Raw genomic sequence first — 72,089 nt, 5'->3', positions numbered from 1 at the left:
GTAGAGACATGGTAACCCAGAAGAATTTCCCAGGGTATACTGTATAACCCGAGTCCGATGAAGTTAGATTTATTTTGAAATATAATGCTATTAATATAGCACCAATTCACTACAAACGCTATCTCAAGGCACTTTACACTTGGAGCAGGTCCAAAACCACTTTCCTCACACATTAAAGAAAAATTACGGAACCACACGAGCAAGCATTCTGGTGACAGAGGCAAGGAAAAACTCTTAACAGGAAAAATCTTTGAACAGAACCAAGACTCAGTAAATGGCACCTCGTCCCACAGTTGTGCTCACCAACTGCTTGTCCTCCTAGTCTTATCCAAAGCGTATTTTTAATTTATTTGGCATAGATTAATATTAAGAACTTGATTTATGGGACTACTGTGTACCTGCTGGTTGCACCAAATGTATACTTTGCTGGAGAAGCATGATCCAAATAATTATCTTGAGAGGCATGCAAGCAACATCATCTCTAATTTCTGCCATTTATAAATGAATGCGACCAAATAGCATACCCGTGTCCTCCATTTTAGACTTTCTTTTTGAAGAAAGTACATTGATGTGATTCTTCTGCTCGATTTTTGATCAGATTTTGTTTTTCTTTCTGTTTTGCATGATGCAGCAGTTATAATAGCTGTGGCGACAATACATTTGTGTTACATGCCATCTTGAGTTGACACTGCAATGAAATGACAACACAAAGAAGACACGTATCGCATTTCTCCAACCCGTCGAGTGATTTCCTCGTTTGCTCATACTCGATGGACTCTGTGATGGGAGGACCAAACGTGAACAGTGGATGATGCAAATCAAAAACTGAGACATAACAAAGATGTAGACTGCCATTGTAGAGTCTACTAGTTACTGTAGTACAGCGGATATGTCCAGATTATAGCTACAATTGTGCATTTGTGATACAAGCACCAAATTTGGGAAAATTGAGCACCGCATCAACCCCCGCCTCTGATGCATCGACCTCAACTATGAACTGCCTCTGTGGATCCAGATGAACGAGGCTAGGAGCTGAGGAAAAAAGTTATTTAGCTCACAGAAGGCCATGTCGGTCTTTTCAGACCATTGGAAGGACGTTAGGGTTGATGTGAGCGCAGTGAGGGGTACTGCCACCCGACTGTAGTTCCAAATGAACCGCCGGTAGAAGTTAGCGAAGTCAAGGAATCACTGCAGGTCCTTTCTTGTGGATGGCGTCGGCCACTCAGTGACTGCAGCTACCTTGGCTGGGTCCATTTGAAGCTGCCCCGCAGCAATGATGTAACCCAAAAAGGTGGTCTTTGGAACATGGAACTGACACTTTTCTGCTTTAACAAAGAGCTTGTTCTCAAGGAGTCTCTGAAGTACCTGTCGAAAATGTCGTTCGTGATCTGCAACGGAACGGGAGAAAACCAGGATGTCATCCAGGTACACAAAAACACATTTTCTGATCATGTCACGCAGGACGTCATTGACTCGTGCCTGGAAGACAGCAGGGGCATTGGTCAGGCCGAAAGGCATTACGAGGTATCACAACCACTGCAATCAAAGTGTGGGACAATTGCTGCAAACCGAGTGACGCGGCCGAACCTGAATGAACATGAATGGCCGATCAGTGTTCCACTGGGTTTGCCACCAATCGAAGTTTGAATCGCACACTGTCACAGCGTCACAGTTTACAGTCCATCAAAATGCATATAAACTACTTATGCTAAAAATACATTTTCGGATTTTAAACGAGAGAGACACCGAACAGCCGCTGCACTCCCCCAAGCCAGATAAATAGAGTATATAAAGCATCAAGTCTTGTGTTTTACAGTAAATATATTCATCATGTATAATGACCCTGTGGATGAAAAAGTGAAGCCAACACCCTCTCTCTCTTTAGCAACCTGCTTCTTCCTTAACAATTAAGGAATTAATTAATTATCTTTTTAGAGTTTAATCAGTGGTGAGCACTGAGGGCCTTCAGAGCAATCGGTACTGGCCTAAACACTATCAAAAGCATTGACCTACAATTACTACTTAATTAAAATTACTAATTAATAAATAATAAAATGTATTATAATACACAATATAAAACATATATAATAATAATAATATACAGTGGAATCTTGGATTACGAACAACCCAGTTTATGAACAATTCTTGTTACAAAATTTCATATTTTCATATTATATTTCAATTTTCATAGAAAACTTACCTCTAGTTACATATTATCCATCCATCCATTATCTGAGCCGCTTCTCCTCCTCATTTTCTGAGCCGCTTCTCCTCATATGTAGTTAGATATTATTTAATTATTATTATAATTTATTTTATCTTGGTATGGACGAACGGAAAGATCTGTTGTGTTTCTACTCGCGCTGCAATGACGGTCATTGTCTCCGTGCACAACGCTTTGTAAACTCAAAACTAGTTGTCTGCTCTGCGGCGTAAAGCGGAAAGCTGTTCTTGGTGGAAGTTCTGCCTCCAAATTCTCGATCATCCAATCAGAAATCTAATAGGGGTTGTGATTGAAAAAAAAAAAACTCAACAGCAGGTTTAAAATGACAGTGAAACAATATGACCTGACAAACATAGGCTAAAATGACCCGACAAACATAGGCTTTCACATATAAGTAGTCTTTGGGCTCTGTTTAGCCTAGTTTTGCTGTATGGCGTTATGGTTGAGTGCAGTGACAAGCCAAAAGAAAAAGAAGAAGACAGTATGCATGTTATTTATTGGCGGCACGGTGATCGACTGGTTAACACATCTGCCTCACAATTCTGAGGACCGGGGTTCAATCCCCGCCTGTGTGTAGTTTGCATGCGTGCCTGCGTGGGTTTTCTCCGGTCAGTCCGGTTTCCTCCCACATCTCAAAAACATGCAGGGTAGGATCATTGACAACTCTAAATTGCCCGTAGGTGTGAATGTGAGTGCGAATGGTTGTTTGTTTGTATGTGCCCTGCGATTGGCTGGCAACCAGTTCAGGGTGTACCCCGCCTCCTGCCCAATGATAGCCGGGATAGGCTCCGGCACACCCGCGAACCTCGTGAGGAGAAGCGCCTCAGATAATGGATGGATGGGTTTGTTGTGCCACAATCAACGAATGAATTAGAAATGAAACAGACAAAAGATAAAAACACCTGAATCAGAATTTCCCCTTTATTATGGAAAAATGCTCTTTTTCAATGAGGAGCTGTAGTCTGTTCTTTCCCTCATTAGTTAAAGTTAATGATCAATACACTGTTATCATGTCTGTTTTGTGGTTTATTTTGTTATAAAACTGTAGTAGTGTTTGCACTTATTTCTATAGTGTACAATATTTATTTTTATCGTGACTCTGACCCAGTTTGCAGAACCGTCACCAACCCCCCCACCAAGCGGCCCTGCTGTGAGATTGCCCCAAGGAGACTCCTCATGGACCCTAAACTAATTAACATCTATCCTCAAAGTCTGAACTCCCAAGCATCAAAGGCCGCCATATGTTGCCACCGGACCACCTGTCTGTGAATAGGAACAATTGCTGGGACAAGGCGACACCCGCTGGCGTCGAGAGGAACTGCAAAGTCGAACCTGGGGGGGGGGGGGATGCCTTGATGTCTATCCATTTTGCATTTGGCTGGCAACCAGTTCAGGGTGTACCCCGCCTCCTGCTGATAGCTGGGATAGGCTCCAGCACTCCTGCGACCCTTATGAGGATTAGCAGCTCAGAAAATGGATGGATGGATGGACAATGACACATTAGATTTGAGTCTTGTATTGGGCAGTAGTCCTACACCCTGTGAAGTAAGGATAGGACATTATAGGACAGGGCTGGACAGGACAAGGACAGGAGGGGAAGCATGCAGGACAGAGGTAGTGACCTCGGCTGTACAACTGAAGTGTGGTGGGAGTGGCTATTCTAAACATCTTTAGAAATAGAGTACAAGTGAGGGGATACCCAGAAAGTTTGCATAGTTATGAGTTATTCATCACAATGAGTGAGTCGCCTCACACCAAGCGACTATGTATCAGAGCTGAGTGTCTGTGTACACATGCAAGTGAATTGACACCATCTTGCATGCACAATAACCTTCAGAAGTGACCTGTAATTGCTGTGCCTGCACCGCTGGGGCTGAAGACCCAACCCCACCCAGCCGAGAGGTGGGGTCGGGCTCAGGAGCCCACCTGAGAGCGGCCCAGTGGACAGGACATTCCCCACACCGAATGATCGAGGGTAGTCCACCGGCTCGACCAAGACACCCCAAAGCCACTGAATATGAAAACACTGAGTATGTGTGTGTGCCCAGATCTGATTAGTTAAAAAATATTTACAGTGATTGCTGTGAGCGTCTAAGTGAGTGATTAAGAGGCATGGCTCCTGCAGGCTGGGCCCTCCCCTCTTCCCACACAGCCAGCTGCAGTGTCACAACAAGAGCAGCCGCCACCCTCCTACGTTCTCGATGACGGCCTCATGGACAGCAAGCATCCCAGAACCAGATATGAGGAGGTTGAAGCCGGACGCTGAACAGTGGAGGGGAGGTGGAGGGTGCAGAAGATGCTTCCGTTGTGGAAATAAGTGACATTGGATAGACATTGGACCAGAGACTGTCCGAAGGAGAAAAAAAAAGGGCTTTTGCACTCATGGTGGCGCTTGATGGTGGGAGACCCAGTTCGTCCAACCTCTGGCTGACTCCCAGCGGCCCCAAAGACAGAGTGGCGCTTAATTTGCGATATACAGACACACATGCATCCAACATTGCTCTTTCTTTTTGTTATTTTTTTTTGCAATGAAGACGCGCTTGGCACTGATAACACTGCCTTGCTTAGGCTAGTTATTTAATTTACAGTTACCACCAGACATCCATATACACTTATGAAGCTAATGTATGCAACTATGAAGTATAATTGATAGATCCCTTTGAATTAGAAAGATCCCCCCTCTCCAAAACTAGTCCAAGTTGACAAAATTAGCACTGTATCTGGATCTCTCAGTGCTATGTTTTTTTGTTGTTGTTTTCATGACAACAAAAGATGAGGGCTAAAGATAAATTGAAAACTGAAGTACCGTAATTTCCTCGATCCAAAGAATTCCATACCGGATGGGTCGTGGCCCGGGTTAACAATGTCCGCCACCGGCGCAGTCAACCTGCAAGGCGCCGTTGGAAATTCAGCTACTGTGGGTCGAAGTCGAAGAGGAGGTGGAAAGCGGGTTCTTTGGCAGAAAGAGAAGAGGAAAGCACAGAGCCAAGAACTGAATGTGGGGACTTTGAATGTTGGGACTATGACAGGAAAATCTCGGGAGTTGGTTGACATGATGCTTTGGAGAAAGGTTGATATATTGTGTGTCCAGGAGACCAGGTGGAAAGGCAGTAAGGCTATAGGTTTCGGGGCAGGGTTTAAATGATTTTACCATGGTGTAGATGGGAAGAGAAATGGAGACAGGGTTATTTTAAAAGAAGAGTTGGCTCAGAATGTCTTGGAGGTGAAAAGAGTATCAGATCGAGTGATGAGGCTGAAATTTGAAATTGAGGGTGTTATGTGTAATGTGATTAGTGGCTATGCCCCACAGGTAGGATGTGACCTAGAGGTGAAAGAGAAATTCTGGAAGGAGCTAGACGAAGTAGTTCTGAGCATCAGCAGGTTAGGGTGATTAAGGATAGAGATGGAAATATGTTGACTGGTGCCAGCAGTGTGCTAGATAGATGGAAAGAATACTTCGAGGAGTTGATGAATGAGGAAAATGAGAGGGAAGGGAGAGTAGAAGAGGCAAGTGTGGTGGACCAGGAAGTGGCAATGATTAGTAAGGGGGAAGTTAGAAAGGCATTAAAGAGGATGAAAAATGGAAAGGCAGTTGGTCCTGATGACATTCCTGTGGAGGTATGGAAGCATCTAGGAGAGGTGGCTATGAAGTTTTTGACCAACTTGTTCAATAGAATTCTAGCACGTGAGAAGATGCCTGAGAAATGGAGAAAAAGTGTGCTGGTGCCCATTTTTAAGAACAAGGGTGATGTGCAGAGCTGTGGGAACTATAGAGGAATTAAGTTGATGAGCCACACAATGAAGTTATGGGAAAGAATAGTGGAGGCTAGACTCCGGAAAGAAGTGAGTATTTGCGAGCAACAGTATGGTTTCATGCCTAGAAAGAGTACCACAGATGCATTATTTTCCTTGAGAATGTTGATGGAAAAGTACAGAGAAGGTCAGAGGGAGCTACATTGTGTCTTTGTAGATCTAGAGAAAGCGTATGACAGAGTACCCAGAGAGGAACTCTGGTACTGCATGCGTAAGTCTGGAGTGGCAGAGAAGTATGTTAGAATAATACAGGACATGTACGAGGGCAGCAGAACAGCGGTGAGATGTGCTGTAGGTGTGACAGACGAATTTAAGGTGGAGGTGGTACTGCATCAGGGATCAGCCCTGAGCTCCTTCCTGTTTGCAGTGGTGATGGATAGGCTGACAGATGAGGTTAGACTGGAATCCCCGTGGACCATGATGTTTGCAGATGACATTGTGATCTGCAGTGAAAGCAGGGAGCAGCTGGAGGAACAATTAGAAAGATGGAGGCATGCACTGGAAAGCAGAGGAATGAAGATTAGCCAAAGTAAAACAGAATATATGTGCATGAATGAGAAGGGTGGTGGGGAAGAGTGAGGCTACAGGGAGAAGAGATAGCAAGGGTGGAGGACTTTAAATACTTGGGGTCAACCGTCCAGAGCAATGGTGAGTGTGGTCAGGAAGTGAAGAAACGGGTCCAAGCAGGTTGGAACGGGTGGAGGAAGGTGTCAGGTGTGTTATGTGACAGACGAGTCTCTGCTAGGATGAAGGGAAAAGGTTAAAAAACAGTGGTGAGGCCAGCCATGATTTACGGATTAGAGACAGTGGCACTGAAGAGACAACAGGAAGCAGAGTTGGAGGTGGCGGAAATGAAGATGTTGAGGTTCGCTCTCGGAGTGACCAGGTTGGATAAAATTAGAAACTGAGCTTATCAGAGGGACAGCCGACGTTTGATGTTTTGGAGACAAAGTTAGAAAGAGCAGACTTCAATGGTTTGGACAAGTCCAGAGGAGAAATAGTGAGTATATTGGTAGAAGGATGATGAGGATGGAGCTGCCAGGCAAGAGAGCTAGAGGAAGACCAAAGAGAAGGTTGATGTATGTCGTGAGGGAAGACATGAGGGCAGTTGGTGTTCGAGAGGAGGATGCAGGAGATAGGCGTACATGGAAAAGGATGACGCGCTGTGGTGACCCCTAAAGGGACAAGCCAAAAGGAAAAGAAGAAGTGCTCAACTTATGGACGAAAATGACTTGGTGTGAGTGACTCTGTGGTCTGCTGATTACTGGTGTGTTGGGGTGTTTATGACTGTGTGTGGTGTTTGAGAGACGAATGCTGGAATATTGGCCAAGTGTTTGATGAAAGAGCGTTTTTTGATTGATTACAGGAAGATGTGTTGTCCGCTCTGGATAGTGTATGTATATGCATGCGTGTTATTACTAATGTAATGTGTTGTGAGCTGTTGCTGCGGGGGAAAATAAGTTGTGGGAAAATGTTTTTTTTTAATTTTTTTTTTAGGATTGGTGATTAACAAGTGTAACCGTGTGATATTGTCGAGCGAGACTTTTGTTTTTTTGAAGTAATGAGAATGAGGCCTCGAGACCTGAAAGGGAGTAGCCTACTGATAACAAGACCGATACAATCGGGGGGGAAAAAAGAGAAAAGGAGGCTGCTCAAAAGCTTAGGATAGTGCAACTCTATGTTCACACAAAATAATAATATTGATTTAATTAAGCTATTAGATTGGAACAATTATCATTGTGCATTCAATAATCATATTACAATTAGTACATATAGTACATTTAGTACATGATATTTAATCCTTAAAAGGGATGTTATATGCTGTAAACGGCATTTCATTACAATATTTTGAGAAGATTTTATGATTTTTCTTTTTTTGTCTGTGTTGTGTTGTCTCTTCTCCGAACAAAACGCTGCACATTTCTCTGGCTGAGCAAACTTCAACGCAATTGGAAGGATGTAAGCCTTTTGTTTATTTGTCGGCGGATGACTAATTTGGGCATCTTTTTTGTTAAAGAACACAGATTTTTCACAACACGCATACATCCTTCTTACGAATTGAACTTCATGTGCAATGTTCTTCGCCGCTTCCTTGACATTTCCCAAGTCCCAAGTCAAATCCCACCGATTTGGGCTCCCAGCAAATATAGGCATGATCATGAACTTGCCAAAAATAATAACAGACCTGTTGTACATACATTCCTGATAATTCCTCTCAATGACTCATATTCCTCAGTCTAGCTTCATTGTAGGACTGAATTAAAAACCCGCTTAATTAAGGATTTTCTTAGACCTAAGATGTGAATTTCTAGATAATTACGAGGTTGTTTTTGTAAATACATTTTATACTGTTATATCATTTTAATTTCTCCATGCTATTTTGGTAATCTTTGTTTACTTCATGATTAGTAATGTTTAGTAATTTTCCTTTTACATGTGATTCATAGTAGAGTGTGTTATTTATCAAAAGGGGGGAGCTGAGTTGGAAAATGTATGTTTCATATATACCACATATTACTTCTATTAGTTTCATACAACCTTCACATGTATTAGTGTTCCATAGCTCTTAGTCAGCACAGTACTTGTGTGTGTCCCGGCCATGTTGTGACTACGAGGTGTTTTTCTCAGTCTCTTCATGTACCCATTCCGATAAAGATAAGTTCGAGTGCACCTGGGCAAAGATAATTGTTTTCTTTCATTTTCTTCTCTGACTCACTTCTATATACTGTAACAAAGGTAACGGCCTTCTGCCAGTTCACTGCGGGGGATGGAGGCTCCCTCTCGTGCCCCGTGGAATTCCGTGCCCTCCCCCCATTTTTGCCTGTTCTCCTTTCCACCTGGCGCAGTTCACTGACTTACCCTGCGGCTTGAATGGCAGCTGGCAACAGTGGCGAGTTCTGCTGGCTGGTGGGAGCCTACATCCAAACATCCATCCACCCATCCATCCATTTTCTTCCGCATATCTGAGGTCAGGTCACGGGGCAGTAGCTTTAGCATGGAAGCCCAGACTTCCTTCTCCCCATCCACTTCATCCAGCTTTTCTGGGGAGGCATTCCGAGGCCAGACATAGTCTCTCCAGCGTGTCCTGGATCGTCCCTGGGGTCTCCTCCCGGTGGGACAAGCCTGGAACACCTCACCAGGGAGGTGTCCATGAGGCATCCTAATCAGATGCCCGAGCCACTTCATCCGGCTCCTCTCAATGTGGAGGAGCAGCGGCACTACTCTGAGCCCCTCTTGGATGACCAAACTTCTTACCCTATTTCTAAGGGAGAGCCCGGACACCCTGCGGAGGAAACTCATTTCGGATCTCTGGAGAGGTCACGCCACCCTTTTTCGACTGGGGACCATGGTTTCAGATTTGGAGGTGCTGATTTTCATCCCCACCGCTTCACACTCGGCTGCAAACACCTTGATGAAACCAACAGAACCAAGTCATCTGCAAAAAGCAGAGATGCAACACTGAGACAACGAAACCAGACCCCGCTACAACTCGGATCCACCTAGAAATTCTGTCCATAAAAGTAAAAAATAAATGAATATATGAATAATAAATTAAAGGCGGCACGGTGGACGACTGGTTAGCACATCTGCCTCACAGTTCTGAGGACCGGGGTTCAAGTTCCGGCCCCGCCTGTGTTGAATTTGCATATTCTCCCCGTGCCTGCGTGGGTTTTCTCTGGGCACTCCGGTTTCCTCCCACATCCCAAAAACATGCTAGGTTGATTGAAGACTCTAAATTGCCTGTAGATGTGAATGGTTGTTTGTTTATACGTACTCTGCGATTGGCTGGCGACCAGTTGAGGATGTACCCCGCCTCCTGCCCGATGATAGCTGGGATAGGCTCCAGCACTCCTAGTGAGGATAAGCGGTACAGAAAATGAATGGATGATTAATAAATTTAAAAAAGAAGAAGAAACGGGTGACAATATGTGTGGATCCATTGAGAGGCTGTTTGCAATGATCAGCATACGCCCCATTCACTGACAGAGACTCACTCCGTGCGTTGGTTTCACCACAAGTACATATGAACATATTAAATTAAGTTATAAATATACAGTGTTTTACAATAACAATAATAAATATATATTTATATATATATATATATATATATATATATATATATATATATATATATATATATATATATATATATATATATAAATGGTTGGACTTTTAATGAAAGTGCAGAAACCATCCCTCACCAGAAATATACACCAGGAAGTGTTGAGTAAAGCTGTATTAAAAATGTACCATGTTGTTCATGTAAGTACAGCAGTTAACTGTCATGGTCTGTGTTTTGGGTTTGGGTTGTGTTTAGTTTTGTTCCATGTTTTTCTGTGTTCCATGTTTGTCGTGTGCTCATTAGGTTGTTGTGTCCACCTGTTCTCGTCTATTTTGTGTCGACCAATCAGCTCTCTCCAGCCACTCGTGTCTTGTCCAGGTGTTCCTCGTTGTCTCGTCAATTTGTTTGTATTTAGTTCCCTGGGTTCTTTCAGTCATTGTCGGTTCATTGTCGTTGTCACATGTCTTGCCATGTCATAGTCGCCAGTTGTTTTTGTCATAGTCGCCTGTTGTTTTATCATTGTGATTAAATATTATTATTTTGAGATTCCCGCACTCCTGCCTTGCCTCCCTGCTTCCCTGCAATTGGGTCCACCATGTTCTTGCCTTGCGTTCCTCGCCGTCGCCCTAACCATGTTCATGACATTAACTTTATCACAAAATTACAGATCGTGTATTGCATCTTTGGAGCAAAATGAGACTGAACATTGTGACGTATGACGTGTGACGAGCATTCAGCCTGGGCAAAGTGCTGCAATATTTCTGACTTCAGAGGACATCCAGGAGTTCTGCGCAGGGAAGGGAAATGAAAACCGCTCAAATTTAAGATCCACATTGGCTTGCAGACCTTTGTTTTGCTGTAGATGCGACTGCTCAATTGAACAAACTCAATCTCAAACTGCAATATTAGGGCCTTTTTATGCATGCCATGTACAGGGGAGTGATGGCTTTCATGAGAAAGGAACTGTTTCTCTCAAGCCAAATAAGGGACAATATTCTCACTCACATGCCAACACTGAAGGAAGCCACACAATCATACGATCACGTCCACAAGTACTCACCCATGTTAGAATCACTGCATGTTGAGTTTTCAAGGCAATTTCAAGACTTAGAAACAGTTGAGAGTTAAATGAACATGATTTCATCTTCCTTCACCTGCAATGTGGATAATGCACCTGGTGATGTTCAGATGTTCTGACACATTCTGGCAGAGCACTTTAAGTCCCACTGTTTGAGTTTTACTCCTCACTAAAAGAACAAACACTTTACGCACATTTCCTCTTTGATCTAAACGCCAAATCATCCATCCATTTTCCATACCGCTTATCACTTGGGTCGCGGGTGTGCTGGAGGCTATCCCAGCTATCTTCAGGTGAGAGGCGGGGTAAAACCTGAAGTGGTAGCCAGCCAATCGCAGGGCACATATAAACAAACAACCATTCACACTCACATTCACACCTACGGGCAATTTAGTCTCTTCAGTGAACCTACCACACGTGTTTTCGGGATGTGGGAGGAAATCGGAGTGCCGGGAGAACACGCAAACTCCACACAGGCGGGGCCGGGATTTTAACCCCGGTCCTCAGAACTGTGAGGCAGATGTGCTAACCAGTCGCCCAACTTGCCTGCCCCAAAAATCCTACATTTAAAAATTTATATTTAGAATTTCAGTTTCATTTTCAGAGAATCTGGAGAAATCTCTGTACGTAAGCAGCAAGGCCGAAAACCAACATTGAATGCCCGTGACCTTCCATTCCCCAGGCATCACTGCATTTAAAACTGGCATCATTGTCTAAAGAATATTGCCACATGGGCTCAGGAACACTTCAGAAAACCATTCACTTAACACGGTTGGTTGCTACATCTACAAATGCAAGTTAAAACTCTACCATGCAAAGCGAAAGCCATATATTAAAGGAGCTACAATGTCTTCATGGTCCATATTTCACCAACGAGTTGTTTTTATGTATTTTTTGCTGATGAAAAGTCATTTCTAATAATAGCAAGAATTTCTGGAGCAATTGATAAATAAATTACTTTTGGAATGCCCCTTTATCACGTGCACAATTTTCAGTCATTATTGTGTGTGTGTGTGTGTGTGTGTGTGTGTATATATATATATATATATATATATATATATATATATATATATATATATATATATATATATATATATATATATATATATATATATATATATATATATATATATATATATATATATATATATATATATATATAGGCGGCACGGTGGACGACTGGTTAGAGCGTCAGCCTCACAGTTCTGAGGACCCGGGTTCAATCCCTGGCCCCGCCTGTGTGGAGTTTGCATGTTCTCCCCGTGCCTGCGTGGGTTTTCTCCGGGCACTCCGGTTTCCTCCCACATCCCAAAAACATGCATTAATTGGAGACTCTAAATTGCCCGTAGGCATGACTGTGAGTGCGAATGGGTGTTTGTTTCTATGTGCCCTGCGATTGGCTGGCAACCAGTTCAGGGTGTACCCCGCCTCCTGCCCGATGACAGCTGGGATAGGCTCCAGCACGCCCGCGACCCTAGTGGCTCAGAAAATGGATGGATGGATGGATATATATATATAAAGCATCCAGACTTTCATTATAGGGAACAATTACACTGCAGAATACATAGAAGTTCAACAAGGAATTGTCCTCACACTCCGTCATCTACGTGTCAGGCTGTGACAGACAGACGTGTCCAAAATGTAGGCAGGCCAAAATCTAGCTGAAAATAAAATATTTATTATTATAATGTCAAAAAATGAGCTCAATTACTACTGATTTCATTTTGAGGGGATTATTTTTTTTCTGCAGACATCATTTTCAATTCCAGAGCTATGGAATAAGTGCCAATGTTCTTACAATTGACCTTGCTCATTAACAACAGCCAGAAACACCGCCGGCTCCTCTGGGACCGAACTCATCTGAGATGGACTGATGCAGAGTGGAAAAGTGTGCTGCGGTCTGATGAGTCCAGATTTCAAATTGTTTTTAGAAATCATGGACGTCATGTTCTGGGGGCCAAAGAGGAATAGGACCATCCAGATTGTCAGTGCAAAGTTCAAAAGCCAGTATCTATGATGGTATGGGGTGTGTTAGCAGCCCCAGCATGGGTAACTTGTACATCTGTCTTTGTAAAGTATTCAGTTGAATATAGGTTGAAAAGGATTTGCAAATTCTTGTGTTCTGTTATTATTTACGTGTCAAACAACGTATTAACTTCATTGGAATTGGGGTTTGTAATTTTACGACTTGTAGGGACGTGTAGGCATAAGAAGGCGTGATATTTGATTGACACCAAAGGTGTGTGTTCAGCGCATTCAACGGACACATAACCTTAGCCCACAGCCTGCGAGGGCTTTAAGAAAGGCCTGATTTTTCATTATTTTGAAGCCTCATTTTATATATTGCAAATTTTGTTAATCATTCAAATTTGGCAGGGTTGTAAACAACACTTCTCTGTGGTGTGTCAAATTTACAAGACATTTCCTTTTATTTTACAGGGATTTTAATGAGCTATCTATTGACAATCATGAGGACGAGACGACTATAAATACTGCACCAATCGACTCGACATTTTTCCATTCTTGACGTGTCACAAGCCTGACTCAGTGTCACTTCTGGTATAAATAAAGTATGTTGGGATTTTTAACACTGACATTCAACAGACTTGAGAGTGAAGAAGAAAAAAAAATCACTCCTCTACATCCATGCAGTCTTTCGATTTGGTTAGTCTGTGGTGTGAAAACACTCTCTATTCTGGGTCTGGAATAGCTACTCACCCAGATCTGTGGAGACTGAATATATTAAATTGTAGTTTGTATTCAGGCATGTTTGAAATGCATATATTTCATAGCCCTGAAATCAAATCATTTCTGTACTTACTGAACCCAAAAGGGATTTTCCCCTTTATTTAAGCAGCACACAGGTCGTTGCCTGCAGCAATGAGGAGCACAAACCTCAATGCAACTTTTACACTTCAGTGAATTGCCAGACTTTTCAAATTTAAGTGTATTTCTTAGACAATTCCTATACCGCCAATGGAAATGGTCTTTCACATACTGTATATTATTCTTACTATTCTACTTACCACGGTACTCAAAGCACATTGAGATTGTCTCTTCATTCATTTACTGATGACATAGCAATAGGACTTACTGCATTCATTACAACCAGTTCAGGGTGTACCCCGCCTCCTGCCTGAAGATAGCTGGGATAGGCTCCAGCACTCTTGCGACCCTCGTGAGGATAAGCGGCTCAGAAAATGGATGGATGTGCATTAATTATCTTGCTCAACCTTCACAATGGTAGACAACCACTCTACCACATGATGCCAGCCACCTGAGAGGTGCCATATAATGGGAAAGATTGCAAAATGTTGGTGTTAATGGGTGTGCATGTGAAATGTCACGTTTTAAAATTTCAATCACCATCAGGGATTTCCTAACTTCTCTTACTAGTCTTTCCGAGTGTGGAACACGCATGAATCCTCAACAGGAACAGCTTTACTCTTGATTAAAAAGGACAGGGGAAAAAGTTGAAAATACAATATATACTCAAATTAAAGGAGTATGGTATTGATTGAGACTTCATTAGTCACATTTGAACCATGTAACAATATTTGTCCCAAAACGATTTTTTTTTCTTTTCTTTTTAATTTAAATGGATTTTAGTGCACGGCCGAATCAAATAATCGACACACGTGAATACTTTTAACATTGGAAAAATGCATTAAATTGTATTGCAATACAAAACAGTACAAAAAGAAAATATTCCCTGGTCAAATTTCAGTAGAACAAAACTTAAAGTGCCGTTTCAGGATACTTTTTTCAAGTAAAGTGTCATTTTAGGACAGAATTTTCAGAACTGTATTGTCTTTAAATGGTAAAACAACAACAACAATTCAACAGAAGTGCACATCTTTCTATTTCTGGTAAAACAACAATAAATTTAAATGTTCATTTGAAAGGCCTTAAAGTCCAAGTATCCTTAGCAAACATTATTTTGTACATAAGGCCATAACATTTTGAACATTATAGTGCAAAAAATAAAAAACCCATTGGCCTCACAATACCTCCATGACTACTTCCTCTCCCTCTCGTTCAGCCAGTTGCTAAGACAAACTAGTCTGTTTACATTACCAGAGTTCAAGACAGCTCTCCTTTTTTGTAACTTTGTGACCTGCAAGTGAGAACAGCCTCACACGGAACAGAAGTGGCAGGGCTAATCAGATGGACAGACAGGACAGAATGGGGACAGACAGAGATGTGAATGAGTCCCTGCTCGACTGGCCCACCACTGGAGTGGGCAGTCTGTTTCGCTGATGATGGATTCCACTCTGTACAAATTCAGGGCCCTGCTACACAGGGCTTCCTCGTCTGAATCAGTCTGAAGAAACTTAAGAGACAAAGAAGCTCTTTTTCTATGCTGGCTCCTGTGTGGTGGTATCCTTAAACTGTTGCTGCAAGTAGGGCCTCAAGGCTGGTCCAAACCTCTGCTCGCTCTCCCCTTGCAAGACATTTTAAATCCTTAAAGCGTGGGTCAAGCACAGTGGCCATCTTGAGCCATTCATGGTTGAGTGTAGCTACACATTTGGATAAATCCTTCGTGACGGCGGTCTTGAATTTCACAGTGTAGGTTGAGTCATCATCAGAGACCTCCATGGTGAGGTACAGGTGGTGGAGAGCAGATAAAACCACTGAACATGAGACATATAGTAGGTTTCACCTCTAAGGAGTTCTGTCACAAATCTGCAGTAGAGAATTCAGGAAAGTAATTGTGAATCTACAAAATAACTGTCAAATATAGAGCTTTTTAAAGAAACAATGAATTCCAACCAATAATAAATAAAATATTTCTCACCATTAATGTAACTTCTGGTGGTGCATGGTTTTGCTGATGGCTTTGTAGTCTGGTTGATACGTGGTGAGGTTAAGCTTCATGCAGGAGTTGAGGCTTCTATCTGTTCAACCTGAACATAGTTTGGTCTTGATTATTTTCAGATGTGCAAATCACTGTCACATGCATACGCAGAGCCAAACATTGTCAATACGGCAATGTTCACATGCTGCGGTGTGTGGTATGTGACAGGAAGCATGTTCCAAGTTTTTACAGTCAGCTGGTCTGCAGGTTGAAGTTTTTTTATTTATGTCCACTTGTGTTTACTAGCCAGCTATGCTTGCTGTAGTGCAAGTTTTTCCAAATCTTCATTCAGTGACTTGAACTTATTTACCCAGACTGACCCGAATGACCTCACGAAGCTGCTCGCCAAACATTTGAGCACAAACTGTCTCCTGATATAGAACGCATTGAAAACTTAGGATGGGTCTACATCATGTGCAGAATTATGGCAAGTAAGTATTTTGACCATATCATCACTTGTAGGCATATTTCCTAGCTCCCAGCTTGATAAGCCTGGATGCTTCATGGATTTGAGTCGATGAGCCACACAATGAAGTTATGGGAATGTGTAGTGGAGGCTAGACTCAGGACAGAAGTGAGTGTTTGTGAGCAACAGTATGGTTTCTTGGTTAGGAAGAGTACCACACATGCTTTATTTGCTTTGAGGGTGTTGATGGAGAAGTACAGAGAAGGTCAGAAGGAGCTACATTGTGTCTTTTCAGAGCTAGAGAAAGCCTATGACAGAGTTACCAGAGAGGAACTGTGGTACTGCATGCGGAAATCTGGTGTGGCAGAGAAGTATGTTAGAATAGTACAGGGCATGTATGAGGGCAGCAGAACAGTGGTGAGGTGCAGTGAAAGCAGGGAGCAGGTGGAGGGACATTTGGAAAGGTGGAGGGATGCATTGGAAAGGAGAGGAATGAAGATTAGCTGAAGTAAAACAGAAGATACGTACATGAATGAGAGGGGTGGAGGGGGAAGAGTGAGGCTACAGGGAGAAAAGATAGCAAGGGTGGAGGACTTTAAATACTTGGAGTCAACAGTCCAGAGCAATGGTGAGTGTGGTCAGGAAGTGAAGAAACGGGTCCAAGCAGTTTGGAACGGGTGGAGGAAGGTGTCAGGTGTGTTGTGACAGACGAGTCTCTGCTAGGATGAAGGGCAAAATTTATAAGACAGTGGTGAGGCCAGCCATGATGTACGGATTAGAGACAGTGGCACTGAAGAGACAACAGGAAGTAGAGCTGGAGGTTGCAGAAAGAAGATGTTGAGGTTAGATAGGATTAGAAATGAGCTCATCAAAGGGACAGCCAAGGTTAGACATTTTGGAGACAAAGTTAGAGAGAGCAGACTTCGATGGTTTGGACACATCCAGAGGAGAGAGAGTGAGTGTATTGGTAGAAGGGTGATGAGGATGGAGCTGCCAGGCAAGCGAGCTAGAGGAAGACTAAAGAGAAGGTTGACAGACAGTAAGGGAAGACATGAGGGCAGTTGGTGTTAGAGAGGAGGATTCAGGAGATAGGCTTACATGGAAAAGGATGATGCGCTGTGGCGACCCCTAACGGGAAAAGCTGAGAGGAAAAGGAGAAGATATAATTAAATACTGCAAACATAATTTAGATTTACAGACATTTAAGGTAGATCTACCCAAAGTCAAATATGTTCTCAAAGAGTCAGACAATGGAATCTTGATGTGTAAAACGGAAACACACAAACAACGTAATCCACCACCAATGATGGTATACCGACAATCCAGAAGCCTGCTATCGAGGTACTGACATCCATTTTCCAGTCACAGATTTGGACTTTTGAGATGGCATTATGGGCATTGTGCTCTTTAAATATTTTGTTGGAGATACCAAATGTGCACATGCAAATTCGAACATTTGATTTGAAGTTAAGAAAGGAGATTCTAAAGGCCTTTTCACACTGCACTTGGTTTACTTAGTGTTCACTGTGGGACAGGGCTCAAGGACGACGGCACTCTGGTGCATGCTTGCCCGTATTTGGAAGTAGTTGCTTAGCGGCCTCAAGCATGAGGGGCTTTTGCACCAACCAGCCCAGGAACTTTGAGTTCCTGGTAGCAAAAGGTTCCTGTAGCACATGTGGTTTGTTTGCACTAATTAGTCAGGGTAGCTTAAACAAATGAGGCTGATGTTGCTGATCCTACTGGATCTAAAAATGCTGGTATTTCAAGCTTTCAAGTGAATGTTATTTTATATCTTAATCTAAATTTCAATTATTTTTGATACCTTTAAAATTTATCCTTTTATCCAGGTGATGCAATTGAGAACTGAAATGCCAAGCTGACTGCAGACAGTCTTTTGTCGTAGAGACGTTTATTATATACAGGTGTATTTCATCCATCCATCAATCCAGACAGAATCCCGTAAACTCACTCCGCGCTTCATTAGTTCCTTTCTGATCACCAAGATCATCAATCCCACATCAGTTGAATTGCAGCTTCCGCAGTCTCTCAAGATCCAGCCGACATTTCATGTATCTCTGCTAAAACTCGTCTCCACCAGCAACCTTAGCCCTCCGGCCATACCCCCTCTTCCCTCCCGTGTCATCGACAATCATCCTGCCTTTACGGTGTGTCGCATCCTGGACATGAGACCCAGGGGCAGGGGGTTCCAATTTCTTGTAGACTCGGAAGGGTATGGGCCAGAGGAGCGCTCCTGGATCTCTCGCAAGCTCATTCTCAATTACTCCTTGATGAGGGACTTTTAAGCTGCACACCCTGAGAAGCCTGGGAGGACATCAGGAGGCGTCCGTTGAAGAGGGTTTCTGTCACCTGTCATCACTGCCTGTATTTAAGCCTGTCAGATCCAATAATTCGGCACCAGAGTATTGACGTACACCCGTGGTACACCAGCCAACTCTCATGAAAATTCTTGTAAATTACTCGACTCCACGTGATTGTGATTACACCATTGTGTTCTTCTCCTCCTCCAGTGCTCCTTCCGTGTCACCTGCCTCGCCGTCTGTCCCAGCCACGGTGCCAAGCTCTTCCTCCTGCCAGAGCCCCCCCGCTTCCTGCATGTTCCCTGCTTTGGTCAACCACCCTCACTCCTCGAACATCCAGCCTCCGAGATATCATTCAATAAACCATTCTCAGTTACTTCCTTCGCTTCCGCCTGCTTTTGGGTCCAATTCAATATCACACAATCACTGATCGTGATTTTTCTTGTCTTCACATTCAGGCGATTACATTTTTCTTCATGCAAGTTCTCCAGCTTCAGAGAACATCCACTCACATGCCTTTTATTGACCTTTTATTCACCATGTGCTCTGATGTAATATAATATTTAACTTGTTACCATATCACATTGTAGAGTTTGTATATGTATTTGCTTCTATTTTGCTTCGTTTTACTCTGCTGTCTGCAGCCAGGTTGGCATTTGCGAATACCTTACCTGGATAGGTTCAATAAATACATAAATAACACATGACTTAATGAAGAGCTCTTAGTAATTTTTTAAAAACAGCAGTGTGAAGCATTTGGTATCCATAAATGTGTTTGCATGAAGAGAAAAAAAAAATAGACTGGCCATTGCAAATATTTATTTGTGAACATACAAACCTAGACAAAAAAGCAGGGCTTCATTTCCTTGTCATGCACTATGGCAAACGTGGCATTTTTCCACAGGCTGGAGGAGTTCCTGCCTGGGAATTATGCCCCCCCTAACACTAACCCCCCCGCGACTCACTGGATTGGACCATCAGAGGGTCCCCGCTGGCCAGCCTCACACCGGTGTTCGTCTCCTCTGGCCCGGCCGAGGAAGACGCACACGCCTGCTTGGGCTCGGACCTCTGCTCCTTAGCAAGACCAAGTCGGCGAGCGGTGGACCTCGCCACTGGGGAGGCAGCGGATCTCGCCGCTGAGCCCGTAGCGACCACAGAGTCTGCCGAGTTTGTCACTGAGCTCGGATTCGGCCCGGCAATGTGAGCTCGCCAAGAATAAAGTTTCTCCAACTTAGCACGGACCTATGAATTCACTCCCTCTCTCCTTTTGGACACGGCGTCTGACGTTACTGCTCCTGAGTTGAACCTGTGTGATATGTGACACCATGATGGCAAACGCCCAATTTGTGTTCTGTCGTCGTGCCCTCGCAGCACATACCCAATGAATGGGTTCGTCGACAGCGCTTTGTGCCCTGCTAAGTGCAATGTGAGAATGTTAGGTGTGTCTGTGGAATCTATTGAAATCTTACAGCAAAATCTTGCAGTGAATATTTTTTTTTTCTTTTTGTGCTGTCAAAGTTTTGTTATGAAACAGTCACACTCTGACAGGCTTTTTGTACCACATGAAGATTTGCTAATATGCAGAGCTGGGTAGGAATACGTTACATTTACTCGAGTAACATTTTGGATAAATTCTACTTGTCAGAGTAGTTTTAGTGAAGCATAATTTTTACTTTTACTCAAGTATTTATGTTAGAGAGAGACACTGTACTTTTACTCCGTTACAATGATCTACATGCTGCTCGGTACTTTCATTTATCAATAACTGTGTGCGCGATCTATTTTTAGACTTTTGTTTTCAAGTTCCGCATCGGGCGCCGTTGCTCCAATCCACAGTGATTATCACAGTGATTACCAAGTCTTCTATTGGGCTTCGCAGGCCAATCAAAGTGAGTCGCGACAGTTGTGCGCGACGTGTTTACATTACAGACTACGAAAAACAACAGCTTTAACATGCAGCGTGGTTCAGTCACTGCCCAAACTTGGACATGTCAGCCCACTTCTAACTTGAGAAAACACCTTGCGGTAAATTGCAGATGTTTTTGCTGTTGTTTTGGCTGTGGATAAGGCAACATTAGCGCCATTTTATGGTCACAAGTAACTGTTAAACATGCATCTTTGGGGGTACATTCCGTTCTCTCTCTCTCTCTCTCTCTCTCTCTCTCTCTCTCTCTCTCTCACACACACACAAACACTCTCACACACACACACACACACACACACAGTTCAGGACACAGCTCCTTCCTTACATCATTTTAGTGGATAAAAGCAAATAATGTTTCTGTAATGCCCGAAGCATTTGTTGTTGTTGTTTTTTTTTCACTTAAAAATTGAAATGGTGGCAGGTGTGTGTGGACTTCCACTGAACATTAGTTTGAATGTGATCTGTTACTTCTGAACACAGCCACATGCCATTTATAAGAGGTAGGGCATCCCTGTGCAACCAGATTTATTTTTAGATATTTTATTTAAACTTTATTTAAACAAGTAAAAGACCAGTTAAAACAGAACATCTGTTTTGCTATGGTGACCTGGCAAAGAAGGCAGCAAGTTAAACATCAAGTCCAAGTCAATCACATTCAAGTTTACATCAGTTCTTTATTTTTAACTCCCCTCTCAAAAAGATACAAAAATAAATGAGTTTACTTGTACAAATTGTAGGTCACATTAATGGTGGAAAAAAAAGTTTTTAAATAATTTATCTTGGTCAAAATTCTTTCACAACTCAAAAACCTGGCATTTGAAAGGGGTGTGTATACTTTTTATTTCCTGTTTTTTGTAATCTGCCTGGTGAGCCTGCAAACAATATAGTATAAGACAATTTCTTGGAGCTGAATTTGCCTTAATTTGTTATTTTACAAATATTTTATTTCATAAAGATCACGGCAGATCGACTTCTGATCGGTTTCATGCTGGAGGGTCACAAATTGTCATTCTTGTCTAAAGTACCTGAAAGTAATACTGTAGAAAAAAGTACAAGTATCTTCGAAAATAATGCTGGTAGAAGTTAGTCACCTTGTAGAATACTACTTGAGTAAAAGTCTGACAAAAATAACTTAAATTTGAATGAATGAATCTAAGTATCAAAAGTCATTTTCTGACACTAAATGTATTTCGGTATTGGCAGTAAAATTATTTTTTAAAAAGTGAGTGGTTACATTTTTTATTATTTTTGTATTTATTTTTATTTCACATAGTTTATATTTTATACTATATTTTACATAATTAAATGGTGTGCAGTAGTTAAAGATCTGCGTGTTGGCTATTGAGTGATGTTAGCCTGGCCACCGTGCAAAGCTGGCATCAGATGACTTCAAGCTGGAAGCAGCAACACTACAGAGTTTATAAAGCCTGTTTTGGCACAGTTCACCCCATTAAGGACCAGGAATGCATTATACATCCTTATTTTCTTGGTTCTGCTTGACCTGTTTTGATATACAACCGGTCTGAATGGAGAGGGAAATACTGAAACATTTACTGTAGTTGACTAAAATTAGAAAACATATGTTCTGACACCGCTGTAGGCTACATAAAAGAAAAACAAACCGCTTTTTACGGCAAATGATTGACAGGTCATATAGTAAGTTACACTTTTGCATGCAATCAAAGACAAAATGCAGTTCCTGAAGTTTCACAGCCATAAATTACCCAGGCCCTGGTGGATTTCAGCAATAGTCTTGAGTGCCTCATTTATATACTTTGTTGTGGAGCAAATCAGACTAAGTGAGGTTATTGAACCACATGGCCTGAGGATTGTTGTGTGATGTGGCTACAGCACAAATTGCAATGGGATTAATCAACGACTGATAATCTACCCTCAGTTTACTCTGATTAGAGTTGCTTCCAAGGTAACATTTGCTCTTGCGCAAGCAAATGTGAAAGGGTAGCACAGCATTAGGCAAACAGAAAGGCTATCTTGAGTTTACCTGCAGGCGTGTACAAACGTACTTGTTGGGGTACGTTTTCACAAGAGAACATACTTGATCGGTATTGCACTTCACCACATTTGTTCTAATCTCTTTTTCTGTACCACTTATCCTCACTAGGGGCGCACGCCTATGCCAGCGATCTTTGGGCGAGAGGCGGGGTACACACTGAACTGGTCGCCAGCCAATTGCAGGGCACATATAAACAAAAAAACTTTCGCACGCACATTCACACATACGGGCAATTTAGAGTCTTCAATTAACCTACCATGCATGTTTTTGGGATGTGGGAGGAAACCAGAAACCAGAAAACCCACGCAGGCACGGGGAGAACATGCAAACGCCACACAGGCAAGGCCGGTTTTGAACCCGGGTCCTCAGAACTGTGAGGCAGATGTGCTAAGCAGTCGTCCACCGTGCTGCTTTTAGATTCTTATTATTATAAACAAAATGCTTGAATAATTAAATAACATGCATTTTATATTTCTTTTTTCTAAACATCCATCCATCCATCCATTTTCTGAGCCGCTTCTCCTCGCTAGGGTCGCGGGCGTGCTGGAGCCTATCCCAGCTGTCATCGGGCAGGAGGCGGGGTACATCCTGAACTGGTTGCCAGCCAATCGCAGGGCACATAGAAACAAACAACCATTCGCACTCACAGTCATGCATACGGGCAATTTAGAGTCTCCAATTAATGCATGTTTTTGGGATGTGGGAGGAAACCGGAGTGCCCGGACAAAACCCACGCAGGCACGGGGATTGAACCCCGCACCTCAGAACTGTGAGGCTGACGCTCTAACCAGTCGGCCACTGTGCCGCCATTTTTCTAAACATATATAGGCCTAATATTAAACCTGAACTGTGTTCAATAAAGTAAATATAACAAGTACATGTGTGTAGAGTTCAAAAGCAAAGTTAATCAACTTTAACCTACTGTAATTTCTCATGTATAATGCACATCGCCCCCCAAAAAAAAAAAATTGTCAAAGGTCAATAGTGCGCATTATACATCGGTATAGAGGAGAATTAAACAAACTTTCCTATTTAATTAATTCATTTATTTATTTTAAATCTGACCTGTCCAGCTGTATAGCCTTGCAGAATGATGGATCTGTATGCCTTTGTGCTGAAATAGTTTTGCTGTGAATTTGAAATACTCCCTCTGCTTAGTTTTAATTGTTTTAATTATTCTGGTGTTTATTGAAATGCAGCCGTTCAGAAAAGGCTTTTAGGGGACAGACAAAGGGACAGAGTGGACAAGGGGATTAGGGATGAAAACCACAGCAGAACAATAGTGAGACAGTCAAGATATTTGAACACAAGGAACATTACAACATCATTTATAGATTGGGGTGGGAGGGGGACATGGTGAGAACATGCAATAACTAACCAAGAGAACCAGATAAGAGAGGACAGAAAAGGGCAGGACAGGACGTGGGAAAATGAGCAAGTGCCACTGTCGAGTGGTGCGGTATGTATGTATATATATATATATATATATATATATATATATATATATATATAAGTTTCAAAAGCAGATGGTACTTTGGAAAGGGGTATGTGATGGACATATTTAGAAAATCGATTGACAACAGTAAGAATGAAAGTGTTACCTTCAGAAGGAGGCAGGCCGGTGATGAAATCTAAAACGATGTGGGACCATTGGTGTGTCGGGGTTGGTAAGGGACGCAGCAGACCAGCTGGAGGCAGATGTGAAGCCTTCCCTCGGCTGAAGACAGAGCAGGCTTGGATGAATTCCCGGGTGTCATTGACCAGGCTGGGCCACCAGAAATGAATTGGATAGTGCGGGTGATGCCAGGATTTCACGTGAACTTGGTGTTATGGGCCCACTGAAGGATGTCGGAGCATGCGTAATCAGGTAGGAAAAGACGGTTCCGAGGTCCGGTCTTGGGGTCAGGGTGTGACTTTTGACCGCGTTTGACTATTTGTTAAATTTTCAAAGAGGGAGCAGCAGGAGGAAGGGAGGATAGTCTCGGGTTCTGCAGGGCTGGTGGGGGGTGAGTGTATGCGGGAGAGGGCATCAGGTTTGCTGTTGCGAGATCCAGGTCGGAAGAAGCCCATGACAGGACTAAACACATAAAATGAGAGAAAGCAAGGGCAATGGATACGACAACAATATTGTACAAACAGTATAAAAAAAATAACTGTAATTAAAATTTGCAATATGGCGGAACAGTGAAGAAAGAACCATGATATAGCGGAGGATGACTCTATCTGTATTCTGTGAGGATAAGTTGCAAGTTGCAGGGACTCTTTGTTCCCGGCTTTATGTACTATATATATATATATTTGGCCCCGCCGGTACCGGTTCTATGTTTCGGTTCCGGGCGGTCCTTGGTTCTGGTTCTTTTGGGGAGCTGGGTCGGGGAATTTGCGTGGTTTAGATGGGGGGTGTCCGGGTTGTGCCCCTGCCCCTCCCCTTGGGACTGATCGTCACCAATCTTCTCCGCGGTAAAGCAGCTAAATGGGCAACCGCTCTTTGGCACAACTCTTCCCCGGTACTCACATCATTTCTTTTGCGACCAAAAGACGAGGGGGCCTCATGTACAAAAGGTGCGTATGCACAAAAACGTGGCATACGTTCTTTTTCACGGCAAAGGTCAGACGTGACCGTGGAAATGTGCGGTGCCTCATGCCAACTGCATGGCTGGCGTACGCACGTTTCTGCAGCTTTTGGTGCTTTGGCGACACCTGAAGGTGATGCTGGGGAAATGTTATAATAAACAAATCTGCACAACAGACACACATTTATAGCAGTGATGAACAATTAACACACCTGCATGCCTGCAGTTACACACGTGGATATAAAAGCATGCGCAAAGTGATGCAGAAAATACCAATAACATCAATGGCTGCTTTAGCTCTATTGGAAGACATTGCAAACAGTGCAATAAAGAGAGAATGTCAGTTCAAAGACAGAGAGGATTTATTATCGAATGATGACAACTGGCTCATCAGCCGGTTCCCGAGGGCAGTCCTCCTAGAAATGTGCGCAGAGTTGCGGCCGGCTTTGGAGTGTGACACCGCAAGAAGCAATGCGCTGCCTGTGCTGACCACGCTGGGGTTCCTAGTGACCGGGGTATTCCAGAGGGAGCTGGCAGAATTCCCTTACAATGTAGTTGAACAGGCCAAGACTAAAGCGCAATTTGCAGCGAAAGCCGTTTTTCCTAATGTAATCGGAGCCATCGACTGCACACACCTTTATATAAAAGCGCCATCACATGATGAATTTGTATATGTCAACAGGAAACAATTTAATCCGATCAATGTACAGATCATATGTGATGAGCAAATGCAAATAACTAACATTGTGGCGAGGTGGCCTGGTTCAACGCACAACTTGTACATTCTGAGTAACATGCATGGTTGGGAACAGACTACATGCTGGCACTGTGCGCGATGGGTGGCTTCTTAGTGAGTACACTTATTTGTGTAATTATCTTAATATTGATCCCTGATGGTGGCACGGTAGCCGACTGGTTAGAGCGTCTGCCTCACAGTTCTGAGGTCTGGGGTTCAATCCCCGGCCCGCCTGTGTGGAGTTTTGCATGTTCTCCCCGTGCCTGCGTGGGTTTTCTCCGGGCACTCCGGTTTCCTCCCACATCCCAAAAACATGCATGGTAGGTTAATTGACAACTTTAAATTGCCCGTAGGTGTGAATGTGAGTGCGAATGGTTGTTTGTTTCTATGTTCCCTGCGATTGGCTGGCAACCAGTTCAGGGTGTACCCCGCCTCCTGCCCGAAGATAGCTGGGATAGTCTCCAGCATGCCCGCAACCCTAGTGAGGAGAAGTGGCTCAGAAAATGGATGGATGGATGGATGATCCCAATTGCGCATTGAGCACGTGCCCCCAGAATTCCATCCCGTATGAACAGCATGATTACTCGTCAGTGGTGGAAGTTAGTCATCTGTTTTTAGCTGGTAAAACTACAGCTTCAGATCTAACAAGCCCCTGATTGTCTCTGTGTGCAAAGAACTCAAGTTAATAACCCCTGTGCGTAAAGTATAAAATGTCAGAATCAGCCACACCTTTACCCTGGTGCACCTCTGGATTGTATGGCAACAATAGTGTCTGATGCATCTAAGTAGTATGCAACATAAATGGAAACTGTAAATGTAGTTAACTCACTTCCTTTAATTGACCCCAGGCGACTGTGGCTACCCACTTAAGAGCTGGCTGATGACCCCTCTCCCCAACCTTCAAACTAAGCAAGGCAAGAGCAGAGGTACAATGACCTCCATTCCCGCACTCGGTCAGTTGTTGAGAGGACAATCGGCATGCTGAAGGGGCGGTGGCGCTGCCTAGACAGGACCGGGGGTATGCTGTACAAGACAAGGTATCCCGACAAGGTGTGCCGCATTATAATGGAGCCTCCACAATATGGCACACCGGCACGCCATACCACTACCAGACCAGCATATCCCCGCACCAGACGAGCCAGAAGATGGACCTTTCATGACAAATCCAACCAGAGAGGCCATTCAGGCCCGGCAGCATTTGATTTCAACAATGTAAAAGAGGCAAGGACTCAGAATGTACTTGTTAACCAGTGTATTTAATGAATGGCTTATGTTAGAGAGGACACCTATTAACTGATCAAGGTGATCACTTATGCCTCCGATTGCCCTCACAATCTCCTCTTGTGACTCGAGCACAGCACGGGTGAGGACACGGCCGGTCGGGCGGGCAGCAGCAGATTCCTGGGACGTAATTGGGCCGCATACGCCAGTGTCCTCTCCTATGTATTAAAATAATAAATTGAGTAATTAAACATGTCACAGTCTTTGATATCCTCTTTGATATGCTGACATGCTTCTATTTAAATTCTAAAGATTTATTACAAACTAAATACCATACATACATACATTTACACATTAACCTTTATCTTATTGGGATGAGTGTAGGTTACTGTATGAAGATATTTGTTGTGAGTTATGAAAATACATGGTATTTACCTTGGGGGTGTCAGAGTCAGCCACATGTGCTCCCACCACCCCTGAGAGAACAGTGTCACCCATGATTGCATCGACTCTCTCCTCGAACGGGATGAGGCCCTCTGCCCCGGTTCCTCCGGCAGTTTTGGCCACACTTTGGCGGTGGGCAGCTGTCCTCTGCTTCACATCCACCTTTATATCAGATCATTTCTTTTTTATTTCAGCGTATATGTGCTGCTCCAACCCCACAGCATTGACAGCCACACACACGCTGTCCCATTCGGTCCTTTTTCTCTTGTTGTTCACGCCAGATGACAGCGCCCCAAACAGGATTATTTTTTTCTGCGCCCTCACTTCATTTAGCAGTGTCTCCACTTCACAGTGAGTAAATTTCCTTTTCCTCCCTGCCATGCTCATTTTCTATTTCCTCCGATCGTGAGGCGATTGGGATCACAGGTGCAGGGTTCATTGAAAGGTGATTTGCATATTTAAATGTGGGCGTGGACAGGGAGGAGTCGGCTACGCCAACATGTGCGCTCAATTCCAAGTTGCTTGGGATGTACGTAGGAAATGTGCTTGGATTCATGAGAATGCACAGTTTCATACATCTGGATATTTTTGTGTGTATGACGTTTTCTGGATTTGAACGTACACCATGTTTCAGTAGGAAATCCACGCAAGTCTTTGTACATGAGGCCCCAGGCTCACCACGACCCGAGAGTGCCGTTCATGGCTTGATACGGTTTCCAACCTCCATTATTTAGGTAACAGGAGCAGGTGGTGGCGGTTCCCGCGGTAAAGGATCAGCTCAAAAGGGTCCAGGCCGTGTGGAAAGACGTCCGGGCGGCCTTATCCCAGTCCACAGAGAAAAACAAACAGCTCGCGGAGCTTCATCGCTCTCCTACGCCCGAGTACAAGGTGGGTCAGTCCGTTTGGCTTTCCTCCCATGAAGCACATTGCATACATGACAATTATGTTTGGTCACTCTGTTTTTATTTTTTTTATTTAAAAGGATCCCATTATCTTTCTTCTGTTGAAAATCTCTACCGCATAAAAAGTTTATTTTTTAATTCATTATAAAGGTTGTTGAAATGCGTGCATGTATGTTAAACTTCTTTTGGCAAAATCGTGGTAGGTTTGCAGTTGTGCCAAGCACTTTCCATTTTCAGTCGATGAATTGAACAGTGATCGGTGAGTAAAGGAAACTGAATACTTGTTCATGCCGCATCTTTCAGATTCATATTCATTTCATTATGTATCAAAAAGCAGTGGCAGAAGGTTGCATAAACACAATGCAATGCTTATGAGAACAATCTCGACTCGTCGAAAATAAATGTTACAGAGTAAGGCATCCATTATCATTGTTGTGCCAATCATTATTTATCTTTGAATGAAAACAATACATAGGAGTGGCCTTAAAAAGTTTTTTTTTGTTGTCCTTCTTAACAAAATCCCACAAAGTCCTTTGTTTCCACTCTGCAGCCTGGAGGTGTGGAGTCTTGCCGTAATACAGATAACAGTATTCGCAGTGCGACAGATTTAGGACTCAACTTCAGAGAAAACATTTTAGTGGCAGTAGCAAATTAGTGGTCCTTTTCCGTCAACATTTTCCCAGCGTGTGCATCTTGAGGAAGGGTGTAGGTTTCCATCATAGTGGCAGTTGTCTTGGCTGGCATTCAGAAGCCTATGGGATCACCCACACCTTGAACAGTCACTTTAGCTGAGTCTCCAAGAGCTGATCAAAGGCATTTGTCTTGGGCCACGCATGATGTTGATTGCCTCCGTGCACTTACTGACACCACTAGGATTGTCTAAATGCACCCCAATTAAAATTGAGAGTACCATGAGATGAAGAGAGCTGCTGTCTGTTTTCTCGTTTTTATTTTTTTCTTTCTTTTATCTCATATCGAGTGACCTTTCATTGACTAGCACACCATTTGCGCTGTACATAGAAGAATTCTTTAAGAAGAATCGTTTTTCACTGCCAGTGACCCCTGTTAACCTGTACACACTGGCAAAGCCATAAGCTCAATGTCAATGATGGCACTTTACATTGTAGGCTTTCTGCTTAATAGAGAAGTTGGTTGACATCACAAAGCAGGGCTAATGGTCTGAGTGAGAGTAAAAGTGCACTGCATCAATACAGTTTCGGTGTTGATGCAGTGCAGTAATACTCACATTCCACAGAGACACAAAGTTGATCAGATTTCTTTTTTTCAAAACCCAACAAGCATTTGTAAAGAGGGAGGGACCGGCAGTCATTGCCCTTGACGAAGCTGTTTCAGGTAGCCAGACTCTTTGCTGGCGACGAAGCAGTAGGAATCAATATCATATCAGGGCCCAATGGAACACCTGACAGTTCAATTTCGCAGCAAGTCTTGAAATCAATACCTTTGGAATAGTTTTGGATGTTCCCAAAGGGTACCCACTATAGCTAATCTATAGTGTCATTAGTATGGGTCACAGCATGCATGGTCATTTACATTGTGAAACAATAAATGTTCATAAGACACAACACGCTTTATTCTCCTCTGCTTGACTGCAGCCTCTAACTGAAGAAAATGCATTCACCAGAAGTCTGTTTGAGTGCTTGTGCATCTCTGTGTAATTCATGTCAAAGAGAATATAGGGGAGCGCTGTCAGGCCTATCTAAAAGATACAGAGCATAGGAAATTGAACAAGGTTTTATCAAGCAGAAAATGCATTAAAGTGTTTAGTTTGGGATAGAGTGCTTAAGGGAAGGATTGTTTATCCCTGAAACATGGTACTTGGATATTTTTTTTCACAGTCCTGCACTGTTAAAAATGTTTTTAGTCTTGTACATTTCTATGATCAAAATATATTTCATGACTCCATTCAGAGTCAAACGAAACAGCAGTTTAAGTGGTGACAAATGGAAGGAACAGAGATTTTTATGTACAGAAGTAAAGAGTAATTTGGATTTTACTGGCTCCTTCAAGTCTATTATACAAGGTAACCAAATACTACCTGTAATTCTGCCTGTGCAGCTCTTTAATGTCACATACTATATTCTGAATGGAAATACAAGGACAATTCGGATTACCAAAATTATTTCTATTTGCCAAAAGACAGTGAGAGAGGATTTGTTTTTAGACAATTTTTCATTATTCCTCTTCATAAGTTCACATACATTTCATTGGTATTTCGTACCATTGCCTTTAAACTGCGGCACGGTGGGCGACTGGTCAGCACATCTGCCTCACAGTTCTGAGGACCCGGGTTCAAATCTGCCCTCACCTGTATGGAGTTTGCATGTTCTCCCGGTGCCTGCGTGGGTTTTCTCTGGGTACTCCCACATCCCAAAAACATGGTAGGTTAATTGAAGACTCTAAATTGCCCTTAGGTGTGAAAGTGAGTGTGAATGGCTGTTTGTTTATATGTGCCCTGCGATTGGCGGCGACCAGTTCTCGATGGACTCCGCCTCTCGCCCAGAGTCAGCTGGGTTAGGCTCTAGCCCGCTCTAAACTGTATGACTTGGGTCAAGCCTTTTGGATAGCCTTCAACAAGCTGCTCACATTTGTTAACATGAATTTGTGACAGAACTGAGAGAACTGGTGTAACTGAACTGACGTTTTTAGGCCGTCTTACTTGTACATCCCTTTTCAGGTTCATTTTTATTAATTACCATCATTTGTTTCAATACAATCTGTATTTTAGTTTTTGAATCTGTATGTGGTGCAGTTATACTTGCCTCTTTTGTTGTTGTTGTTGTTTTTTGGTGTGCATACAAGTTAGAACCATAGAATACAAACACAGTCCCCTGTTTAAAAAAAAAAATGCATCTGTGCCCTGCGACTGACTGACGACCAGTCCAGGGTGTAGTCTGCCTTTCGCCCAAAGTCAGCTGTGATAGAAAATGGATGGTTGGATAAATGCATCTGATAAATCACTCATCTTCTGTGATGCATTCGTAGCAGTGGCGTATATAAAAAAAAAATAGCTTCCTAAATATATTTTGAAACATAATTAATATTTTGAAACATACGAACACACAGTATCAACAAAATACAGTACTGTATTTGGGGTTCACTGATGGTGTATTTTCTAACTTGCCTGTCTTGACTTGGTACTTGACTCGGGATTTGAGGGCAAAGACTTGAGCTTGACTTGTGACTTGCAAAACAATAACTTGGTCCCACCTTTGCAGCAGGGGATGAGTGGAGAGTCAGGGAGAGGAAGTTGGAAGGTGTGCAAGCTAAACAAGGGCAGTGCAAGGCGTGGGAAGGACAAAAGAACATCATGGTGTGCTGCAAAACCAGCCTCACCCAAGGCCGTTAAACCTGGTGGCATACCCATGTGTTAAAAGTGTCTTGCAGCAGTGCTGGAAAGCCAACAGACAAGTGTCTACACTCTTCCTCCTCTGTGATCGCATTGGTAGGCAACAAAAGTTGTCTGTGATAGTGATGGTGAAGCCAGCTTCGCCACCATAACATCAGACAGTGGACAGCTAGGCAGGACACAGGACTGGAAGCTGCTGGCAGACTTGAGCCAGAAGCTCTGCTTTGCAGCTTAGCTTGTCCACCAACTTGTGGCCAGTTCTTGCTCTTTGGTCACCTTCATTAACCTCACAAAAGCAGTGGAGAAGGCCTACAAGAGCCAGATTCTGAAATATTCTGAGCTTGCAGCCGATGCGCAACAACAAAGCTGGAAAGTGAGGGTATATCAGTGGAAGTTGGCTGCAGAGGGTTCGTAGCCACCCAAACATCCAGAATACTCAGGGAGATGGGAGACCGATGAAAGGTCTACCAGCAAGTCCTCAACAGAGTTGCTGAATAGGGGAGTCATTAGCTGTAGTTCAAGAGAAAGGACTCCACCTGGGCTTTTAAATGAGTTGATGGTATCCAGGAGGTGAACCTGGGATTCTGGAATTCAATGTTGAACCCTCTGTAGGTGTCATGGGTGTATAAGCAAAACATAGAAGGAGGATGCCCACTTGATAACCCTGAAGATCTTATCACTCAAACATCCGACAGTCTCATAGATGCCTCCTGCAAGCACGAAGGGATATTATTAACATTACGTCGTACATAGCAGACCTCACACAGAAAAGAAAACTCAAAGGAATTTCCATGGTCCCTTTATAATAGAACTTCATAAACACTGACATTCTGTCAGCTTTTCATCAGTCCTTTTAATGGTAACAATTACCCTTTGCAGTACCCGTATTGTTATTGTGTCCTGATCTACAACCCCAATTCCAATGAAGATGGGACGTTGTGTTAAACATAAATAAAACAGAATACAATGATTTGCAAATCATGTTCAACCTATATTTAATCGAATACACTACAAAGACAATATATTTAATGTTCAAACTGATAAACTTTATTGTTTTTAGCAAATCAGTAACTTTTTATTTTTTATTTTATGGCTGCAACACGTTCCAAAAAAGCTGGGACAGGGTCATGTTTACTTCTGTGTTACATCACCTTTTCTTTTAACAACATTCAATAAACGTTTGGGAACTGGGGACACTAATTGTTGAAGCTTTGTAGGTGGAATTCTTTCCCATTCTTGCTTAATGTACAGCTTCAGCTGTTCAACAGTCCGGGGTCTCCATTATCGTATTTTACGCTTCATAATGCGCCACACATTTTCAATGGGAGACAGGTCTGGACTGCAGGCAGGCACTAGTACCCGCACTCTTTTACTACGAAGCCACGCTGTTGTAACATGTGCAGAATGTGGTTTGGCATTGTCTTGCTGCAATAAGCAGGGGCGTCCATGAAAAAGACATTGGCACTAACACAGCCCCATACCATCACAGATGCTGGCTTTTGAACTTTGCGTCCATAACAGTCCGGATGGTTCTTTTCCTCTTTGGCCCGGAGGACACGACGTCCACAATTCCCCCCAAAAATTTGAAATGTGGACTCTTCAAACCACAGCACACTTTTCCACTTTTCATCAGTCCATCTTAGATGAGCTCGGGCCCAGAGAAGCCGGCGGCGTTTCTGGGTGTTGTTGATAAATGGCTTTTGCTTTGCATAGTAGAGTTTCAAGTCGCATTTACGGATGTAGCGCAGAACTGTATTTACTGACATTGGTTTTCTGAAGTGTTCCTGAGCCCATGTGGTGATATCCTTTACACATTGATGTCGGTTTTTGATGCAGTTCAATGTTTTGATGCCATTCAATGTTTGTTTTCGGCCTTGCCGCTTAGATGCAGTGATTTCTCTGAAACTTTTGATGATATTATGGACCGTAGATGATGAAATCCCTAAATTCCTTGCAATGGTACGTTGAGGAACATTGTCCTTAAACTGTTGGACTATTCTCTCACGCACTTGTTCACAAACAGGTGAACCTCGCCCCATCTTTGCTTGTGAATGACTGAGCAATTCAGGGAAGCTCCTTTTCTACCCAATCATGGCACCCACCTTTTCCCAATTAGCCTGTTCACCTGTGGGATGTTCCAAACAGGTGTTTGATGAGCATTCCTCAACTTTCTTTTTGCCACCTGTCCCAGCTTTTTTGGAACGTTTTGCAGCCATAAAATTCTAAGTTAATGATTATTTGCTAAAAACAATAAAGTTTATCGCGGCACGGTGGCCGACTGGTTAGAGCGTCAGCCTCACAGTTCTGAGGTGCGGGGTTCAATCCCCGTCCCCGCCTGTGTGGAGTTTGCATGTTCTCCCCGTGCCTGCGTGGGTTTTCTCCGGGCACTCCGTTTTCCTCCCACATCCCAAAAACATGCATTAATTGGTGACTCTAAATTTCCCGTAGGCATGACTGTGAGTGCGAATGGTTGTTTGTTTCTATGTGCCCTGCGATTGGCTGGCAACCAGTTCAGGGTGTACCTGTATATGCTTGACCCCGCCTCCTGCCCGATGAAAGCTGGGATAGGCTCCAGCACGCCCGCGACCCTAGTGAGGAGAAGTGGCTCAGAAAATGGATGGATGGATGAATAAAGTTTATCATTTTGAACATTAAATATCTTGTCTTTGTAGTGTATTCAATTAAATATAGGTTGAACATGATTTGAAAATCATTGTATTCTGTTTATATTTATGTTTAACACAACGTCCCAACTTCATTGGAATTGGGGTTGCATTTATTGAGGAAAAGGTCCCTTTCACCTTCCTGCAGCCATTAAGTCTGATTGTTTTTAGTATCGCATACAGTGGAAATCAAAGTAGGTGGGTATTTGCACACATATACATACAGTACATCAATTCACTGAATTGGTTAAAATAAAAAAGCCTTTCTTCCAATACATCATTACTTTTGTCTGTTGCGTAAGGCTGTCAGCTATCATAGTTGAGCAAGAACAGTGTAGCGGGCGCACTCCCGCCACAGCAGGTGGCACAGTGACTCCTCCCACGCCTTGATAAACTGCATTCTTCCAAGCTACCCTGCTGTGAGACAGCCACTTGAAGACGTCTAAATTAATTAGCAGGTCCCCTCAAAATCTTGGTTTACAGTCATCAAAGAGTCCTTTCTTCGTTTGAACTGACAGCAGGCCAAAAGGGTGGGCGCCTCTCTCCGGGAGACCTAAAGTGCACGCAAGGTGCCACCCACTGGCGTTTGAGAGTACTGCAACCCGTGAACTTCCATTCCGTTGTTTGTTAACCAAGGATAAATGTATGTTTTGATATTTCACGAACTCTGCAGAATTTATTCCAAATGTATTCCTTTAGATCTGTGTTAGTGTGTCAACTTTACAAGCGCAGCTGCGAAATTTTTAGAACTGTCTTGATTTGACTCCAAGCAGCATGAAATGTGATTTGAACCATAAGCAGTTGATTTGCCAAGACTAAAGTTTAAACAGTCACTCTATATGCTTGACCTGTGAGTAAAGAGTACAAAGTTGTGGGTATTTTACATTAATATATGTTTTTAAACCCATTTTATGGGTCAAAATTGTAGACGACATTCAAGCTGATGAGTGTGGTCTTGTCTGGTCCTTGGTCCTTTCCGACACGCCCCAGGGGTACTTAACCCCGGACTCCCGCTCTCTTGCTCTCTTCCTTCTTGGTTCTTTGTTCGTCTTGCTATCAGCTCCCCGGCTACGGGCACTCCTTTCTTTGTGAGGGCACACGGCTTGATAAACGCGGGCCTTGGGGATGGAGATCCGGCTCCCTAGCCTCCGTTGATCGCCGCTGCCAGAACAGTTGCTGCTGAGCTACCAGATACGCTCCCAGCCAAACATGCATTCTCTGAACTTGCTAGCGGATCCCGGAAAGCAGGAGGGGAGAGAAATGGTCATATTCCCCCAACGAGGCGTGACGAGCAGCAATTTTTCTTCTTCCGCGTCTTTTGTTTTAGTTTCATTTTTCTACATCCTTTTCTCATTCGACCAAACCTGTCTCCGTGCTTCCAGTGGCGACTGAGACAAACCACCCATCTACCAGCCGATCTACGTTCGTGAGTAATACACCAGTGTTTGCCAGACTGTACAATATTAATGCCGAATAATTTTGGGGAAATGACTAGCTTCACACTCTTCTTTCTTCTTTTCCTTTCGGCTTGTCCCGTTAGGGGTCGCCACAGCGCGTCATCCTTTTCCATGAGAGCCTATCTCCTGCATCCTCCTCTCGAACACCAACTGCCATCATGTCTTCCCTCACGACATCCATCAACCTTCTCTTTGGTCTTCCTCTAGCTCGCTTGCCTGGCAGCTCCATCCTCATCATCCTTCTACCAATATACTCACTCTCTCTCCTCTGGACGTGTCCAAACCATTGAAGTCTGCTCTCTCTAACTTTGTCTCCAAAACATCGAACCTTGGCTGTCCCTCTGATGAGCTCATTTCTAATTTTATCCAACCTGGTCACTCCGAGAGCGAACCTCAACATCTTCATTTCCGCCACCTCCAGCTCTGCTTCCTGTTTTCTCTTCAGTGCCACTGTCTCTAATCCATACATCATGGCTGGCCTCACCACTGTTTTATAAACTTTGCCCTTCATCCTAGCAGAGACTCTTCTGTCACATAACACACCTGACACCTTCCTCCACCCGTTCCAACCTGTTTGGACCCGTTTCTTCACTTCCTGACCACACTCACCATTGCTCTGGACGGTTGACCCCAAGTATTTAAAGTCCTCTACCCTTGCCATCTCTTCTCCCTGTAGCCTCATTCTTCCCCCACCACCCCTCTCATTCATGCACATATATTCTGTTTTACTTCGGCTAATCTTCATTCCTCTTCTTTCCAGTGCATGCCTCCATCTTTCTAACTGTTCCTCCAGCTGCTCCCTGCTTTCACTGCAGATCACAATGTCATCTGCAAACATCATGGTCCACAGGGATTCCAGTCTAACCTCATCTGTCAGCCTATCCATCACCACTGCAAAAAGGAAGGGGCTCAGGGCTGATCCCTGATGCAGTCCCACGTCTACCTTAAATTCTTCTGTCACACCGACAGCACACCTCACCGCTGTTCTGCTGCCCTCGTACATGTCCTGTATTATTCTAACATACTTCTCTGCCACTCCAGACTTCCGCATGCAGTACCACAGTTCCTCTCTGGGTACTCTGTCATAGGCTTTCTCTAGATCTACAAAGACACAATGTAGCTCCTTCTGACCTTCTCTGTACTTTTCCATCAACATCCTCAAGGCAAATAATGCATCTGTGGTACTCTTTCTAGGCATGAAACCATACTGTTGCTCGCAAATACTCACTTCTGTCCTGAGTCTAGCCTCCACTACTCTTTCCCATAACTTCATTGTGTGGCTCATCAACTTTATTCCTCTATAGTTGCCACAGCTCTGCACATCACCTTTGTTCTTAAAAATGGGCACCAGTACACTTTTCCTCCATTCCTCAGGCATCTTCTCACGCACTAGAATTCTATTGAACAAGCTGGTCAAAAACTCCACAGCCACCTCTCCTAGATGCTTCCATACCTCCACAGGAATGTCATCAGGACCAACTGCCCTTCCATTTTTCATTCTCTTTAATGCCTTTCTAACTTCCCCCTTACTAATCATTGCCACTTCCTGGTCCACCACACTTGCCTCTTCTACTCTCCCTTCTCTATCATTTTCCTCATTCATCAACTCCTCGAAGTATTCTTTCCATCTACCTAGCACACTGCTGGCACCAGTCAACATATTTCCATCTCTATCCTTAATCACCCTAACCTGCTGCACATCCTTCCCATCTCTATCCCTCTGTCTGGCCAGCCTGTATAGATCCTTTTCTCCTTCTTTAGTGTCCAACCTGCCATACATGTCATCATATGCCTCTTGTTTTGCCTTTGCCACCTCTACCTTTGCCCTGTGTCGCATCTCAATGTATTCCTTTCGCCTCTCCTCGGTCCTCTCAGTGTCCCACTTCTTCTTAGCTAACCGTTTTCCTTGTATGATTTCCTGTACTGTGAGGTTCCACCACCAAGTCTCCTTCTCTCCTTTCCTGCCAGAAGATACACCAAGTACTCTCCTGCCTGCTTCTCTGATCACCTTGGCTGCAGTGGTCCAGTCTTCTGGAAGCTCTTCCCGTCCACCGAGAGCCTGTATCACCTCTTCCCGAAAAGCTGCACAACACTCGTCCTGTCTCAGCTTCCACCACATGGTTCTCTTCTCTGCCTTTGTCTTCCTAATTTTCCTCCCCACCACCAGAGTCATCTTACACACCACCATCCTATGCTGTCTAGCCACACTCTCCCCTACCACTACCTTACAGTTGGTAACCTCCTTCAGATTACATCGTCTGCACAAGATGTAATGCACCTGTGTGCTTCTACCTCCGCTCTTGTAGGTCACCCTATGTTCGTGCCTCTTCTGGAAAAAAGTGTTCACTACAGCCATTTGCATCCTTGTTGCAAAGTCTACCACCATCTGTCCCTCCAAGTTCCTTTCCTGGATACCGTACTTACCCATCACTTCTTCATCACCCTTATTACCTTCACCAACATGTCCATTACAATCTGCACCAATTACGACTCTCTCTCTGTCTGGGATGCTCAGAACTACATCATCTAGCTCCTTCCAGAATTTCTCTTTCACCTCTAGGTCACATCCTACCTGTGGGGCATAGCCACTAATCACATTACACATAACACCCTCAATTTCAAATTTCAGCCTCATCACTCGATCTGATACTCTTTTCACCTCCAAGACATTCTTAGCCAACTCTTCTTTTAAAATAACCCCGACTCCATTTCTCTTCCCATCTACACCATGGTAAAATAATTTAAACCCTCCCCCTAAACTTCTAGCCTTACTGCCTTTCCACCTGGTCTCCTGGACACACAATATATCAACCTTTCTCCTAATCATCATGTCAACCAACTCCCGAGATTTTCCTGTCATAGTCCCAACATTCAAAGTCCCCACATTCAGTTCTAGGCTCTGTGTTTTCCTCTTCTCTTTCTGTCGAAGAACCCGCTTTCCACCTCTTCTTCTTCTTCTTCTTTGACTTCGACTTCGACCCACAGTAGCTGAATTTCCAACAGCGCCCTGCAGGTTGACGGCGCCGGTGGCGGACGTTGTTAACCCGGGCCACGACCGATCCGGTATGGAATTCTTTGGATGAACGCTCATATTTGTTTGGCAAGGTTTTAAGCCGGATGCCCTTCCTGACGCAACCCTCTGCATTTATCCGGGCTTGGGACCGGCCTACAGTTTGCACTGACTTGTGCCCCCCATAGGGCTGCATTCACTAGCTTCACACAAAATCCTAATTTTGTCCTCTCTCTCTCTCGTCCGGAATGGACGCATTAAACGCTCGCCTTTTCAACTTTAGTCCAACACACTATGTTCTATTTCCCTTTTTGTACGCTTATTTTCTTTCTTTAGTTAGACCCCTTTGTGTGTTTCCCTCTAGATCCCTTGTAGATGTCATTAAATATTCTATAACATTCCACTCTTGGTTGTGTTTTGTGTGGGTTGAGTTTAACAATGAACCTCTGTCATCTATAACTAGCATTTCATAAAATGTAGCAAACTTCAGATTCCGAGACTTATAAAAAGTTTTCTCATCACTTTCCCTAAATTTTACACATACACAGATTCAGAGGCAAATTATGCATTTTTATCATTTGTTTAAAACAGGTCCCAGGTGTCTTAACGGGGATACTATGGAATATGCACTTTTTAGTTGCTTGTACACAAATACATGGGTCTATTTATTTGTTTTATTAAAAAAGGATCCCCATTAGCTTATAGCATTGTAGTTTTCTAACCTTCTTGGGGTCCACAAGTAGTATGATCAACAATACAAATAGGACATTTATCACACATAATGCATCAATACAGTATTTAAACATGATTAATTGATTCAGTAGTTATTCAAATATGCTGTAGTTAATAATTAAGGCACGGGGAGGACATTAATAATAAGATATATTAGGCGGCACGGTGCACAAAAGGTTAGCACATCTGCCTCACAGTTCTGAGGACCTGGGTTCAAATCCGTCCTCGCCTGTGTGTAGTTTGCACATTCTCCTCTCGTGTGTGTGTTTTTTTTCTGAAGTACTGCAGTTTCCTCCCACATTCCAAAAACATGCATGGTAGGTTAATTGAAGACTCTAAATTGGTTGTTTGTCTATATGTGCCCTGCGATTGGCTGGCGACCAGTTCAGGGTGTTACCCCGCCTCTCGCCCAGAGTCAGCTGGGAATAGGCTCCAACATGCCCGTGGCCCCTCGTGAGGCTAAGGGTCGTGAGGCTTGTATAATATCACCATTGACTGCCTTCCTGGTATTGTGGTTTTACCATTTAATTTCTCAGGAACTCGGGTCTGTCTATTTGCAGTGTATTGTTGAAAAATATTGCTGTGCTTGAAACTAGCCTCTTCACTACATGAAGCCATAAAGTTGTGACAGCATTTTATGAATACGAAAGAAGGCCATAACGTAATAATGGCCAACAATGTAATAAATTTGCCTTTTTTGTTTAAGTAATAGGTGCATAATGTAATAACTGGCCAATAACAATGCAAGTCTTGAACCTATAATGTAACCTTTGGACAATAACGTAATAACTTATGTTCAACGGCCCATAATGTAATATATCCATCCATCCATCCATTTTCTGAGCCGCTTCTCCTCACTAGGGTCGTGGGCGTGCTGCAGCCTATCCCAGCTGTCATCGGGCAGGAGGCAGGGTAAACCCTGAACTGGTTGCCAGCCAATCGCAGGGCACATACAAACAAACAACCATTCGCACTCACAGTCACACCTACGGGCAATTTAGAGTCGCCAATTAAAGCATGTCTTTGGGATGTGGGAGGAAACCGGAGCGCCCGGAGAAAACCCACGCAGGCACGGGGAGAACATGCAAACTCCACACAGGCGGGGCCAGGGATTCAACCCGGGTCCTCAGAACTGTGAGGCTGACGCTCTAACTAGTCGTCCACCGTGCCGCCTAATGTAATATAATTGCCCTTTATTTAAAATGCAATTGCAGTTATATCCAAAAATTAAAAAATAAATAAAGTGATTTTAGTATATTATTACTTCATGGGCTCAGTTATTACATTTGTAAAGATTCTTATAATGTTTTTTTTTTTTTTAAATCAGGACAATAACGTAATAAATAGCTTATAATAAAATGTTATTACATTATTGGCCAAAAGTTATTTCGTTACTGGCCAGTTATTTGTGTTATGGACCCATTACATTTTAAAAAGGGAAAATCTATTACGTTATGGGCTTCTATAGTTGCTTCCTCGAGAAAAACAACCGAAAACAAGCTTAGCAGCCCTGTTTTGAGCAAATTGTAGTTTTGCTAGTTCACCTTTTGAGGCTGAGACTCAGACCACTGAATAATAATTCAGATACGATACAATTATTGATCTATAAACTTGTTCGAGCAGATGCAATGGTACACATGGTACACATTGTCGATATGAATATCTGCAACCATTTTTTTAAATTACTCTATTTATTATTCATTTATCTATTATTTCTGGAGGTCCTTCCCATTCATCAAGTGTGAAATGAGACAACCAAGTAAATACTTTGTGATGTCCCTACTTCCAAAAATGTGTTTGTGTGCAACCCTTTGAGTCTTGCCAGATTGTGAAGTAAAAGTGTGGCTATTTTACATAATACTGCCCCCACATTGAGTTTCTCCATGACTTGGCAGCTAGGCTGGGTGAGAATACACCATTACCAAATGATCGCCAGAGTCCATACTACACAGAAGCACTATCATGTCAAGCGAAAAGCTAAGCAAAGCAGCAGTGTTCCCACAGATTAGTGTTATCTAACAACGTTATTGGTGTTAACTGCGGATAACAGGCACTCACTTGAATGCTTGGAGAAGCTGTTTGTGATATGGGGTCAACAGTATTTGTGTTTGGCAACGTGTGCTTGTGCCACATGCACCGATCTGTTACACTAGTTGACAATTGTAATTCAGCAGCATGGTAATAAAGTGCTTTGCCAGAGAACGAAAATCTTTACGGGTACTTGCTTTTTCCTTCACATTCTGGACTAGGTAGCCCTGCTTGCGACTCCCTCGGTCCACCCACAGTTACTTTGGTTACATAAACTGCACTTAAAGAGTCCCCACCATTGCAAAAACCTTCATATTCCCCCACCACTGCCAGGTCGATGAGTTACCGAACAATCAAGTATGCACAAAATGCTGTTGACCAACCATTATAGCCATGTATCCAACAAAACTCAATGCAGCTTATCTTTTGGCTTCAACATAATGTTTCAGACAGTCTACACTGGCTGTTGCTTGTAAGTGGCTGACCTTCGACCAACCTGTCAAGTATGTGTGGAGAACCTTGATGTGTTAGTGGTATAATGTAAATCAGCCCCACTATTCCATTACAATCCGCCCAAATTCAAAATGGATTGCTTGCAGACACATGATGGAGGTATTTTTTTTTTTTACTTTTTAGGTCTCGAAAACGGCGGCACGGTGGCCGACTGGTTAGAGCGTCAGCCTCACAGTTCTGAGTATCCGGGTTCAATCCCCGGCCCCTCCTGTGTGGAGTTTGCATGTTCTCCCCGTGCCTGCGAGGGTTTTCTCCGGGCACTCTGGTTTCCTCCCACATCCCAAAAACATGCATGAATTGGAGACTCTAAATTGCCCATAGGTGTGAATGCGAGTGCGAATGGTTGTTTGTTTGTATGTGCCCTGCGATTGGCTGGCAACCAGTTCAGAGTTTGACCTCCGAGGTATGATGGCGGACCATCGGGACAAGGCACGTACGGGAAGCGGTGGCGTGAGCAGTTGGATGGGCTTCACGGCATGGCTGGAGGAGAGCCAAATCATCTGACCCACCTTGTATTCAGGCGTGGGGGAGCAATGAAGGTACACGAGCCGTTTATTCCTCTCAGAAGACCGAGTTAAAGCCGCACTGACGCCCTTCCAAATAGACTGGACCCTTCGCAGGTGATCCCTCACCACGGGAACTGGTGAACTGCATGCTCCTGTTCCCTAAACAATGGAGGTTGGAAGCCTCCAATGCCCAGACGATGGCCAGCAGCTCACGGTTACCAACGTTATAATTCCGTTCGGCAGGGGACAGACGAGAGGGAAAAAAAACACAGGGATGTAGTTTCTGGGGCGTGGGGTCCCGCTGAGAGAGAACGGTCCCCGCCCCAGTGTTCGAGGCGTCAAACTCCACAACAAACTGGAGGGAGATTTTGGGGTGCCTCAGGATGGGGGCACTGGTGAATAAATCTTTTAGACACTCGAAGACTTGGGATGCTGCCGGGGTCCACTGGAATGGAGAGCTGGTGGCAGTAAGGCTAGTGAGAGGAATAGCCCCTTTACTGTAATTGTGGATGAAGCGGTGGTAAAAATTGGCGAATCCCAGGAAAAATCAGCTCAGGAAGAGGGCCCACCGATCTTGTCGAGGGTTAAGACGTTTGGCAGAACGGCGGTAGCCAAGGTTTTTATGATCGGTTCATATAATAAACGGAGAATAAATCCCCTCCAGCCAATGCCTCCACTCCTCCAATGCCCAGACGATGGCCAGCAGCTCACGGTTACCAACGTCATAATTCTGTTCGGCAGGGGACAGACGAGGGGGAAAAAAGAGAGAGAGAACAGCCCCCGCCCCAGTGTGTTAGGCGTCGAACTCCACAACGAACTTGGAGTGAGGGGTCGGGGTGCGTCAGGATGGGGGCACTGGTAAATAAATCTTTTAGACGCTCAAAGGCTTGGGATGCCGCCGGGGTCCACTGGAATGGAGAGCTAGTGGAGGTAAGGCTAGTGAAAGGAATAGCCACTTTACTGTAATTGCGGGTGAAGCGGTGGTAGAAATTGGCGAATCCCAGGAAACGTAGTTCTTTGCGGGTGGCGGGAATGGGCCAGTTGACGACTGCTTGGATCTTTGCTGGGTCTGGTTGTAATTGTCCTTTGGCAATAATATAGCCCAGGAAGTGTACGAAGGAGTGGTGGAATTCACATTTCTCAGATTTGACATAGAGGCGGTTCTCAAGGAGACGCTGGAGGACTTGGCGGACATGATGGCAATGTTCTTCGGGAGAGCGGGAGAAAATGAGAATGTCGTCTAAATAGACAAACACAAACCGGTTCAACATATCACGGAGGACGTCATTAATGAAGGTTTGGAAAAAATGGTGGTGGCCTTGGTTCCAAATGGCATGACCAGGTATTCGACGTGTCCAAGGGGAGTATTGAAAGCAGTTTTCCATTCATCCCCCTCTCTGATGCAGATGAGATGGGATGTATTGTGTAGATCCAATTTGGTGAATATCTGGGCGTCACAGAGGGGTTCAAATGAGGGGTCAATAAAGGGCAGTAGAGATTTTTTTTTTACAGTGATGTCATTGAGTCCACGGAAATCGATGCAGGGGTGGAGAGTCGTATCTTTCTCCTCAAGAAGCCGGGGGAAGAAGAGGGCCGGATGAGTCCAGAAGCTCGGGAGTCACGGATATAGTCCTCCATAGCCTTTTTTCAGGGCAGGAAAGGTTGAAGAGACGGAAGAAGATCGATCGCGCAGTCATAAGGGCGGTGAGGGGGTAGTGAAATGGCAAGATCTTTACTGAAAAAAGCGGAGAGATCATGATATTCTTCCGGCAACCGGGAGGGGTCGATCGGTGTGGCAGGTGGTTGAGGTTTGCTGGAAGGCTGCATGGCAGAAATCAGACAGCGTGAGTGGCAGTGAGGACTCCACCTGGTGATCGATAGGTGAGTCCATTCTATAGCTGGGTTGTGCTTCATGACCCAGGGAATTCAGAGGACTAAGGGAATGGAATAACAAAAAGCTGGATGTCTTCACGGTGATTGCCAGATGGCGCCTACCAGTGTGGTCGCCTCGGTAACGCGCTCTCTAGTATTGTCTTTGTTTTTGTGTTTTTTGTGTTTTTCGTCCGTCTTTGGAGACCTTACACGACTCACTTACACAAGGGGAGACCTGCTAACCATCAAGGAGTCTACTCCGGACTTTCTGTCACCAACTTTCGAATATCCGCTCAGTTTTTTCCCCGAGTTACTCACCGGAGCGGCGTCCGTGGTTTTCGGCGCATGGAGACGGAAGCGTCGCCACAGAGGGAAGCGAGCAGGCATTCAGGTGAAACTCCGCAAGAGAGGACACAGATTGGCGTTCCCGTCGATCCACCTCGCGAATGTACGCTCCCTACCCAACAAAATGGACGAGCTTCATCTTCTGTTAAAGACCAGTAAAGACTTCGGACGTTCCGCGGCCATGTGCTTCACGGAGACCTGGCTTTGCAACGCTGTACCCGATGGCACTGTTATGCTTCCCGGTTTCCATATTCATCGAGCGGACCGCGACATGGAATCATCGGGGAAAACAAAGGGCGGCGGGATATGCCTCTATATCAACGAAAAATGGTGTACGGACGTCACGGTGCTCAGCACACACTGCAGCCCGCATTTGGAGTCGCTATTCGTAAACTGTAAACCATTCTACTCCCCACGTGAGTTCGCATCGTTCATTCTCGCTGGCGTCTATATTCCGCCTCAAGCTAACACGAACGCCGCATTGCTAATGCTCGCCGATCAAGTCAACGAAATTGAAAAAAAACACCCCGACTCACCCCTCATTATTCTCGGGGACTTTAACAAAGCTAAACTCAACCACGAACTCCCTAAATACAAGCAGCACATCGACTGTCCTACCAGGGAAAATAATACTTTAGACCACTGCTACACCACGGTAAAAAACGCATACCGTGCTATACCTCGTGCAGCCTTGGGCTCGTCTGATCACTGCTTAATTCACTTAATACCGACGTACAGGCAAGAACTTAAATGTGCGAAGCCTACAGTGAAAACAGTCAAAAAGTGGACAAATGAAGCCAAGATGGAACTTCAAAGCTGCTTAGACTGCACAGACTGGAGTGTCTTTGAAAATTCAGCTGGCAGCCTGGATGAATATACGGACACTGTCACATCCTATATCAGTTTCTGTGAAGAGGTCTGTGTTCCAACAAAATCATTTCGCACATTCAACAACAATAAGCCGTGGTACACTGCTAAACTTAAGCAGCTTCGCCAAGCTAAGGAGGACGCATATCAGAGCGGGGACAGGGCCCTGTATACAGTTTAGCGCAAACGACTCTAAATCAGTCTGGCATGCATTCCAGTCGCTGACTAATTACAAGCGACGATCCCCCCAAGCTGAGAACAATAGCACACTAGCCAACGACTTGAATACCTTCTACTGCAGATTTGAAAAGGACAGTTTCACACCACACACCAACCCGGCCGCACCCGCGACCACAATCACACCTCTGACCTCTGCGTTAACCATCCATGAACAGGATGTGAGACGCATCTTCAAACAACAAAAGATTAACAAAGCGGCAGGCCCGGACCACGTGTCTCCATCCTGCCTCAAAGTCTGCGCGGACCAGCTCGCGCCAGTCTTCACTCAGATCTTCAACAGATCACTGGAAATGTGCGAAGTTCCATCCTGCTTCAAACGCTCCACCATGATCCCAGTCCCCAAGAAACCTGCAATCTCGGGTCTGAATGACGACAGGCCTGTCGCTTTGACATCTGTGGTCATGAAGTCCTTTGAACGTCTTGTGCTGGACCACCTCAAGAGTGTCACAGGTCCCCTGCTGGACCCCCTGCAGTTTGCCTACCAAGCGAACAGATCTGCGGATGATGCAGTCAACATGGGACTGCACTTCATCCTAGAACACCTCGACAGTGCAGGGACCTACGCGAGGATCCTGTTCGTGGACTTCAGCTCAGCGTTCAACACCATCATCCCTGAACTCCTTTCATCCAAGCTTCTCCAGCTCAGCGTCTCACCTGCCATCTGCCAGTGGATTTACAGCTTTCTGACGGGCAGGACACAGCAGGTCAGGCTGGGGGAGGCGACCTCATCCACACGCAGCATCAGCACTGGGGCGCCCCAAGGTTGTGTCCTCTCTCCGCTGCTCTTCTCTCTCTACACGAACGACTGCACCTCAGCGAACCCGACTGTCAAACTCCTGAAGTTTGCAGATGACACCACTGTCATCGGCCTCATCAAGGACGGTGACGAGTCTGCATATCGACAGGAAGCGGAGCGGCTGGAGCTGTGGTGCGGCCGACACAACCTGGAGCTGAACACGCTCAAGACTGTAGAGATGATCGTGGACTTCAGGAGGCATCCTTCGCCACAGCTGCCCCTCACGCTGTCCAGCTGCCTTGTGTCAACCGTCGAGACCTTCAAGTTCCTGGGAATTACAATCTCCCAGGACCTGAAGTGGGCGACCAACATCAACTCCGTCCTCAAAAAGGCCCAGCAGAGGATGTACTTCCTGCGGCTTCTGAGAAAGCATGGCCTGCCACCGGAGCTGCTGAGACAGTTCTACACAGCGGTCATCGAATCAGTCCTGTGTTCTTCCATCACAGTCTGGTTTGGTGCTGCTACAAAAAAGGACAAACTCCGACTGCAACGGACAATCAAAACTGCTGAAAGGATTGTCGGTACCCCCCTACCCACCCTTGAGGACTTGCACGCTGCCAGAACTAAGACAAGGGCGTGCAAAATCCTCTCGGACCCTCCCCACCCTGGTCACCAGCTCTTCCAGCTCCTTCCCTCAGGTAGGCGCTACCGATCAATGCAAACTAGAACTAGTAGACATTCCAACAGCTTCTTCCCTCTTGCAATCAACTTCTTGAACAGCTAACTTACAATTCCATTACAACAAGCTGGCAATTTTTTGACTTGAGTTCGTTGTCACATTTCTGTATTATGTATTACTCGTGCACTCACTGTAGTTGTCTCGCCGTGCTGCACTATTTGCATATAGTGGCCACTCATGCCAGAGTAGCATCTGCTCCATTTGCACACTGATTGAGGAGTATCTGTAACATTTGCACAACCATTGTCCCAGATTATCGCAGTACTCGTCACTTTAAACCGCATACACTCCTTGAAGTCTCAGTGCCCTTTGCACAATGGTCATTGCACCGGACTATTGCGATATTAGCCATTCGAACTGAGGACTCTGCATCTTTTTGCACAATTGTTGTTTGTTGTTGTTTTTGTCAATGTCTTTATGTCTCCAAAGTGTTCTGTAAATTGACTGTCTGTTGTACTAGAGCGGCTCCAACTACCGGAGACAAATTCCTTGTGTGTTTTGGACATACTTGGCAAATAAAGATGATTCTGATTCTGATTCTGATTCTGATTAGCTGAGATAAGTGGAGTAAACGTTACTGTTTGGTGGGTGAGAGGGGAGATGAGTCGCCCATCCAGCGCTGTGACTTTTTTTGGTGACTGGAGGGGTTTGAGAGGGATTTGGAGCTGGCGTGCTAAATCCTCATGAATAAAACTGTCATCTGCACCGGACTCAATGAGGGCATTTACAGGTGTGTTGTGAACAGGACCAAGAATACACGTGGGAATGGTCATACGGGAGGGAGAGCTTGGGGAGGTGTTGCTTTGGCTCTCGGGTCATGGTGAGCCCGGGTTTTTGGTCTTAGCGGGCATGTGGAAATGTCCCGGAATACTCACGGGAATGTGGCCGGACAGCATTTGGGTTGAAAGGAGGGATACTCGTGAGTCCATCATCTCATAATGGCGGACCGTCAGGACAAGGAACGTGCGGGAAGCGGTGGAGTGATCAGGTGGAAGGGCTTGACGGTGTGGCTGGAGATATCAGTAAGGCGGAAGGAGTAATGAGGACGAGGAAGAACATGGAGGTCAGAACAATTGAGAGACGTAGCGTAGCTTATTTGCGAGTAGAGAGCCAGTGTACCACGGATGAATGTTAGTACTCTGGCAGTGGAGTCTCTGATCTGGCAGGCTTAAATGCAGGCAATGCTGAAGGATGATTGACAACAGGTGCGCGGCCGGGATTACCGCCACGACAGGCACCGACCACCTTACGGCCACAGCTCTGGTCGGCCGCCTCAACAATGGAGGCACAGAACATGGTCCACTTGGACTCAACGTCTCCCACCTCTCCCGGCATGTGTTCGAAGTTCGAGTGAAAACTCCTTCTGACAGGGGACGCTCCCAGACATTCCCAGCAAACCCTTACAAAACGTTAGGGTCTGCCAGGTCAGACAGGCATCGTCCCCCATTATCAGAGCCAACACAGCACCAGGTGGTGATCAATTGACAGCGCTGCCCCTCTCTTCACCTGAGCATCCAAGATAAGGCCGCAAGTCCGATGACCCGACCACAAAGTCGATCATCAAACTGTGGCCTCGGTTGTCCTGGTGCCAAGTGCATGTATAGACACCCTTCGGTTTGAATATGGTGTTTGTTATGGACAGTCCAGACTGAAGTCCAATAACTAAACACCAATATGGTTCTGAATTGGGGGGGGGGAGGTCGTTCTTACCAACCCCCCTTCCAGGTCTTACTGTCACTTACTGTCTGACATTGAAGTCTCCCAGAAGAACGAGGCAGTCCCCATCCACCGGGGTGAACCCCAATGTACAGGGACTGAGCAATTAGGGGGGCCCACACATGCTCGGCACCGCTCACCATGGGCATCTCTAGAGTGGAAGAAAGTCCAACCCCTCTCAAGAGGACTGGTACCGGAGCCCAAACTGTGTGTTGAGGCAAGCTCAACCATGTCGAGCCGAAATTTTTCGACCTCACATTTTTCGACCTTTCCCTGCCAGAGTGGTGACATTCCATGTCCCTAGAGCCAGCTTCTGTAGCTGGTTATTGGATCGCTATATGCACCCAACACTCTTGGCCCCTCCCATAGGTGGTGAGCCCATGGGAAGGGGGTCCCACTTTGCCTCTTTGGGCTGTGCCTGGCTGGGCACCATGGGTGCAGGCCTGGCCACCAGGCGCTCACTTTTAAGCCCCATTCCTGGCTTCAGATGGTGTCCCGGGGACCTGCCTCCGGTCAAGGAAAAACATTTTCCATTGTTTGTATTCATCATAGGGGATCCATGACCCGTGCTTTGTCTGGTCCCTCACCTAGGACCTGTTTGCCCTGGTTGACCCTACCAACTTAGCTCCTAGGCTCATTAGGACGCACAAACCCCTCCACCACGATGAAGTGACAGCTCAAGGTGGGGATCTGCGATGCACTGAACCTGCAATAGGTGAACTGTGATATAATGAGGGATGACTGTATTCCACTATGAAATTAAAAGTTCATGAAGTTCTAGGATTTATATTGACTCCATCTTTAAAGTGAGAACCATTTTAAATGTATAAGAAAGTGATCACCTTCCCTGTAAATAACGTTGTGCCTTAAACATACTGTACATTAAATATATCATGGATATTGACAATATGATTCCAACCAACCATACAATTTTATAGTTGACTAACATTCAATCCACTATATGCTGAACGTCACGTGACCAACGCGGAACACGAACTAGCTGACTTCCTGTGTAAGCTTACAAACGATCAAAACTAGGATTGACTACATGATTGTTTGAAGCCAAACTCGTGCTATTTTTTGTTTTCTTTATGGCTGGTGTCATGTGATTGTCATGCATGAAACCATGAACAAAACCATCCATAGTCGTCTTTGGTGGCTCTGCGGTGACATCTTGTGTTTAAGAAAAAAATACCTTTTAGACGTTCCTACGGGTCCCTTGAAACGGTTCCCTTTCCCATCCAACGGAGTGAGGCGGAAGTGCTTTAACCTGATTAGCCGAATGCACATTTTTAAACTGTTACCACAGATTAATTTGAAATAACAGTATTCTACAATACACTGGTACTATTGACAATTCAAACCTTTTTGACTTTTTGATGTTGTGTTTTGAGATGATGGACTAAGAGACTTGACTTGCTTGTGACACCGTTTACTTCCTGAACAGGAAGGTACAGGATATGTACCTGTACAAGTAAATTTTTGTTTGGCTTGTATTAGTGCACTTGGTCGTGGTGCTCAAGACGCAGCCATATTAACAACATAAAATATGCAGGCACAAATATTGCGAACATGTACTTGAATAAGACCATAATTTGTATTGGTCAGTACATGTTTGGCTTTTCTAGGCACACTATAAAGGACAGCAAGGGACATCAGCGTAGTGGCTAATGAGTTAACTGGGAAAGGACATTGATTAATCACCTCAGTTGAGGCACTCATGAACCGGTGGCGTTTGTGACACATCCACCCTATTTATAGCCACCGTCTGAGAGTGGGGAGCTATTGTGCCATCAAATAAACTGCAACCCATCTGAAGAAGTGGAATCAATGTTGCCACAGTTACCTTGAAAAAGTAACTTAGTTACTTTACTGATTACTTTAGCTTAAAAGTAACTTAGTTACTTTACTTATTACTTGATTGCAAAAGTAACTAAGTTAGAAAAAAGTCACGTTTTAGTTACTTTCAGCAGGTGTCAAGTGGCAGGAATATCACTTATCCACAGTGCAAAAAAAAAAGCATTAGCTTAACTGTACCCATTACTTGGTTATCAGAATCAGAATCAGAATCAGAATCATCTTTATTTGCCAAGTATGTCCAAAACACACAAGGAATTTGTCTCCGGTAGTTGGAGCCGCTCTAGTACAACAGACAGTCAATTTACAGAACACTTTGGAGACATAAAGACATTGACAAAAAACAACAACAAACAACAATTGTGCAAAAAGATGCAGAGTCCTCAGTTCGAATGGCTAATATCGCAATAGTCCGGTGCAATGACCATTGTGCAAAGGGCACTGAGACTTGAAGGAGTGTATGCGGTTTAAAGTGACGAGTACTGCAATAATCTGGGACAATGGTTGTGCAAATGTTACAGATACTCCTCAATCAGTGTGCAAATGGAGCAGATGCTACTCTGGCATGAGTGGCCACTATATGCAAATAGTGCAGCACGGCGAGACAACTACAGTGAGTGCACGAGTAATACATAATACAGAAATGTGACAACGAACTCAAGTCAAAAAATTGCCAGCTTGTTGTAATGGAATTGTAAGTTAGCTGTTCAAGAAGTTGATTGCAAGAGGGAAGAAGCTGTTGGAATGTCTACTAGTTCTAGTTTGCATTGATCGGTAGCGCCTACCTGAGGGAAGGAGCTGGAAGAGCTGGTGACCAGGGTGGGGAGGGTCCGAGAGGATTTTGCACGCCCTTGTCTTAGTTCTGGCAGCGTGCAAGTCCTCAAGGGTGGGTAGGGGGGGTACCGACAATCCTTTCAGCAGTTTTGATTGTCCGTTGCAGTCGGAGTTTGTCCTTTTTTGTAGCAGCACCAAACCAGACTGTGATGGAAGAACACAGGACTGATTCGATGACCGCTGTGTAGAACTGTCTCAGCAGCTCCGGTGGCAGGCCATGCTTTCTCAGAAGCCGCAGGAAGTACATCCTCTGCTGGGCCTTTTTGAGGACGGAGTTGATGTTGGTCGCCCACTTCAGGTCCTGGGAGATTGTAATTCCCAGGAACTTGAAGGTCTCGACGGTTGACACAAGGCAGCTGGACAGCGTGAGGGGCAGCTGTGGCGAAGGATGCCTCCTGAAGTCCACGATCATCTCTACAGTCTTGAGCGTGTTCAGCTCCAGGTTGTGTCGGCCGCACCACAGCTCCAGCCGCTCCGCTTCCTGTCGATATGCAGACTCGTCACCGTCCTTGATGAGGCCGATGACAGTGGTGTCATCTGCAAACTTCAGGAGTTTGACAGTCGGGTTCGCTGAGGTGCAGTCGTTCGTGTAGAGAGAGAAGAGCAGCGGAGAGAGGACACAACCTTGGGGCGCCCCAGTGCTGATGCTGCGTGTGGATGAGGTGGCCTCCCCCAGCCTGACCTGCTGTGTCCTGCCCGTCAGAAAGCTGTAAATCCACTGGCAGATGGCAGGTGAGACGCTGAGCTGGAGAAGCTTGGATGAAAGGAGTTCAGGGATGATGGTGTTGAACGCTGAGCTGAAGTCCACGAACAGGATCCTCGCGTAGGTCCCTGCACTGTCGAGGTGTTCTAGGATGAAGTGCAGTCCCATGTTGACTGCATCATCCGCAGATCTGTTCGCTTGGTAGGCAAACTGCAGGGGGTCCAGCAGGGGACCTGTGACACTCTTGAGGTGGTCCAGCACGAGACGTTCAAAGGACTTCATGACCACAGATGTCAAAGCGACAGGCCTGTAGTCATTCAGACCCGAGATTGCAGGTTTCTTGGGGACTGGGATGATGGTGGAGCGTTTGAAGCAGGATGGAACTTCGCACATTTCCAGTGATCTGTTGAAGATCTGAGTGAAGACTGGCGCGAGCTGGTCCGCGCAGACTTTGAGGCAGGATGGAGACACGTGGTCCGGGCCTGCCGCTTTGTACTTTTTGGCTCCCAGTGACAAGTTTAACCAGCTGTTGAACTAGAAAAACTGTGGACGATTGATGTGGGAAAGCACTTACTACATGACGTCAGCCGCGCTGCGCGTTCAACCAGCACACAGTCCGGACTCCAGACGACGTTTAAAGTTCTCACTTTTCATTATAAATGTTCATTAAGCCAAGTATTGTAAGTCCTTCATTGAGTCAGTCCTTACCCTCAATGACCAAGTTATGACTGCACACTTTGATGTGAATAATTAACCGACAATGCATTGCAGGCTCAACACGCCAGTTAAACTGTATTCTTAAAAAGTAACAACAATAAAATACCCTTTTTACTCAGGAAAATAAAAATAGTGTGGCAATGGTGAAATCCTGCATTTCTTTGTACTTTGATGGGACTGCACCGTCGCTGTGCATTGTGTAATAATAATTGAATACACTACAAAGACAAGATATTTAATGTTCAAACTGTAAACTTTATTGTTTTTAGTAAATAATCATTAACTTAGAATTTTATGGCTGCAACACGTTCCAAAAAAGCTGCGACAGGGTCACGTTCACCACTGTGTTACATCACCTTTTCTTTCAACAATATTCAATAAACATTTGGGAACTGAGGACGGTAATTATTGAAGCTTTGTTGGTGGAATTCTTTCCCATGATTGCTTGATGTTCAGCTTCAGCCGTTCAACAGTTCGGGGTCTCCGTTGTCGTATTTTACGCTTCATAATGCGCCACACATTTTCAATGGGAGACAAGTCTGGACTGTAGGCAGGCCGGTCTAGTACCCGCACTCTTTTACTATGAAGCCACGCTGTGTTGGATGGCAGCATATGTTTCTCCAAAACCGGTATGTGCCTTTCGGCATTAATGGTGCCTTCACAGATGTGTAAGTTATCCATGCCGTTGGCACTAACACAGTCCCATACCATCACAGATGCTGGCTTTTGAACTTTGCGTCCATAACAGTCCGGATGGTTCGTTTCCTCTTTGGCCCAGAAGACACGACGTCCACAATTTCCCAAAATAATTTGAAATGTGGACTCGTCGGACCACAGAACACTTTTCCACTTTGCATCAGTCGACGCAGAGAAGCCGACGGCGTTTTGGGTGTTGTTGAAAAATGGCTTTTGTTTTGTAAAGTAGAGTTTGAAGTTGCACTTACGGATGCAGTGCCGAACTGTATTTACTGACATTGGTTTTCTAAAGTGTTTCTGAGCCCATGTGGTGATGCAGTGCCGCCTGAGGGTTCAAAGGTCATGAGCATTCAATGTTGGTTTTCGGACCTTGCCGCTTACATGCAGTGATTTCTCCAGATTCTCTGAACCTTTTGATGATATTATGGACTCTAGATTATGAAATCCCTAAATTCCTTGCAATTGTCCGTTGAGGAACATTGTCCTTAAACTGTTCGACTATTTTCTCATGCACTTGTTCACAAAGAGGTGAACCTCCCCCCATCTTTGCTTGTGAGACTGAGCAATTCAGGGAAGCTCCTTTTCTACCCAATCATGGCACCCACCTGTTCCCAATTAGCCTGTTCACCTGTGGGATGTTCCAAACAGGTGTTTGATGAGGATTCCTCAACTTTCTCAGTCTTCTTTGCCACCTGTCCCAGCTTTTATGGAACGTGTTGCAGCCATAAAATTCTAAGTTAATGATTATTTGCTAAAACGTTTATCAGTTTGAACATTCAATATTTTGTCTTTTTAGTGTATTCAATTAAATATAGGTTGAACATGATTTGCAAATCATCGTATTCTGTTTTTATTTATGTTTAACACAATGTCCCAACTTCATTGGAATTGGGGTTGTAGTACTTTGAGAGAGCTATTGATGAACCAAAATTAACTATTGGTGGTTAGAAGAAGTAACTGTAGTAAGAAGTAAGGTTAGAAGAAGTAACTGTATTAATGCGTTACTTTGCTCGTTACTCAAAATGCCGTTTTATTTGGAGTAACGTATTACTTTGTTAGTGTTAACTGTTACTTTGTTACTTTGCAACACTTTACACAGACTGGATTTAACCCCCTAGTGGACCGGGTTTGGCCCGCAGACCATATGTTGCTGCTTTATACACACTATTTTAAATACTGGTACTAAAACGTTGTAATGGACAAATAGCCCGCCATACAAAGCAACTGTTCATTTTCTGAGGCCAAGAAAATGCTGGAGAGGACACAAGATGTGTGATACTGGCTATATGTACATGTCACAGCTGCTTTATCTTAGTGGACATTTGCTGCTTAGCTCAGCTCCCTGTGCCATGTCTTGTCACTCAACAAGTCATGGGGTCAGCCTGCTTCTCGCTTTCTCCTTAATGAAACAGCAGATAATGGCCTATGGGAGCGAGGGAAAGACATGTCACAAATTGCTGTGTCCTCTGACTGGGATTAGTGGTAATTACTGTTCGCCTTGGCAAATCAATGGGATAAGAGTGCAAGACACAGAGGCCACACACTAGCTTGATACCAGCACTCATAAAGGCAGTCTGATCTAATGGGCCAAATTTCAAGCAAAACTGAATATGCAATAATGTTATGATGCTGAATGGACTTTCATAATTTTCATGACAGGTGTTCTTATAAATTTGATAAGCACTAAACAATAATTATGATATTTTAGCATTAAAATAAAAATGTCTTTCTACTAATGGTACAACCCCCTAGTCCACTGAAGTTGGGACATTGTGTAAAACGAATATAAAAACAGAATACAATGATTTGTTAATCCTTTTCAACCTATATTCATTTGAATACACTACAACAACATGATATTCAATGTTCAAACTGATAAACTGATAAGCGTGACAGAGCCTCCTCGAAATTAAAGTGATCCCGCAAATGGGAGGAACCATGCGCCTAAAGTCCTGGGAGAAAACCCACACAAGCACTGGGAGGACATACAAACTCCACACAGGCAGGCTGGACCTCGGATATGAACCTCCAACCTCTAAACTGTGAGGCAGTCGTGCTTTTACCAGTTGGCCACTGTCCCGTCCCCTTTAACCTAAAATTATACATTTTAATAATTTGACACTTTAAAATTGTCCTAGACAGTGACATGACATAAGCACATGCTTGATATGCTTTTGATTTGAAATAAGAACAGAAATTCACAGACATCCTCACATTCAGTTTGTGTGGTGTAACAAATATATTCATGTGTGTCGCTGACAAGTTGCCGCTTTAGGTTCCTGCCAGTTCATGTACTCTCTTGTTTAGAGATAGAGGCTTCTCACTACCACTCCAGTTTTGTTTTGTTTTTTGATTATTCAACTCACCCGTTAAATAGGTGAAGTATGGTCCTTTACTTGATTCATGGGTGGACATTGTATCACCAGGCTTGTTTAATTTTCTCTGTGATTTGTGAATAAACTATGAATATTTTCGAGATCCCTAGCAGCAGCGTAAATGTGGATTTTTTAATTCTCGTCTTTTTCTCTTCAGCACACCGACCGAAAATGTTTCATTTGAGCATGGAGGGGTAAATGTTGTCAACAACGCCACCCAGAGGAATTTTACCCCTGGGAAGGCCATCCATCCATCCATTTTCTCCTCACTATGGTCGCGGGCGTGCTGGAGCCTATCCCAGCTGACATCGGGCAGGAGGCGGGGTACACCCTGAACTGGTTGCCAGCCAATCGCAGGGCACATACAAACAAACAACCATTTGCACTCAAAGTCACACCTACGGGCAATTTAGAGACTCCAATTAATGCATGTTTTTGGGTTGTTGGAGGAAACCGGAGTGCCCGGAGAAAACCCACGCAGGCATGGGAGAACATGCAAACTCCACACAGGCGGGGCCCGGGATTAAACCCGGGTCCTCAGAACTGTGAGGCTGACGCTCTAACCAGTCGTCACCGTGCCGCCCCCTGGGAAGTCTTATTATTAAAATTTATACACTGTAGTGCACTTGCAGCTTCATACACCACGAGGCAAAACGGTTTCCAAATTGTAGACAAAGTTTATCAATAGAAATGAATACAAATTATACTAAAATATTTGACCATACAGTATTAATAAAACACAGCACTTAGCAGGAGGTGCAAAACATAGGAGGAGGCTGGGGTTTACTGGGAAAATGGTAATCACCTGTGACACTACATAGTGGACACCTTTAAATAGCTGGGTTTATACCATTTAAACCCTATAGAGCATGTATTTTACCTGCCAAAGAGCAGACTGGGTTACCCCAAAAACCAGTGGTAGGCGTTTGCATTTCGGACGTGGGCCTTCACTCAGCAGCCAAATCTCGATCTTCACCCTGCCCTCTAGCGATGGATGTTCATCTATGGGGAAGAAGTTCTATCAGAGCACCCCACGGCCACCAGAACACCCCCCCCCCCCCCCAACCCCTCACCACTTGATCAGTGAGAAAGTTCGGACATCACCAAAGACCCCGTTTTTGAATGTACTTGGATGGGGAAAACTTAAATTGCAAATTGTGTCTGGTGGCCACACAAGCTGGTGACTAAAAACAGTTCATGTCAAACCCTGTATATCATCAATTACAACATTTACAGTAACTCTGTTGCAAGCCTACCGGGCTAATTAATTATAATCCCATTTAACATTTTATAAAACGGCACCAGATGCCGGTGTTAGACTGACATTATTTTAGCGGCAGTGACCGGCAGACTTGCGACACTACTGTCGGAATCCTTTTCAATGGCAGTTGATTAAGCGAAAACTGTACACTTTCAGCTAGTACCGGTCCATTTTTAACAAACTAGTATTACTCAGGCCAGTACGGTGATCGACCGGTTAGCACATCTGCCTCACAGTTCTGGGGACCGGGGTTCAAATCCCCGCCTGTGTGGAGTTTGCATGTTCTCCCCGTGCCTGGGTGGGTTTTCTCCGGGCACTCCGGTTTCCTCCCACATCACAAAAACCTGCGTGGTTGATTTATTAGCGACTCTAAATTGCCCATGGCTGGCGACCGGTTCAGGGTGTACCCCGCCTTCCGCCCGAAGATAGCTGGGATAGGCTCCAGCAGTCCGCACCCTGAGTGAGGAAAAGCGGTAATTGGTATCCGATTTTTGGGGGGGACCAAATGCAAGTACACTATAGCTGCAAAAAAATGAAAAATATCTACACGACTTAGCGAGTTCCATCCTCCCTAAACACCGTACGTTACAAAGACCAGGCCCTAACAGCACAAACTAGCATGGTGGAAGAAACCGAAAGTAACTGTTTCATGAAATCATATGGCTTTGGTTTTCCAATATCTCTTTAACCAACTGCACAAAAAGTTACACAAATTTTGAGATTGGATTTTGAAACATTCAGTTTGTTAATTTAAAACTGTATTATACTGCTGAACAGGTTGGAAACGTGGGTAGGACTAAATGGAACAGTCCTTAAATGGTTCAGGCACTACCTGGAGGAAAGGAGTTATTTTGTAACCATTGGAAGTGTTCAATCTCATCTAATAGCAATGACCTAAGGGGTACCTCAAGGGTCGGTTCTTGGACCCCTCCTGTTCAGCCTGTATATGCTACAATTGGGTCAAATTCTTCAGAATTTTAATTTTGACTATCATAGCTATTTAGATGACACACAGTTATATCTAGCAGTGTCTCCAGATGACTACAGTTCAATTGAGGTGTTGTGTCACAGATAAATAACTGGATCAGCCAAGATTTTCTTAATTAAATCACAACAAAACCTCGATAATTGTTTTTGGCAATAAAGAAAATAGCATTGCTGTTAGTAAATACCTGGAGTCACTCTCTTTAAAAAACAAAGACCAAGTCTGAAACCTTGGTGTTCTGATGGTGGTCAGAGCATATTACTCCAATTTTAAAGTCTTGACACTGGCTTCCATGTCATGAGGTTTGCCTTGCAGTTCTTTTGTTGGAGCTTGGGTGGCGCTTTGCACCCCTCTCACCCTCTCTCTCTCTTCCTAGTAATCAGTACCACCTGTCATCAATGAGCATTCTTCACCACCTTCATAAAAGCCTGCCAGATCCAAGACTCCACTGCCAGAGTATTAACGTTCTCCTGTGGTACAACGGCTCTCAAGCATACAAGTGAGCTACGCCATTCCTCGCTATTTTTCTGACCTCCCTGTTTCTCCTTGTCCTCAGTGCTCCTCCGCGTCCCTCGCTGAAATGACTTCTTCCACCACGCTGCCAAGCCAGCCGCCATTTCTCCCCACCGCCTGCCACACGTTCCCTGCCTCGACGACGCGCCAGCACATCTCAAGGACTATCTCCAGTCCCTTTTTCAATAAAACTTTAATCATAACCTCTCAGCCTTCGCCTGCTTCTGGTTCCAGTCTAAATCAACTCGTGACATTCCAGTCAGCTTTCGAATAGATTTTAAAGTTCTGCTACTGGTCTATAAATCACTCAATGGTTTATGTCCTGAATACATGAAACAAATGCTAATGGAGTATAAACCCAGTAGGGCTCTGAGATCGACAGACTCAGGTCAAATAGTGGAGCACAGAGTCCAAAGCAAACATGGTGAAGCAGCATTTAGGTATTACGTTGCACACAAATGGAATACGTTGCCAACAGAAGTGTGCCCCATGTTTGAATGTTTGTCAATCCAGAATAAAAACTCTTTCTTGCATTGTACTGTCATGGTCTGTGTTTTGGTTTGGGTTGTGTTTAGTTTTGTTCCATGTTTTCCTGTGTTCCATGTTTGTCGTGTGCTCATTTAGTTATTGTGTCCACCTGTTGTCATCAACCTTCTACCTTGTGTCGACCAATCAGCTGTCTCCAGCCACTCGTGTCTTGTCCAGGTGTTCCTTGTTGTCTCGTCAATCTGTTTGTATTTAGTTCCCTGGTTTCTTTCACTTTTGGTCAGTTCATTGTCATTGTCAGTTGTCATTGTAGTCTGTCTGTGTCACAAAGTCGCCTGTAGTTTCAGTAGTCATGTCTTGTTCCAATTTTAGGTTTGTTCAAAGTCTTTCTTTCTTACTTTGATTATCAGTTTTGGGACTTAGTTTAGTTTGCTTTTTCCATGACACTTGTTTACCTTTAATTTGGAATTAAAGATCATTTTTGGGACTTCTACCTTACCTCCCTGCTTCCCTGCACTTGGGTCCTCCACGTTTTTGCCTGGCCTTCCTCTCCTTCGACAACCAACTGTGACATGTACGCTGTTTTAATTGTACATTTATTTTTTTCCCTCTTTGTTTTCAATGTTTATAAGCTGTTTTTTTTTTTATTCTTTTAATCATGTAAAGCACAATGCGCTATACAAATAAGTTTGCTTTGCTTTGCTTTATTGGAATGCTAGTTGGGGAGCATGGTGTTATTGAGTTTGGCACATCTGCCTCACAGTTGAAAGGTTCTGGGTTTGAATCTCAGCTTGGGCCCTTCTTTGTGGAGTTTTTATTTTATTTTAATATACAGTATACCGTAGGTTTGTCTAAGCAGGTGTGTATGAGGCATACTAAGGTTTAAAGAGAGACCAAGCACCATGTTTTTCTGACTCGTGGCATAAAGGAAGAAAAGAAAAAAGAAGACAAATTAGTGTGGGGAGGAATGTGGAGACATGAGGCAGAGACTCCGAAAAGTGAGACATGGCTGTCCATTTGAGCTAGGGCCAATTATAACAAGCATCACTATCTACACAGTGAAGTCGCAATCAACTGTGATGTGTGGAATTAATGCTGCTGCTTGGGCTTTAGTCCAACAAAAATTATTGTATGGTCTTAGTAATTTTTTTTTCTTTTATCCAGTTTTTCTTTTTTGATATTACATGGAATGGAATGTTTCTCAGATAAATCCATAGAAGAGACAGATGGGGTTTGTTTATACAGGATTTTTTTTTTTAATTCATGACAAACATTTGTTTCAGTCAAATTACTATAGGTACAATTGCTGTGTATTGAATTTCTATGAATCTCTGCAAGTGTCGACATCTTCAAACAATCACTTATACAAAATTATTAGGAAATAATGGTTAGCTTGTTTAGACCAGGGCCGGGTTACTCATGTGGTCCTTGGATGCAGTGGCGAAACTTTGGTTTGAAAGTGCATGGACAAATATTTTTGCGCACTGGCCAATTTTCTTCTCACCACTGTGCGTAACCTAAATGTTAGTGAATCTGAATTCATTCTCAATGAGGATCTTTTGCCCACCATAAACCATGGCCCTATTTACTTATAAAGGAGCATCTGTTTGCTTAATCTAAACCCGGGATGACCGCACCAATGTTTTTTTTTTTCAATTTTAACTGCATCACTCTGGTGTACTTTGAGGGTAGTTCTCAAAGTGTGGTATGGTGTGGGCTGCATCTTGTGTTGCGTGAAAGAATCATTTAATTAAATGTTCGAACTGCATAATGTTACAGTAGTTTTTTTAATGTTTTTTTTAGTAGTTTAAGTACAGTTCAGCTGTAATTAACTTTTAAGTACAATGCATTTTCATTGCATTATTTATTTGTTTTGAAACATTAATTAGGTACAATCTTTATTGAACTTTTATGATCAGTACAATTGTAATGGAATTACTAAGTACAGTTTATTTTCTATATTTAAGTGCAGTACTAATGTTCCAAATGTGCATAAGGTTGCAGTGATTTTCAATAACATTAAATATACTTTTTAGGAATAAAACCTGTGCCTCATATTTGTACACTTGGCCTTCTATGCTTCTGTATTTTAATGTTGGTCATTATGGTGGTACTTGGACGGCCAGGTATTTTGTGAGTCGATATTGGGGTAAAAGGTTTGGCAACCACTGGCCTCGAGGGTTTTAAATACAAAGAGGTCATAGCCAGATATTTCACAGACACCTTGGTTAATTTGTATACATCAGCATAATGCCGCATTCACATTTCAGACTTCACAAAACTTTCAATTCTGTATATAATGCCATTGATATTTTAAATGACTGTTATAATAATTATACAAAATACAAGATAAATAAATAAATACACCCTGTGAAACACAACCTGTTTTCATTAAATGGCAAATTAAGTGCAAATCCGGTGATCCACTGCTATAAATAATTTCAGAGCATGTGTGTCAAGTAAGTATGAATCTTACGGTTTTATTCTTTATTGTTGATCTATTTTGAATGCATTTTGACTTTTTTTTTTTTTTAATTTTTACTGTATTTAACCATGAACTTTGGGGCCATGAAACTCGGGCGGCTGTGGCTCAGTTGGTAGAGCAGGTCGTCCAGTCGCTGCAGGGTCATCTGTTCGAATCCCGCTTCAACTGTCCACTGTTGAGGTGTCCTTAGGTGAGACACTCCCAGTGGGCCTGGCAGCACTTGCAAGCAGCAGGAACATTAGTGTATGAATGTGTGTGTGAATGTGTGACCATCTGTAAAGCGCTTTGGGGACTTTGATGGTGTAGTTAAAGTGCAGTAAGTGCACTCTATTTACCATTAACTCTGTATTTTAACATTTATTACTTTTTAATCTTTATCACTTTTTAGTGGTCAAAATTTTAAGTGATTTTTTTTTTTACCGAAATTATAAAATGTTAAAAAAAATGCAAAATGTTTGCATTGAATATGAAAATTTTAAATCACGCTATATTTAAATTGCTTAATTCACAGGTGTCTGGCCCGCTGCATCATTTAATACGAAAGCAAATCATGTGAGTCAACTTCCATGATTCTTTCTAAAATCTCTACTAAATTTTTAAATTGTTACATTTAAGAAACAACGTTGAGATATTGCAGGCATTTATTTTGTTACCAAACCCCTTTTTATTGTAACTTGAACAACGGTTGAAGAAACTACTATCCTTGACTTCTGATTTCAAAATTAAAGTAATTAATGGATAAATAGCCATTATTTTGTTGTGTAGCTGTAATAATGTGATGGGGTGATTCAACAAATATGGTTTCACAGTCATAACGTCCCTCTGAAGGAAACTGTAACTACAATGTGGCCCGCGACAAAAATACGTTTGACACCCCTGGCTTAGTTGATCCTGTGATTACCACGTAACACAATAAATGTTCATTTAATAAATTCTCAAAAGACAGGATTAAAGCAAATCCATGGACAATTTAATCTCCACGTATTTAACATATAATAATTTCACCACATTTAAATTGATTAGGAACATTAACAAGTCATTAGGACACACGGGAATCAAATTGTTAACAAACCACGCTTAACTAGGCAACCAGCCCGTGGCTAAGGTTACGTTAACACAAACAGTTAGACTTGAACTGCAAGAGACTGTAATCACGGCATCTTACCAGCTGCCACTGCGGTGTTTGGAGATGTTTATGTTTTGCATGGGCTTCAGGGTTCAGATAGCAAGGAAAGTGTATTTTTGCCTGTCGCTGTTTGCTGCTTTATGTGCACCATCTTTTAGAGTCCAGGTAGCAGCTGTGCGATGTTTTGTCCTGCTGGTCTCTTGTAGTTCTTCTGCCATTTGTGGGTTTCTTTGAGTAGCACTTGTTAAACTTCAGTTTGACTTGACAGTGTCGGACTTGGGACTGCGGTGAACATTGCGAGGGGGTGGCGCCTGTCTCCCAAACATGTCAGTGATTGGGAAACTTGCCTCTCTTAGCAGTATTATGCAATGCATTGTGTTACGTTAACGTTATAATATGTATTACACTGTATAATATACTCTCTCTCACACACACACACACACACACACACACACACACAGTGTTCTGCTTCCTCGAGAAGTTGATAATGTAACGTTATTGGTGAAAGCGTCTAAGCGATGTGATTGGGCCAGCCAAGTGTCATTTATAGAGCAATGCACTGTTGTAATTGGTGGGTGTATGAATTATTGTGTCACAAACTCCACAGGACCATAACTAACCTCTGAAAAAGTGCAGGGGACATGTCCCCCGTGTCAGCCCGTAAATTACACCTAAGCTTGGGGGCTAGCTTGTGCCCGTGGGCACCATGTTGGTGACCTCTGCTTTTACATAGCGCTGCTGGTGTGAGAGGTGGTATGATTTACTAAGACTGTGGCACAATTGGCAACAGCTGTAAGGGTTGCAAAACAGTGAATATGAGAGACAAGACAAGATTGGTTTTGGATAAAAACTTAATTTAGGAAAAGAATACGCAGGAAGCGACGCCTGCATTTACTTCCGGTTCAGCTCCATTTTACATTTTAACGTTATAATCAAACTAGTTTTGTCTCGTAATGGGGCACCACATCTCTTTTTATATTCCTAAACTTTAAGAAAAGTGATGAAAACCTCTAATCATTGTTTCTATTCTGGAAGAATACATGGATGAAATAAGAATACATGGATGAAATAAGAGTTCTAGATTACAGCGGTTTATTGTTGCACTCAAACACACAAAAACGATACAGGAAGTGGAATTTTATAGAAAATTTAATTATACCTAAGGGGGGAAAACTACAGGGAAACAATGCAGAGGGACTGGACTACAAAGATTATAAGCAAACATGCATAGAGAACAAAATGTAGGGTGAATGACTGAATTTGTGATGTGAGGGTGGAATGAGCATGCGCGGTGACAATGTGAGAGTTGCGAACTTCTGTGACCATTATTATAATCCAATTATGCACCAATTTGTACTCCGGAAACCACACGCTGTACTCACGTTGTGTAGAACAGAATTTAGACAGGCTGGATGGATGGGCCGGGGCGCTGAACAGGTGTATTTGAAGAGAAAGGACGGGGGCAGAGCAAAAGCAGGGGTAGGGTTGCTGAAGAGCCTTGGTGACGGTGTTCGTCACAGACTCAGAGGAAACCTTTGCCGCAATTCTTTCATGACGGATCTTTTATCCGCAAGCTACCCCCCACACACAATAGTGTAATTTCAGGGCGCGGGTAGAGTGCTTCTGTCGTCCACGCTCGTCGGTGTTGCAAGGAAAGTTCAGTGCGTCTCTACCGTCTCATGGTGCGAGACGGGGCTCCCTGGCTGTGCCAGTGTCTTTGGCTGGAGAAACAAGAGGAAAGGGGCTGGCCCAGGGACCTAGAGAAAGACAGACTGTGCCTCTTAGTATTAATTTCTATCCTAGGATTAGTTGTGGTTTTAAAACCCTTGGAAATAAGAGATTAATTAATTCATTCCCAGCGTCTACATTGACACACACACACCGTGATTTGACATCAGACCTGTGGAAAACAATAGGTGTCACGATGTTCAGTGTACTGGAAGCATTCAGGCAAAGTTCCTAAAATCACAGCGGACATTTAAAGTCAGTGAAAATTGTTGGTGACTGTCGCGGCTTGCAGTAACTCTCCACCGCTAGCGGGTGTCGCTTGTGTTCTATCAATTGTCCCAGAGCGCTTGGCAGCGCCTTGCGTGCATGTTTTAATATTAAAACAGATAGTTTATTGCTGTATTTGAGTTCCTAAAAAACAAAGACGGTGATTGAAGCTACCTCAAGGTCCGGGAGTAATAGTTCAATCTGTGGCCTCTCTAACTAATAAATCTATTGTTGTCGATCTGGCTCCAACAGTCACATTTGGAGAGAGGTTCTCCCAACCTTTTGGTCGGCATCTCAGTTCTGCACAACAAGGGGTCTTTGATGAAAGGAAATCCAGATTTCTAGGGGAGCTGTTAATTTTTTTTTGAAGGTCAGAGTGAGCCGTCTGGCTCAGGGGGGCAGCAGGGATGGGATGCAGTTCATCAGTAGTGGGGGTTAATGTTGGCACCTTGTTCAGTATGAAACCATACTACTGCTCACAACTCACTTCTTTCCTGAGTCTCACCTTCAAACTGATACACATACAGCTGATGTAATTTCCCACAAAGTATTTCATCTATGGAGAAAGCAGAGTGGCATCAGAGAGAGAGTCCCATAGTGGACAGCCTCTGGTACTTTCTCTGTTGAATGGCATGGTCCTATCTAAAGATGCTGATAATAATGGCAATGTGGTGATTCTGAGCAGCTGGTGAGGTGAGGAGAAATGATAAATGAAAGCTCAGCAAAAATATAACAGAGTTAGGTGATGCATGGCTGTCTCAGTGCCCTTCTGACATTCTCCATCAACCTATAAAGACTTAATGCTGGATATATTATCACAGGTGAAATAAAAGGAGAGAGGGAGATGGCAGAGGAAGGCAAAATGTCACAGTGAAATCGAAAACTGAGACTAAATAGGAAAAAAGGTTGGCATATTGTGTAGAGACAGAATGTGATTTCATGTGGAAATCTCAGGTGTATGAAACCCATTTATTTTTTTTTGTCAGAAAAGCCTTTATATTACAAACGAAGATTGGCATACTTGCATTACTATTGATGTTGTCAACCTTGAAATGGTATGAGAGTTTTTGGGGGAGGAAGGTAGGTCATAAATTGAATCTTTCAAATATTTTTTTTTGGTTTGTTTTTTAATTAGACGAGAGGGACAATTAAACGGAAATTAATTTGTCAAAGGAAACTGTAAGAGCTTGATCATCTCATGTTTCTTTCTTTCCCACGCTCCCATTTCTTACCACTTAAGAATTAACTAGTTTCTGTGCAAGCATATTGCTGCCTTTAGAGTGATGGAGTAGAGTGCGTTTCAAGCTGCCTGCTATCGCCGTAGAACAAACATCAAGTGGGACAGGCTGCCATAGAGCCCTTGATGGATGGTAGACAGCTTGAGAAGTGTCACTCTCTCTCACTCACTATGCATCTGCTGAGTCTGGTCTTTCAGAGATAGATCATTCTGTCTGGAAATTCTATGTGGTTTTGTAATGAGCACTGAATAACAAATGTCAGAGTGACATTGTGCTTATTTTACCAGTTTAGAGATAAGGATCTCTGAATGTTTTGTTTTGTGTCTGAAACAACATGCCATGAGATAGAAAATGTGATTTATCTTCACACTCAATGGAATTAATCAGCTTTATCACTTTGAAGTGACACAATTAGTCTGCATGTATAAATTGGTTCTAAATAGTTTCACATTGGTAATAGATTACTGAATAGTTCACTTCCTCTTTTGATGCACAAAGCTTCCATTGTGTATGTTGTGTTGTACATTTTTCATTTGTGAACTGTCTGGTGTCATATTTTTGCTTTCATACAGGGACATGTGCAGGCACATTTCTGCCTAGTGCGTTGCCTCGGTAGCAAGGTGTGATAATGAAAGAGATGACATAGAAATAAAGATGCTGGTGCAAGAGGATTGATGTGAAATATAAGAGTCACTGGGTAATCGGGATACCTGAGAGTCATAAAACAACTCTGTGAAAGCAATCATAGATGTCCTCTGAAAGTCACTGTAAGCATAAATACTGTGTAGCCTATGGGATTTGGTCAGCTGAAAAAATGCCACGTCAAAGGATTGTCATTTTCAACATATTGTATTTTGCACAAGAGAAGAGCAATATAAAGAGTGAAACAAACCATGCTGATGGATGTAAGAATCAAATCTTTTTTTTTTTTTTTTTTAATAATCTAATCCTCTCATTTAAACACAACTCACTTAATGAGTGTATATTTCCATGCTGCTGCTTACAGGACAGACTTGTAGAAAATGCTTGAATTCAGTTTTTATAGCTGTGGGCGGCCCAACCAGTTATTAGGTTTAGGGGGCCATTACCTTTTCACACAGGGCCAGGTAGCTTGCAATAGTTTTCTCCCCTTAATAAATAAAATAACCATTTAAAAACTGCATTTTATGTTTACTGGGTTATCTTTGTGTGATAGTCACATTATGTTCAACTCCAAAGGAAATCTGAATGGTGGCAAACATGCTGGAGAACATGTAAAGCACACTCCATCGAGAAAAGGAAGATAACAGTTTGTGAAGCAGATTTAAAAAAATATATATTTTCATGCCGTCACTGAGGAATGTAAACATTAGGAGCCTATTAGGCCGTGACTTGGTTTCTTTTGTTGCTGGAAAAAAAAGACACGGACAAGGTTTGTAATACCCATATTGCAGTTGTATGGATTTTAATGGCTCTATTGATTGAAATGTTTTGCCAATAAAGTTGTCAGAAATACACTATGTGTTGCTAATTTTATTATTTTGTCTGGGTTTATATATTTGAAATGCATTAGTAATACAGTGGGTACGGAAAGTATTCTGACCCCCTTAAATTTTTCACTTTTTGTTATATATTTGCTGAAATCATTAAAAATTCCCCCCCCCCCAATGAACACACAGCACCCCATATCGACAGACAAAAATTGAATTGTTAATTTTTGCAGATTTATTAAAAAAGAAAAACTGAAATATCACACAGCAATGAGTATTCAGACCCTTTGCTGTGACACTCATATATTTAACTCCGACGCTGTCCATTTCTTCTGATCATCCTTGAGATGGTTCTACACCTTCATTTGAGTCCAGCTGTGTTTGATTATGCTGATTGGACTTGATTAGGAAAGCCACACACCTGTCTATATAAGACCTTACAGCTCACAGTGCATGTCAGCGCAAATGAGAATCATGAGGTCAAAGGAACTGCCTAAAGAGCTCAGAGACAGAATTGTGAAAAGGCACAGATCTGGCCAAGCTTACAGAAAATTGTTCCTAAGAGCACAGTGGCCTTCATAATCCTTAAATGGAAGATGTTTGGGACAACCAGAACCCTTCCTACAGCTGGCCGTCCGGCCAAACTGAGCAATCGGGGGAGAAGAGCCTTGGTGAGAGAGGTAAAGAAGAACCCAAAGATCACTGTGGCTGAGCTCCAGAGATGCAGTCGGGGGATGGGAGAAAGTTCTAGAAAGTCAACCATCACTGCAGCCCAGTCGGGGCTTTATGGCAGACATGCGAGACGGATGCCTCTCCTCAGTGCAAGACACATGAAAGCCCGCATGGAGTTTGCTAAAAAACACGTGAAGGACTCCAATATGGTGAGAAAGAAGATTCTCTGGTCTGATGAGGTCAAGATAGAACTGTTTGACCTTAATTCTAAGCGGTATGTGTGGAGAAAACCAGGCACTGCTCATCACCTGTCCAATACAGTCCCAACAGTGAAGCATGGTGGTGGCAGCATCATGCTGTGGGGGTGTTTTTTAGCTGCAGGGAAAGGGCGACTGGTTGCAATTGAAGGAAAGATTAATGCATCCAAGTACAGGAATATCCTGGATGAAAACCTTCTCCAGAGTGCTCTGGACCTCAGACTGGTTCACCTTCCAACAGGACAATTTCCCTAAGCACACAGCTAAAATAACGAAGGAGTGGCTTCAGAACAACTCAGTGACTGTTATTGAATGGCCCAGCACAGAGCCCTGACTTACACCCAATTGAACATCTCTGGAGAGACCTGAGGTCACCATCCAACCTGACAGAACTGGAGAGGATCCCCAAATCCAGGTGTGAAAAACTTGTTGCATCATTCCCAAGAACGACTCATGGCTGTATTAGCTCAAAAGGGTGCTTCTACTAAATACTGAGCAAAGGGTCTGAATAATTATGGCTGTGCGATATTTCAGATTTTCTTTTTGAACAAATCTGCAAAAATTTCAACAATTCCGTTTTTTCTGTCAATATGGGATGCTGTGTGTACATTAATGAGGAAAAGAATGAACTTAAATGATTTTAGCAAATGGGTGCAAGATAACAAAGAGTGAAACATTTAAGGGGGTTTGAATACTTTCCGTACCCACTGTATATATTGTAAAGCTTAGTGTTTAATTTCTACTTCGCCTTACCTTTAAGTGAGTGAGCGCACAAAGTTAATACAAAACTGCACCTTACCTTTAAGAAAAAAAGTGCTTTAAGTTTATGCATACGATTGCATTACTTTTACTTAATTTAGTCACATTGATTAAATGGGAATTGTGCTTTGAATTTACCTAATCAAATTCTATGGGGAAAAAAACATGTAATTAAAATACTTAAAGTGAAGTTAAAATACTTACCTTTTTGGTAAGTATGATTTTTTTGGGGGGGCGTGTAAAACTGCTTCAAAGGCACAGATTTAACTCTAAATTGCTTGTTTTAAGTATACCTATATCTCTATTCTAAGCTGATTTTGCTAATTATTTTTAGAGTTAAAGGATCCTGCTCAAACGAGAAACAAAATATTCTATTTCAAGAAAATTTGTCCTACCATAAACTTTTTTTTTTTAATAATTAAAATTCATAAGGGAGATTTAAATACTTCAATTAACTAAAATGTGTTTTAATGATGAAAATATACCATTTATTTTAAGATTTTTTCTTCTTCCTACTTTTAAGACCTATTCCATCTTAAAGGCTTGAGATTTGTAGCCTAGTTTTAACAATTCCAGCCAAGCAAATTTAGCTTACCCATTGGCAGTTTATTTTTTTTAATACTCAAAATGAGGAAATCTGATCAAATTTGAGGAAATTTTGCTTATTTCTAGTCAGGCTTTTTTGGGGGGTTTGTTTTTGTTTTGTTTTTGCAGCGCAAAACAAATATGACAGCTCCAAATGAATAACTTTCAACTATTTCTTGTTTTTGAAAAGGCTCAGTTTGTCATCGGTGTGTATTATGGTTGTTGTCTTCCCCCGTCTTGTACACACCTGCTCGCATCTTCCCCACTTGTGCCTCGTTTACCCTAATTACCCCATGCATTTAACCTCGTGTCTCATTCTTTCTGGTCACAAGTTCGTTGTACGTTGATGTCACGTTCCACCATTCCTTGTTTCCACGTCACCGACTCATAGTAAGCCTAGACCCTGTTCTGATTATTGACTTTGCCTCTTTGCCTCACGGTTTTTGGATACTGTTGCCCTTTCGGATTGCCTGCCTCTGCTCGTTTATTAAACCTCTCTTTTTTTAAACTGTCCATTTGTATTGGAGTCGTGCCTTTTGGGTCCTGTCTCTGTTCCATTCATGACAAAACGAACTGGCCATAACATGGACCCAGTAGACTCAGACCCGGTGCGCAAAGCCCTTCAAGCGCAGGGTCAACGCATATCAAAGCAGGATGAGCAGCTTGCTTCCCTCCACCTTCATCAAAAGGGACTGTCAGAGCATCAGGACGTTATGATGAGACAGGTGGCCTCACAGTTTGAAGTTATAATGAATATAGTTCGGAAGAATGAACCAGCTAGCGCAGCACCCGATGCCGCCGCTGTACCACCGTTTCCATGTGAAGCAGTCACCATGCAGCCACCTTCCACATCCGCCGCTGTCTGCCCATAGCTCTCTAGACCGGAGAGGTTCTCTGGAGATTCTGGGAATATTAAGCCGTTCATCACTCAGTGCGAACTCCACTTTGAGCTGCAGGCACCTTCCTTCCCCACCGAGCAGGCAAAGATCGCTTTTGTCATTTCCCACCTCACTGGTCATGCGGAGGCGTGGGCTGCTGCTGAATGGAGCCGCAATTCCGCCACGTGTCATTCTTTCGTAAAGACTATGAAGCAAGTTTTTCAGCATTCCACACCAGATCGTGAGGCAGCTCGCTCCCTTGTCACCTTACAACAAGGCAAGCGCAGGATGTCAGATTACGCGATTGAGTTTTGCATTCTAGCAGCTGAGAGTCAGTGGAACAACAGGGCACTGCTCGATGCATTTTTTCAAGGACTATCCCCTGCCGTCAAGGATCGTTTGGTCCCACTAGACCTGACGACTGACTTGGACACTCGCCGTAAAGATCGACAAAAGGCTTTTGGATCGCGAGCTGGACGGAGATCGGCGGAGGGATGCGTCACCGCGCACCTGTAGGACGAGCCTCGGTGACCAGCCAAACCAAGGCAGATCCCATGTTGCCTGTCTTAATCCACTGGCTAGTGTCACCACGGATGAACCCATGCAACTGGGCAGGTTCCGTCTCTCCCCTGAGGAACGTCAATGCTGGCTGAGGGAAGGGCGGTGCTTCTACTGCGGTCAGTTGGGTCATTCCGTGAGCAGGTTGCCGGTGCCAGTAACAAGGGTACGAGAGCGGTGAGTCTAAATTTTATTAAGGAAGACCCTACCTGGGTTCTTCCTAAAGTGACGCTATGCTCTCCAGATCAAGTGATTCATACATCTGTATTGATTGA

The 72,089-nt window shown here is 43.7% G+C and overlaps 1 long non-coding RNA gene across 1 annotated transcript; it reads left to right on the top strand.

Annotated features, from left to right (window-relative positions):
- Positions 1-24,267: 24,267 nt before the first annotated feature.
- LOC133487179 (uncharacterized) lies at positions 24,268-59,537 on the top strand. Its single transcript, XR_009791231.1, has 4 exons — positions 24,268-24,565; positions 28,407-28,560; positions 59,170-59,268; positions 59,350-59,537. It is a non-coding gene; the product is annotated as an uncharacterized LOC133487179 (long non-coding RNA).
- The last annotated feature ends 12,552 nt before the right edge of the window (positions 59,538-72,089 follow it).

Source organism: Phyllopteryx taeniolatus, chromosome 12 (assembly GCF_024500385.1).
Source record: "Phyllopteryx taeniolatus isolate TA_2022b chromosome 12, UOR_Ptae_1.2, whole genome shotgun sequence".
In the NCBI taxonomy this organism is placed as follows: domain Eukaryota; kingdom Metazoa; phylum Chordata; class Actinopteri; order Syngnathiformes; family Syngnathidae; genus Phyllopteryx; species Phyllopteryx taeniolatus.
Note: the sequence above shows the minus strand (reverse complement) of the source record. Positions and strands in the feature narration are given on the sequence as shown.